General features: G+C 42.7%; 1 long non-coding RNA gene across 4 annotated transcripts; it reads right to left on the minus strand.

Moving 5' to 3' along the window:
- Positions 1–36,811: 36,811 nt before the first annotated feature.
- On the minus strand, positions 36,812–58,107 carry LOC115939763 (uncharacterized). 4 transcript variants are annotated; one of them, XR_014139551.1, is made up of 5 exons: positions 57,374–58,106; positions 56,008–56,182; positions 51,055–53,970; positions 47,083–48,320; positions 36,812–46,539 (listed from the first exon to the last, which is right to left on the minus strand). It is a non-coding gene; the product is annotated as an uncharacterized LOC115939763 (long non-coding RNA). The 4 variants fall into 4 exon arrangements; XR_014139552.1 differs by having other exon boundaries at positions 36,815–48,078; positions 48,226–48,320; positions 57,374–58,107; XR_014139550.1 differs by having other exon boundaries at positions 36,819–48,320; positions 51,055–51,267; positions 53,509–53,970; positions 57,374–58,104.
- Positions 58,108–72,089: the final 13,982 nt, after the last annotated feature.

A 72,089-nucleotide genomic window follows, 5' to 3' on the forward strand; every position in this document is an offset into this window, starting at 1 on the left:
ATATCATTCAAAATTAGAACTGTTTCCCTTAAAATCTCCCCAGCAATATTTAATAGTCTGAGTTAAGCCATATCTTATTTATGTAGCTAAGTTATATGAAGCCTAGCAATAAAACGAATGAAAATTACCAGTTAAACCGAGCACAGATTAAAGCATTAGAGACTATCTTTTTTATACCACCCAACACCTATCAAAGTAGGAACTGGTTACGAACTGTCGTGAATCAGATCTGATAAATTAGTAAGAAATCCTCAGAACACAGCTTACAGCTTTTGGGACATAGGACACCGTCAACAAAAGCCTTCTCGAATGTTTTCCTACCCTGAAAAATTTTAGGTAGGTTCTCAACAGTGTTGGTATGATTTGGGCCGTGGTCCTGGGAGGCTGTCTTCACCCTGCAATGTGATGGAATCCGTATTTACAAGAAATGGATGAGCCACGGCAGATCAAGTCAGTGGCATTTCATGGGTCCAGTTCAGATTGCTCCTTGAACAAAAAACACAAAGGCTGTGCTTTGGCTTCAGGTAGCAGCTATGCTGACTAGCAAAGGGCTTTCCACGCTGCCAAGTTTAACTACGTGGCAGTGGATTTAAAAACATGGTATCTTTAAAACATTTTAACGGGAAGTTGGAGGGCAGAGAATTATGTTCTTGAAAATGTTTTGGAATCCTCAAATTCACAGGGGTAAAACATAAGTTAAAATACCTTTGTAAACAGAGAGGAAAAGAATTTGGGCAGAACCACAGCATTATGATACTATTCGAACAATAATAACCTACTTCAATGTTTAAAAGAATGTCACACATTAGGAATTGGGTTTTTATCCTTAGTTTAAGATTGAGAATTAAACCACATAATGAAACCAAAAACATTCTGAAGGAGAATTTAGGAGGAATGCTGTTTTATACAGGAAATGAATGTTATTATATTACCTTCTCAATTAGTATGATTACATTCATAACCATGTAGACATGGACACACATACATTTTTTCTAGAAATTATGCCACTTACTTTCCTTCTTCACAGTCTTCTTTTAATTTCCAACATATACTTTCGTCTGAAACAGTAGCAGATCACTTGCAAATACACCTGAGTTACACTGTGATACTTCTGGAACATACGAGGTTTTTGAGTGGCCGGTGTGGAGACAATGTCAGTATGCAGTGCCCTCTGCTGGCCACTTTATTAAACACTGCAATAAAATTCTGGAGTGGTATTAATGCTATTTACCATGCAAAGAAAAAAAGATACTAAGATTTTTAGAGGGGAATTAGAGATATAATTCCAGATAGTCACTATTCACCGCGATAATGCCTTTATTAAGCAAATGTTCGTCTTTATCAAACCAAATGGAAAGCCACCTTGCATAAAGAAATATCCATTGCAAAAAAATAGAACATATTTAAAGAATAGACTTCTAGTGCCTGCTTCAAGTCACAGGTCAAAAGTTACTCCATCTGTGACCTCCATCTCACTTTATTTGTGCTTCCTCAATGTTCTCACTGCCTCTCCACTGTTGCACTAGCCATGTTTCTTGCAATCTTTCAGCTTGTATCTTCTCCATTGGAACTGTGTAACTATGTGAGGGATGGACCTTAACTAGGCTGCCGTTGGCCACATTTCCCAATATATACACATATCAAATCATTACACTATACACCTGAAACTAATATAATAGTATATGTCAATGACAGCGCAATAAAAATAAATGATAAGTACAAAAAATTGAACTTGCCAAATTAAAAAAAAATTGTTAGTCAAAAAGGAATAATGCTTGAGAGAGAAAACTTTAAAAATAAATATTATTTAAAAATATAAAAATAAATAAGTCCTTGAGACTCACACCCCGCAAGGTGCTAGAGAAGACAGGAAGGTGAACCAAATCTTGGTTGGTGACAATTTCAACAAATGCCAGGAGGTCTTTCAAGGAAGAAACAAAACTCAGACACTACAAAGATAAAATTGTGCAATTTGACTACATAAAATAGCAAGTTTTCCCTGTGCAAAACAGTATTACCTAAATGTCAAAACACAAGTGACAACCTGGGAATGTTTTTGCAACATATATAGAAAGGCTAAAGTCCTCACTATTTAAAAAGTGTTTATGCAAATCAGTAAGAAAAATACCAGCCACCTAATTAGACACACATGGGCAATTTTCAGACAGAAAGGAAATGCAGATTGTGTTTGAGCTTTTGTAAATATGCTCAACCTCACTAATGATTAATGACATGCAAATAAGATATATTTTTAATCTAACAACTATCAAACTGATAAAAATATTTCGTAACTTTTCTGTATTAAAGCAGGTCTGGGCAAACAAACCCTCTAAATATATTGTTGGCAAGAAAATAAACTACAACTTTTACAGAAGATAGTTTGGCAATATTTATCCTACTCAAACTTACAAATACCCACCCTTATCTAGGCATTTATCCTACACATCTAGCTCATGCTGGTACAAAGATATTTATGGTATCATGAATTGTAGTAACAAAAAAACTGGAAACTAAATGTCCATCAGAGGAGGGTGAATGAATAAATCTTGGTACATCCATACAATAGAATGCCGATATTGGGACTGAGAGTAGAATTACTTATACCAATATGGACAGATTTTTCAGACATGGTTCATTAGGAAAATGTGCAGAATAAAGAATACCATACACTCCCATTTTGCGTTTAAAAAACAGATGCACCTGTGGGTTTATAATAGCATGGCTCTGGAAGAGTAAAGAATGACCTCTGGCCGTGGGGCTGGGGAGCAAGGAGAGGGGGTCTTAGGTTCCACTGTACAGTACAAATACTCTGGGGCACTGCCTGGGTATTTTTTACTGCATTCTTATACTACTCAAAAAGTAAATTTTAGAGGTACCTTGGGTGGTTCAGTCAGTTAAGCATCTGATTCTTGATTTCAGCTCAGGTCATGATCTCAGGGTCATGAAATCGAGCCCCACATGTGGCTCTGTGGGGCTCTGCACTGGGCGGGGAGCCTGCTTAAAATTCTCTCTCTCCCTCTCCCCTCCCCAGTGCTCACTCGCTCTCTGTCTCTCTCTCGTAAAAAAAAAAAAAAAGTAGAAATTTTTAAATAAAAAAATAACATTAAAAAACTCAATTTTAAAAACAATATTTTAAAAACTTTTTAAAAACCATCTCCAGCAATCCCACACCCACAATGTGAATGGCATATGCACGGTAACCCTGAAGTCACTCTGCTGTAACTTCTAGTCTGTGATGGGCAGGCAACGGGGGGCAAGGGCGGTGAGACGGGGAAGACTAGCACACAGCCTCCGGGGAAGGGCCTTGTGCTCCTGGTGAGACTGAGGATGGCAGGTAGGAACCTAGGCAGCCTGCTCAGCCCTTCCCGGCCCCTGTCTGGGAAGACAACCCCGGGAGAAGCGCTGGGCCAGGGAGCAGGGGGCCCAGTTGTGCAGAAGGGTCTTTAAGTGTCCCACAGAGAGCTGCTCCAGGCCTGCATGACGGCACACAACAGATTCCCTGGTCTCCTGGAGGCTGAGAGGGCCCTGCGTGGCCCTGCTCGGCCCCGGCGGGATGGTGAGAAGCAGCCTCAAGTTGATGGATGCCTTTGACCATCAGCGTGTGAGTTTTTTCTCTGAGTGCCTCTAGCTGGGCAAAACACAAACATGATGGGCTTCCAAGTTTAAGCGATTTAGACATGATTTTTAAATGACTTAAAAGAAGCATGGGGCGCCTGGGTGACTCAGTCAGTTAAGCATCTGCCTTCAGCTCGGGTCATGGTCCCACGGTCCTGGGATCGAGCCCTGCATCGGGCTCCCCGCTGCTTCTCCCTCTCCCACTCCCCCTGCTTGTGTTCCCTCTCTCGCTGTGTCTCTGTCAAATAAATAAATAAAAACTTAAAAAAAAGAAGCAAACAGTGCTGACTTTATAGGAATAAATGTACACGATTTCTAAAGAGTTTTTCAACTATCTTCAAACTTTTTGATTGTGGATTCCCTACCCATAAAAATGTTTGAGTATATACCTGCATTCTATGGATATTCACATAAGTATACATACTTATCACTGTACTCAATATTATGCACATTATACAACAGATGCAAAAGAGATTTTTAAAGTTTAAGATGAACTATAAAGATAAATAGCGGTTCTACTATTTTCATGCTCACCATTTGGAAAACATATACAGAAGCTATAAACAATGCTTCCCACACTTCTGGCATCTACACACCATTAATGGGTTTAGGGTGCATACAGGGACCACCAGATTTAGTGAAGTTTTTTAAGAGAAGATAACAATTAAAAAAAAAAACACAATGTTAAATGTGAAATAATTTATTTTGGCTGTCATTAAGAAAGAAGATATCCAGCTCAGTAGATTGCCTGATTCACAGAACAGTTGGTTTGTCTACTTCTAGTAAAAGGAATATTCAAGGTCCTCTGGAAAGACAGCAACTGTTTGGTGACTATCAGCTAGGTCTATACAGTTTAGCTTGATCATGAATTCAGAAATTGTGAAGAAATTCTTACTATGCAACTAATGAATCATTGAACACTACAACAAAAACTAATGATGTACTACAGAGTGGCTAACTGAACATAATAAAAAAAATTTTTTTAATAAATAAAAAAAAAATTCTTACTACAAATTCTTATAGGGCTGGAGAGATGTTAAATTAAAGGCCTCTCAGACTCAAAAACCAGAAATTTGAATTACATAAATTTAGGAAATCACAGAAAATAGATTCCTAATCCTCTCTTTGATTGATTTGGCTCTGGAAAGTATTTCTTCATGGTCTGTGGCAGCATTAGGATGTGGTTTATAAATATTCCCAATAAGACCTCATTGATTTCTTTCTCTGAGTAGTGGGGAAAATCATCAAAGATTGGGAAAGAGTCAAGTTCTCAGTGGCCAAGTTATTTGTGTACAAGAGTTTGGTCTCTGTAATAAATCCTAGTATTATATTCTCAACAGTAAAAACTGTGATCAGTCAGTCAAAGGTGATAGATTCAGGCCAGCCCAGAAATTAATATATCCTTAAACCACCTGATATCACAGAATCATCTTTACTGGCTTCATCAATAACATAGAGGAAAGTTTTTGCCTCAGTGAAAATTTATGTGAATCACTTTCTTGTCAGCAAAGTATTTTGATGTTTAAAAACATCAGTTTCATAGCCTGTTTCTTCACACAAAATATTGTAAAGAAAAACAGTCAATGGCTATGATTTCATCTTATTCACAATTTTCACTATTTCCTTCTGTAGATCAAATTCGAAAGTCGTGTTGTTAACCACTAACTTTTCTCTTTGAATAAAGACTGCCCTGTGGGTATTGTGTCTCTCTCTCTCTTTTTAGATTTTATTTATTTATCTGACAGAGAGACAGCAGAGCAGGAACACAAGCTGGGGGAGTGGGAGAGGGAGAAGCAGGCTTCCGGCCAAGCAGGGAGCCCAATGTGGGGCTGAATCCCAGGACCCTGGGATCATGACCTGAGCCAAAGGCAGACGTTTAACGACTGAGCCACCCAGGTGCCCTCTTTTTTTATATATCAGAACGCTATTCACTGACCACATGTCTTCTGCCTTAAAAATACTACTCCTGCTGATGCTGATCCAGACTCCACCACAGCTCACAAAGTGATTGTGAACTAAACAAGCAAAAGCTCTTGTATTATGTATTTTCAGAAAAAAGAAAAGAAAAAAATATTCAGTACCCTCCCTTCATCTCCATCTATGCAACACATACATCAAGACCTGTCCCAAACAGCTTCACGTCAAGAGTTCTGCCTACAAACACACAAACACAAGGGTCTTCGAGTTTCTACGGTGTTGGCCCCTGGTGTTATGCAACCTCCAACAATGGTTTGAATGCTTGATAATGGAATCTTGCCAACAGCCAGATTTTCTTCTTCCCTGGACAAAGTATGTCAATTTGTACAGTAAGTTTTGTAAGCATCTTGGTGATCAAATGTATAAATTGTATCCATTTTTCTTTAAGGAATTCATCTTTCCATGATCCCTCTGTCATTTTGGTCACTTCTCCACCATTAACAAAACAAAACAAAACAAAAAGTCCAATTCTAAAACTGAAAATCTTTAACTTGTAGTTATTCCAAAAATCTTCAATTAGTTTACAGAAAAGGTGATGGTGCATTATTTTAAAATGACTCAAAGCTTTGATGGGTGATGCCACCATTGTTATTTACATATATGTCTTATCATATTTATTAGATGACATTATCATCTTACTTATCTTTGTAACGCATAAACATGTGTCACATTTACCACCAATAATTGATTGGTTATGATTGCAAATTAATTAGGGATTGCAAATAATTATTCTTGGTATTGGGAGAAGTGAAAGGAAAAAGCTAACAAGAAGTATCCTGGGATGAAAGAAGGCTCTGTGGGCATAATTAGGATGTATTTATTCATTCATCCATACCTGACATAAGACATGTATTGAGTACCCCCACTTCTGACCCACCACTTACTGGTTGTGAGCTTGGGTAGACCATGCCACATTTTGTCTCATACTGTTCTCTCTACCAGGAATGCTCACACTACCCCTACCTCCACTTTTAACACAATCCTCTAATCTGCCTAGAGAAAACCTAAATGAAAACAGCTGAAACTTGAGGGACAGTCAGTGCCAAAAATACAAGACAGAAACAAATTTTCATGAGTATTACGCATGTATAGGACTTTAGGATGTGTTGCAGCATTTCTCAGCAAACAAATTTGACTCGATCCATAACTTATGCCTTGCTATCCTCAGACAATAAAACTCATTTCCTCCTTAGCCCCATATGGTACATCTCTGGGACAGGTTCCTCCTGAATCCTCTGTAAGTTTTAGTCACTGCCAAAAATAGATGATCTCCTACCTGGTGCCTGCTTCATCTGATCCATCATTTTGACCCCCAACAATAGCCAAAACAGTTGCATGCATGCATTTACTGAGAATGTACTATATGCCAGGAGCATTAAAAGTTAATCCTCAGAGTAATCCTATAACCCGGGCCTTTTCATTGTTCCTATTTTATGGAATAGGAAACTGATGTTTAGTGAAGTTGGGTAACTCACCCAAGACTCATAGCCCGCACACTGCAGCATCAGAATTTGAAATGAAATCTATCTGGTTCCAGAGTTTGAAGTTCTACACGTTCATTTATATTGCCTATGGCCCCATATAACTCCACTCAGAAGTGCTTTCTTTGGTTTGTTCCCACATATGCATTCTGTCTCCCTTATTGCCTTCCATTATTACTGACCCTGTATGTCAAGATTCGGGGCCCTGAATATCTATAGTTAGAATCTTCATCAAGAATGGCCCCTAAATTGATAATATCCTCTTTTTCATGCAGAGGCTTACTCCAAAAATAATGGAGTTTATGGACAACAGCATTCTTTCCTCTTTCTCTTTCTCTAGAGATTAACACCTTAAATATCAATGATGATTGCATGCTGAGATGGAGACAAGCATAGACACAAAGTGCCCCAAAACTTTTGCCTGAGGTGAAATGCACAAGCTGAATGATGATTAGTAAATAAGAAAGCCACATTAAAGAAAATAGGCTTAATAAAATGATGAGCTCTCTTTCTCCAAAGGTTAATACCCAGTGTTAATAACACTTCCAAGCTGGTATTTCATTGTACCTCTGAGTTGTAAACATGAAACTTACTTCCCCAACTCTGATTCAGTTCATCAACCAGAATTGAGCACTCCTTAAATTAGTGCTGTCCTGTTGCCATGAACGGTGATAAAAAACCTTTACATGAACCAGGAACATAAGCTGATCAGGGAATGAATTTCTCCTAACTCACCTTGCTCACAAAAGATGATCTCCTTATGAGAATTGTAATTCTATGGAATTAGTCGCTGTATTTTTTTAAGAGAACATCCACTCCTCCTTTAGGACATTTGTGTCTTTGGTATTGAAGAAAGAGCTAGATTAATCCTATATTAATCCTGAGAGTTGTAATCCTGTCTTTACTTTCACATCCATATCAGTGCAGTGTGAGCAGCATTTAAACAATCATCCTCTCCTCTACTTGCCAGTGTTTCACTTGCCAAAGAGATTTTCCAAAGGACTCCTACCATCTTAAGATCATGCTTACCCGGATCCCGGGAGTCTTCTGAATCAGTCCACAAAGAGAGAACATTGGATTTCAGAGAGGCTCCCAGCCCTGATCATCGTCAGTTCCTGCCGGATAACCTCCGGCACTTGGCGATAACTTGGGAGCCCCACTGCCCGTGACGGGTCTCAGCAGAAGCCTCTGCTCCCTCTGGAGCAGGACACTCCTCCTTGGTTTGTCAGCTGTAACTCCAGCAGGCTTTGCTGTAGGTAGAGAGTCTCAAAAGCATCCTCGTAGGACCAGACCGGGCAGAGGCCTCCCCTCCATAATTGAATTGGAGTGTGTGGGAATTCGCTACTTTGACTCCGGACTGCAGGCAAGCATGACCCTCTCGTTCATTCAGGCCTGTAACTGAATCAAGTCTTGTAATTGTACCTGGAGTCACCCAAACCCTATCTGTGTCTTACAACCCGGACGTTAGATTCCTTCTCATCCGCAGGACCTCTCACCTACTGGCCAGCCCTTCACTGCCACCACCTCTCGTGATATTATAAGTATCATCAATAACTATTTCAGAGAACCTTTTGGTCTTTCCAGAAGACCAAAGTTCAGCTAACCTTGTATGAGTCTCAGGGGACTCCTCAGTCAGGAATGCACACACAGGCACCTCCACAGGAACCCTCTGGAGAGAGCAGGGAAGTCATTGTTTCATTCTACATCATTTAGACAACATTTCAATAAATATTCTCAAGGAAAATTGGAGAAAATGTCTCCATCTGTAAAACAGATTTTACAAATAAATTATCCATGCACATAGTATGCACGATCATGTACACAGACATAATCCTAGTTGCTTATCTCCATTGTTTTACTTTAATCTGACTCTTGTAAAGAACAAAGAGACATTCTTTGAACTACCAGGGAACGATTCATGATGAAAGGCTTCTGCCCAGTTTGAGAGCTTTCAGGAAAGCAGGCCGCTGGGCAGCATGTCCAGGAGGAAATGTCAGCTATCAACGGTATTTTGTGCACACTGCACTGGGAAGGAGCACATTCGCCCTCTCCCTGTCTAAATCCCCAACAGACAGCAGTAAATGTATGACTAGGTGCTTGATCATTTACACAAAGCTCTACCTCTTACCCACTGAGGGTACAACTCAGTGTCTTTACAAGTTTGGGCTGAATGTATAATTAGTTGCTTTTGAGCTGCACCTAAGGAAAACTGGACTGAACCACATGAGCCCCTCCGAGGGTTGCCCTACCTGGGGAACCTGGAAGTTCCTCTTTTGTCTACCCACCCCCACTGTTGGAGCGTGAAGGGAGTCATGCCTGAGAGTCCCCATCTGTGGGGGAGCCTGCCTGCCTGGCAATTAGCTCAGGCCTCTCCAGATTTGGGAGAGGAGGTGGTGCGGCTGGACCATAACGTGGCCCAGTAGAGTAGAGATGACCTCAGCAAGACCTTGAATTAGAATCTGGGATTGGCACCATCTGTGACTGCATGCCTGGAGGGACATAACAGCCACCCAGCAACCTCGTCCCATCGCCATCCTAATTCTTCTCCTTATCCACTACCTACACCGGGTGCCATTTGACCTTAACAATAGATAAGCCACTCTGCCTTCCACTTGCTCCTCACAGCCCAGGCTCAGCACCCTCCCTCACCTTCAGTTTATGGCCCTTGGAAAGGGGGCAGGGCCACACACCATCCTGACAAGGCCAGAGAAGCAGAAAAGGCAGAGACTAGTGTCAGAGTTGCAGGTGACTTCCTGCTCGGTCACCAGCTGACGTGATGCCCCCGGAAAGACTGAGCAGTAGGGTGCTTGTTTGTGTTCTAAGAAAACCTCATAGTAATGGAAGTCATGTGAATATCAAGTTTTAATTAAGAATGGGCATTGTTCTCCAAGGGGATGCTCCTAATCATATTTTGCATTTTAACACTGATGATCCTTAATCTTTGTTTAGAACAGAGGTTCTCAATCTTGGCTATGCAACAGAATCAACCTGGGAAGTGTTTAAAACGCCTGATCCCCTGGCCACATGCCAGATCAATTAAGTCAGCATCACTGAAGGTGAGACCCAGGTATGAATAGTTTTCAAAGCTCTCAGGTGATCTCAGTATGCAGCCAAGGTTAAGAACCACTAGTTTAGAAGAACCTTCCTTAACTAGTTTTTAACCCTTCGGATTTTGGCAGTTTTACATATGCTGCAATACCTTTTCTTCACGTAAAAATTATAATAATGATAATAACTTGTACCCTTTATTAAAAGTTTGCTCTGCCAAAAGCATTAGATAAAAGTTCAATAGGACTATTTCAATCAAAATGAAGTAAAATACATGCATTAGAAAAACTGATGGGATGGGGTGCCTGGGTGGCTCAGTCGTTAAGCGTCTGCCTTCGGCTCAGGTCATGATCCCAGGGTCCTGGGATCGAGCCCCACATCGGGCTCCCTGCTCCGCGGGAAGCCTGCTTCTCCCTCCCACTCCCCCTGCTTGTGTTCCCTCTCTTGCTGTGTCTCTCTCTGTCAAATAAATAAAATCTTTAAAAAAAAAAAGAAAAGAAAAACTGATGGGATTTCATGTTTGTAAATATCTATAAACTGACATATTTCTTTTTTCTTTTTTTAATTTTATTTTATTATGTTATGTTAATCACCATACATTACATCATTAGTTTTTGATGTGGTGTTCCATGATTCATTGTTCGCATATAACACCCAGTGTTCCATTCAGTACGTGCCCTCTTTAATACCCATCACCAGGCTAACCCATCCCTCCACCCCGCGCCCCTCTAGAACCCTCAGTTTGTTTCTCAGAGTCCATTAAACTGACATATTTCAATGTGCATAGAAGACGTTTGGAAGGATAAACATCAAACTTCTTAAAAAGGATCCCATCTGGCATGTAGAATGAGATAAAAAAGAATGGTCTTTTATTTATTTTTGAATATTCTTTACCTTTAAAATTATTTCAAGAAAGATGGGATTTGGAATTTAAAAATGCAAAATCAGTAAGGAGAATGTCTTTGCAATTCGGGACTTTGAGCTACAAGTTAGGACTTGGACTTTGCAAACTAAGGCTTACCCAGTAACAAAACATGGACAGCTAGAGTGATAACGGATAACCACCCGATGGTTTGGAAGACCAGATTTCCACAGACTAATGTAGCTCAGTGACAGATAAATCCCTTTTTAAAGGCCGCCAAATCTACCAACTGAGAATAAGCAAGAGTCATTATTTATGGTTATACAGGAGAACTAACTGAAGTCAAGGGTCCGAATATTAAATTCATAAGAGATTTTGATTCTGGCAGAAAGGTGACAGGGGAGGAAAGAAAACAACTAGACCGGACAAGAGACCAGGCAGCACAGAGACCCAAGAATTCAACATCGCTGCACAGCCCCCACAGTCTCTGTCCCAATTTCAGAAATCGTGAGGAAGGGAAGACAGCAAGATTCTCACTCACAGTTAACATTCAACAGACTGGAGATGGGAAAGTGTCAAGAGTCTCCTTAAGGCCAACACTCAGGAGGCAGGGGCTCAGGCAGCCCTCCTCTGGACACGGGACCCCTGTTATGGGACAAGCCTGGATGCTCAGAGAAGAAGCATGAAAGAATAAAGTTCTCCTTCTTTTTAAATCTTATGGCACTTTGTAATAAAAACTGTATTTACTTGAGGTATACAGCAAGTTTCCAGGATAAAATACAGTATTATTAGCTACAGTCACCATGCTGGACATTTGTGACAACAGGGATGAATGTGAAGAACATTATGCTAAGGGAAATGAGCCAGACACAGAAAGACAAATACCTCATGATCTCACTTGTATGGGGACTCTTAAGAAGCTGAATTCATAGATATAGAGAATTGAACCTGTATCTATTTATTCATGAGAGTCAGACATTACAAGTTTGGGCTGAATGTATAATTAGTTGCTTTTGAGCTGCACCTAAGGAAAACTGGTGTCCTTGGAGAGGACAGGGAGGTGAGGGAAATGGGAAAATGTTGGTCGGAGGGTACAAAGTTGCAGGGAAGCAGGATGAGAAAGTACTCACTCTTCATGACTAGGGTTTGGAGGAGGACTTGAAGGACCTGAGATACTCATAGTACAATCTGGCAGGATTTGGGGGAACAGAGAAGCCAGAAGCTCTAACTGTGAAGGCTGAGCTACAAAACAGAAGGACCACAGGACTTATAACCACCCCAAGAGGCCCAGGCCTGATTGCCAGAAAGGAGACTCAAGGACCAAAGCAGGGAAGCAAACCATCATGGTGGCTCTTCAAATCCTGAGTGTGATCTAACATTTCCTAGCTTTCCAAAAGCCAAGGCAGAAGCCACTGATGTATTTCTTGCTTTATGTAGCTCAGGACTATGGAAGTCTAGAAAGGGGTGAAGGGCATTAGTGGACCCAGCCCCCAGAAGCTTGGGGGAGGGAGATGGCTGAAGCCCAAGATTCAGAGCAATATGGCAGAGCACAGGGCAGTGTTTCTCAAAGGGAAGTGCACTGTCTACCTGCCTCGGTAACATCTAGGATACTCATTAAAAACACAATTCCTGGACTTCTTTCCAATCCTACTGAACCAGAATGCCAAGGGATCAGGGCCAGGAATCTGAATGGTTCACAAGCATCTAGGTGACATGATCACCCTTCATGTGTATGGCTGAAATGCAGGTGGCTTGAAAGAGCTGTAGTCAGATAAACCTGAGACATGCCTCCGCCTCTTAGTGCTCCTGTGACTCAGGCAAGTCCCCTAACATTTCCAGGTCTAGTCATACTAGTGTAAAGAACCAACAAAGATTTTCCTAATAAGGGACAAGATGAAAGCAACAGAAAACACCCTATTTTCTGCCTCATCTCAATCAAAGACATAGTTCCTTGTTTCTTTCTAAGCTGAGTAATAATTGAGGACCTTCAATAATACCTGCACCATCTTCTGCATCGTAGTCACAGATTAACAGTGCACTGATAAGAAATCTTAATTTCAGTAATGAACCACTTACTTTTATTGGGGAGAAAAATCTAATTTGTAGTTAAAATATTCTTCTAAATATGTAGATTAAATAACTTCTTTCTACACATTTGAAGAAAATTATATGACATTGCAGAAATTTGTTAGAAATTATTTGAGGGCGCCTGGGTGGCTCAGATGGTTGAGCGTCCTGGGATCAAGTCCCGCATCGGGCTCCCTTCTAGGCAGGGAGCCTGCTTCTCCCTCTGCCTCTGCCTCTCTCTCTCTGACTCTCATGAATAAATAAATAAAAAACATTAAAAAAAAGAAATTATTTGAATATGCATAAACTAGGATGAATTAGATGCATGAGAACTATAATAGTAAAGATGTAGGAGATATAAGTTTTCTACTTGCATTGATCTGAGGGTGTGAGGGTGCAGAGGGCAAGCACGGGAGACTGGAAATTTGGGGGCCAGGTGCTCAAAGCTCTGACCTGGCTCACTTGGGACTGTGCACAAATCACCTCCATGAGTCTGATGATCAATTTTGTGTGTCATCTTACCTGGGCCATGGGGGGTGCCCAGGTATTTGGTTAAACATTATTTCTGCATATGTCTGGAAGGGTGTTTTGAGATGAGATTAGCATTCGAGTCTGTAGACTCAGTAAAGCAGATTGCTCTCCCTCAATGTGGGCAGGCCTGATCCTGTCCATTGAGGGCCTGAACAAAACAACAAGGCTGAGTGAGGGAGAATTCACTCTCTCTGCCTGTTTTTGAGCTGCAGCATTGGTCATTTCCTGCCTTAGGACTCAGACACAGCCTGGAATTATCCCATCCATTCTCCTTGCTCTCCAGCTTAACAATTCCTTATAATAAATTTATATATTATACTATATTATAATAAATAATTCATTATTATAAAATAATAAATATAGGTGTATTATATATAGATATCCTGTTGATTCTGTTTCTCTGGAGACAGCAACTAATAAACTAAAGGTGTGTCCTAATCTATAAATGAGGAAATTGCTTCTGTTGGTCTTCAAGATCTCCTTTATTTGCATATTCAGTGGGATTTGAATACTGCAAACTTCTTTGGAACTAAGAGTTCAATGTCTTAGTGAAAGCAGTTAGCAATGATGAGAAACCATCAGACCTCTCTGATGCTGATTGACAAACATACTTGCATGGTTACAGCATGCCCACAACATCCCCTTTTGGTATGGAGAACTACTCTGCATTTGCCACTTTTGGGGACCTTTCCTTAAATTAGTTAAACCCTACAGATTTTAAATACAGACTTGGCAAACTGCCCTCCATTAGAGCACAGTGGTTTGAAAATAAGGACAAACGCCATGTTTAAAATTAATATTTTGACTGAGTTTTAGCAACTGGCTTAAAAAGGATGGATGGATTACATCTGCTTGGATCCCATGCTTCAGCTCAACAGGGCTGCAAGCTCTTAAAAAAGCAAACACTCGGGGCTGCTCACCAAATGATGGAGTTGCTCAGGGCTTGTTCACAGGCTGTGTTGTTACAGATGAACTAGAAGACTGACAGTTCAGAGACACGCTTCTCTCTGAACCAGTGCAGGAAAGACCCAGGCTGATCAGAGATCTGTGGCCTGCAGGAACACTAGCCTTCGCTGCCACCATCTTGCTTCAGCAATAAGAAGTCATAGCTGTCTCCTTCCCTTTTTGGCTAAGAATCGTTCCTTTTCTTTCCCATTCGGCTTTTATTCAATTATGAATTGAGTGCCATGTACCAGAGATGGCTTCAGACACATCAGCGAATAAAACAAAGCAAGACTTTTGCCCTCTCCGTGCTAGTGGGGGAGAGACAGACAACAAACAAAATAAATCAGTAAATGAAGTAGAATACTAAGAAAGTGAGTGCTACACAGGAAGGAAAAGTAGAACGAGGGGGGGATGGGGAGTGCAGGGAGGGAGCTGGTTGGGTGAGAAAGGGGTGGGGCTTTCATAGGGTGTGACCTACTGCCAGGTCCTCCTGGGGTCCCATCAGGAAGTGACCACTCTGGCCCACCCTCTAACCTTATAACATCAGCAGCGAGAGCCAAAAACCCCACCGTATACCATTTGATCCGGAAGAAGCCAAAGAGCTGATTCCCATGCTGTGTGTTTTTAAACTGTAAAGTGTTATAAAAATAAAAATAGCCATTATAATAACCATCATCACCTAACTTAAACATAGGCACAAAGAATAACTGGAGATCTCTCTCTCTCCCTTCTTGTCTCTCTCTCTCTCTCTCTCTCTCTCACACACACCCCTCTGGTCCACTCCAATTACCAGAATTCTTTACCCCCACTACTATTCGAAGTCACACATCACCTCTGAGGAGGGAATTCTTCTGTGAATGCTCTGTTTCCTATATTCAAGATAGCCTGGAACTCTCACCTTCTCCCCATCACTTTTGAGGTCGACATCTCTACGGTGAGTGGCCCATGATCAAGAATGCAAAATCACTTTCAGATTGTATACCACACCAATATAATGGGGAAGTTTTTAGAGCCCCCAAAGCCAAGTGATGCTCCCTTTTACAACCTGCTCTTCCATATAAGCTTCAGTAGGACTTCTGCTCAGTCTAGATGGGTAATTGGGAACTGGAAATATTTAGGATGGTTTGTATTTTTTTTCATAACACGCAGGGAAAAATGATCATTTTTCCATCCCTAAACTAATGATGATTTTTGCCTTAAGCATTGTGCTTCTCCTGTGCGATTTAGCTGATTTCTTCAATAATGTTTCTTTTACCTGCTAGGTTGGCTGCGCTGTCATTTCCCAGAACACTTGATTGCTTGCCTTACATTTCAGGCATGTCTACCTTGAACTTGCTGATTGCTCAGTTCCCTGATTCTCCCAGCTTCTTTCCTTTTTGGTGCATTTTAAACTTCAGAGACTCTGAACTTTCCTCTCCTTCTGAAGTGGCCATAACCTGTTCTATGTAACAGCATTACTGCTGACATGGATAAAGAATTAGTCCTGGGGCTGGCAAAAGTCCCGTAGTTCCAAAATCCCCACTAATAAGACTGCCCTGCAGTTAAACAGCTATAACAAACAGTAATAGCCTATCCACATCCATTATATAGCAGGATGCCTGTTGCTTTATTGACTGGCCGAAAACAATTCCCATTTCATGAAACAATAAAAATTAAATTGAGTGTAAACTCTCCCAAGGTCACTGCCTCTAACCTTATAACATCAGCAGCGAGAGCCGTAAACCCCACCATGTACCATTTGATTCGGAAGAAGCCAGAGAGTCGATTCCCATGCTGTGTGTGCGGCATCCCATGGGTGCTTGGCTGGGTGCTGCTTCCCACAGACCTGGCTGTCAGGAAGTGGCAGGAATGCTCTTTCTCACCCTGAGTCTGGCAGATGCCTTCCTGACAGCAATTGTTGCCCAGCCAGCCCCCCGAGTAATGTGGCACGTGTGTGTCATCTTGAGAGTTATCTTCGGCAGCCTACACTCTTGCTGGCATACAGACGGATTGCTCCAGTACCAGGACTGCCCCAGCTACTCATCCTCCCCCAGTTACCCGAGGACCTGCCAGGGAGAATTCGGTAAGATACTGACAACCGACCAATCAACAGCCCCTAGTTTCACAATTGTAAAGACCTCCGCAAATATATGTGGTGTGGGGCAAACATTTAGTAAATTCCAAGATGAAAAGAAAATGTAAAGGTAATCTAGCCCAGCTCCCTTCTTTCCACCAGAAATGCCTCCGAAAGGATCCCAGCTAAGAGTATCAGAATTATAAAAGCACGGGGAAATGCTCCGATAAAATAAATAAGTACATTCAGTGAACCCCCCCCCCCATGAAAATCAAAGCATGCTTTTTTGTAGAAATTCACAAGCTGATCCTAAAATGTATGTTTTTATAATGCAAAGGACTTAAACAGCCGAAACAATTCTGAAAAAGAAGAACACAGTTGGAAGACTTCTGCTTCCTAATTCCACAATGATTATCAAGTCATAGTAAACAAGACAAGTGATACCAACATAAGGACAGGCCCACAGATCAGTGCAAGAGAACCGAGAAATCTTTTTATATTAGAGGTCAATTGGTGCTGGGAAAACTGAATGGCCATATGCAAACAAACAAACAAAACAAAACAAAACAAAAACACCCTGAAGCCCTTATCACACACCATACATAAAAATTAATTCAAAATGGATACATCTAACTATGAGAGATAAAACTATAAAACCTCTACAAGAAACGTAAGAAAAAACTGTAGTGATCCTGGGATGAGCAAAAAGTTTTCAAATACAACACCAAAAGCACAATTCATAAAAGAAAAAATTAATAAATTGTGCTTTATCAAAATTAAAAACTCTTGTATTGGAACAGACATTACTAAGAAAATTAAAGGCAAGCCACATATTTGTAAACCATACGCCTGACAAAGGAATTGCATTCCAAACAGGTAAAGAACTCATAATTCAATAGTAAGAAGACAATTCAAGGGGCGCCTGGGTGGGCTCAGTTGGTTAAGCATTTGCCTTCAGCTCAGGTCATGATCCCAGGATCCTGGGATCAAGCCCCATGTTGCGCTCCCTGCTCCATGGGGAGGCTGCTTCTCCCTCTCCCACTGCCTGCCATTCCCCCTGTTCGTGTGTGTGACCTCTCTCTGTGTCAAATAAATAAATAAATAAATAAAATTTTTAAAAACAAAAAGAAGACAATTCATCTTTTTAAATGGGCAAAAGATTTCACAACAAGAAAGGCATAAGATTTACACTGACTAAAAGTGATTTAAGTGTACATTTACAATGGGTGATTATGGTATACAAGTTACGTCTCAATGAAGCTGCTTGATGCAAAACAAAATCTAAAATCTCTATATGTGGCATGTCACAAATATTATATTACATATGAATGGGTGTTTCAAAAACAACAAAAAACAATATTTCCAAAATACTAGCGGTGGTTACCTCTTTTTTGTGGAATTACGGGGGCTTAATGTTTTGTTATACGTATCTGTATTTTTCAAGTACTCAGTAAAAAAGCATATACTCCTTTTATAATCAGAAAAACAGAATGTTCTTTTTACAGAAAATATGACCTCCACTAAAAGGTGGTATCAAGAAATAAGAACGTGGGCGCCTGGGTGGCTCAGATGGTGAAGCGTCTGCCTTCGGCTCAGGTCATGATCCCAGGGTCCTGGGATCGAGTCCCGCATCGGGCTCCCTGCTCCTTGGGAGCCTGCTTCTCCCTCTGCCTCTCTCTCTCTCTCTCTCTGTCTCTCATGAATAAATAAATAAAATCTTTAAAAAAAAAAAAAGAAATAAGAACGTAACAATTTCTCTTAAAATATGTTCTAATATGTCATAACACTGATTTTAGTAATTAATCCTACGTGTTGGTATAATATCAGTTCCTAAAAATATATTAAGAATCCTTTTGCCAGTAGCGCCTCTTACACTCACTACAAAATAAAATAAAATCTATGCATGCAGCACCAGCCATCCACCCAACCAGCCTGCCCTCATGCATCTCAAGACTCTGCTCTTAATCACTGGATCCCTCCCACCTCCCCTGCTCTTGGGAGGTCATCCGGGTCACTTCCACACAGATCCCCCTAGATTTTGTCACAGAGGCAAAGAGGTACTTCAGAGAGAGCGGGGAGCAGCGCACAGACCTCGGCACCTGACAGCCTGTCCTTAACAACAGTGCACTCAGCTATCGAGAGAAGGGAGTTGGGAGGCCGTCCATCCGGCTGCTGGGAGCAGACAGGGGAGAGACAATGAGGCACAGCTGTGCCCACCACCACTGCCCTGGGCCCCCCTCCTCACCCCCCTGCAGTCCCCGCCTCTTCCCCTCCCCCCGCAGGGCCTTGGGCCTGAGCCCCCAAATCCTGAGACAGGAAGCTCCCCCCTGGCATGGAAGGAGGCCAAACTGAGTGCAGAGTGTGCTAATCTCTCATGTGAACGAAGGAGCTTAGGACATGCCTCCTCACCATACCCCACTTTGGGATGGCGATTCTTTGGAGCTCCAGGCCCTTAAGAAAAAGTTAATGCAGAGCGAGACTTTCTTGGAACTCTCCTTCTCTGCCTAAAGACAGATCCCCCAAAGGAACCCAGTTATCAAAAATCCCCTCCCCAGCAGGATGGGCCCATTCACCTTCCCGAAAAATCATTTTCTCTCCCCTAGGTTAACTGCATCCCCTCCCCTTCCCTCATTAGAGGGCATATAAGCTTTTAAATCTCAATGGTTTTTTGGGGTCATCCACTTTTTCCCCTGTGATTTCCCATGCATATTTAACATTAAAAATTAATAAATCTGCATACCCTTTCTCATGCTAATTTGCCTTTCTTAGTTTATTTCACAGACCCAGCCAGCAAACCGAGAAGGGTGGAGGGAAAGTGCTTCCTCCCCCACATGAGCCACAGCAGAAAGCAAGAGACAAGCACAGCCTCCTGCCTATCCTGTGCTTCTCCCCCTTGCACCAGGCAAGCGCACTGTTCTGTCTCTTATGCTGTCACTCTTCACGGTCCCAGTCCTGCCACGGGGCCAAGTCACGCAAGTACATGCATGCTGCCGACACCTCTAACTTCATTAGCTAAACAGATTATCATCAGAGCAGAATGTCAAAGACCCAGACTATATGTCAAGCCAAGTAACAATTTTAATGCCTTGGGAGAACACTGTTCCTTTGGCTGATCTTACTTTAGTTTACAGTGATTGGAAGGTAAATTGCTCTTGCCCGGTGTGAGACACAGCCAGATCCAGAAGAGGCCTCGGCCTCAGGAGCCTGTTTTCCTTCTGTCTTGGCACGCTTCTAGCCAAAGAACTGAACACCAGTCCCCAAATCCAGTGCTCAAACAAACAGACGCAGGCTGTTTTCAAAGGGAAAGACGAAAACTGAATGCACACAAACTATTCATTCCTAGGGGTGCCTGGGTGGCTCAGTCGGTTAAGCGTCTGCCTTCAGCTCAGGTCCTGATCCCAGGATCCTGGGATCGAGTCCCACAGAGGGCTCCCTGCTCAGCAGAGAGTCTGCTTCTCCCTCTCCTTCCACTGCCCCTCTGCCCACTTGTGCATGTGTGCTCGCTCACTCTCTCTCAAATAAATAAAATCTTAAAGAAAAAAGAAAACAAAGTGCAATTTTTGCATTTTTGCAGCAGCCTTGTAGCTGAAATGAAACTTGACCAGCCTGTAACATTGTTTTTACCATTTCGCTTTCTTCACAGACTCACAGTACTATGAAAACATGCTAGGTAAGATCAGCATCACTATTAACCTGCAGTGACTTACTACTGCTGAGCATAGGGAGAGGGACGAGGGAACAATGCATGGGATCTCTTGTTTAGCATTTCACAGGCTCACGGTCCCAACATAAGCAGCAACATATATCCCCAGCAGCGATGGCCATCCCAACACTATGAATATTTTGTAATAAATAAATAAATAGATAGATAAAAAGAGTTTATAATTAAAAGTGGAAAAGCATCACCCTAATGTTATAGAGAGGACACTGAACCAGGGTCTATAAGAACCTTGATGCAAACCTGAATTTTCACCTACTGCACGAGTGCTTAAGCTAGTGAATCCACATTTCCTCATCTGTAAAATGCTACAAACTCTCTTCCTCCAAAACATATGGTGTTGTCATAAGGATTAAGTGAAGTAATACGATACGAATATTGGGTTACTCAAAAGTGCCACACAGATACCTAACATTTCATTTATTTATTTATTTTTATTATTCATTCGAGACACAGAGATACAGATAAAGAGAGAGAGAGAGCATGAGCAGGGGGAGAAGCAGAGGGAGGGGGAGAAGCAGACACCCCGCTGAGCAGGGAGCCTGTTGCGGGGCTCGATCTCAGGACCCTGGGATCATGACCTGAGCCGAAGGCAGACACTTAACCATCTGAGCCACCCAGGCGCCCCGATACGTAACATTTTATGTTGAATATATTTTTCATAAGAGTTTTCCAAAAGGATGAAAATTCTTGGAACTCTTATTTGCTGCATTTCTTCAATACCTTCCCTAGTATGAATATACCTGGTGATTTATTAATGCTGATGAAGATTTAATGTGGAATTTTCATATTAAAACATTAAACTTTTGCAAACGATGCCATTTTCAAAAAAAAAAAAAAACAAACCTGGCAGTGTTTGTATGCTAATAATAGACATTCTGAGCTGTGTCTATTCATTAAAATTTTCCAAGACAACAAGCTGAGAATTCTTTATTCATTTGTAAGTTCTTAGTACCATTTGGCAACTACCTGAAAATTCATTAGGATAAAGTTCAAGTGTTAATATGTTCAGGGTCTCCTAATTTGTTAACCAGGAATAATATACTAAAAACAAGCTGCCCTAATCCTTCAATTTATTAAATGGATATCTCACACTACCATAGCAAGGAGCTGTCATTTTAAATTAAGAGTAGATTGAAAAAGATTGAAATTAATCTTCCTCATTCAGTCACATTTTTAACTTTCCTGAGAACAAAAAAAAATAATAATCATCTCTAGCTTTTTCCTTCATGAGAAATTTTGACACTTTAAACATGACTTGTCACATAAATCAGTAGTGCATGACCTATGTATTGTCAAAACTATCAACTGTAGCATTTAGTTTTTGTAATCTCAATTTTAAAACTGTCCTCCCCCTTTTTCATATCAAGCCACTACCCACGGCTACGGCCGGCATTTTCTGGCCATCTTGGTCTCATCAACTCATTCACACAAACCCCCTGAAAATGCTGCTGGGCATCCCAGTTGCTGTGTTTTAAAAGAAGAGGCAAAGTGAGGGCCCTAATTAGAATGAAGAATGATGACAGGACCATCTCCTGCCATGAGCAGAAGACTAACAGTGTGTTAGTTGGATTCTCTGGAGAAACTGAACCAGTGTGCATGTGTGTGTGTGTGTAAAGGAGAGTTACAGAAATTAGTGAGGGGGTGAAGGAAGCTGTGAAGGAAGCTGAGAAGTCCACAATCCACTGTCTGCAAGCTGGAGACCTAAGAAAACCAGTGGTGCAATTCAGCCTGAGTCCGAAGGCCAGAGAACCAGGGGGGGCTGATGTCCCAGTTTGGGTCAAGAGAGTGAATGTACCCTTCCTCCACCTTTTGTACGGTCACTGAAGGATGCTCACTTGCATCCTTCAGTTACTGATTCAAATGCTAATCTCTTGTGGAGACACTCACAGAAACGCCCGGAAGTAATGTTTTACCAGCTATCTGGGCATCCCTTAGCCCAGTCAGGTGGACACATAAAATAGTCATTCCAGTCAGTTGCAGGGAGAGGTACAGTGTTCTGATGGCAAAGACACCATGGAGCTCACATGCCTGAGTTCCCTCTAAATAGCCACTAGCCCTGTGACAGTATATAAAGCTTTCCAGGTCTTAGTTTATCTGAGCATACTTACCTCTTGGGGGGAGGGGGAGGACTACCGGATGCAGTTAGGACTTACTGTTTCACAAAGAACTAAAAGTACGACCAAAGCAGAATTTCAGCCAATGTCTGTTGAGTTCTTCCATACTGAGCAAACCCACACTTGATCTGTTCAATTTCTGTCAAATACTTCCTCAATTTTTTGTTTGATCTTTAATTCATGTGGTATATTACTCCTATTTTTATTTTATTTCTAATTCAAACCACCCTTGAATTTATGAAAAAACAAATGAATTCAGGAAGAGTAACTAAATTGCTCAGTATTCTTACAGATTTTCTTCTACAAGGAATAGCTCTGTTCTTGACACTTTATCCTGAACTCCTTTATCCAGAACTCCTTGAAACAGGGCCAATGGCATTCATTTCTCAACCATGTCATAAACAGAATGTTATGATGAAAGTTTCGGGAAACAGTGGGCAGAGTAAAGTAACTTTCATCCAAAATGAAACAGCCCAAACCCTTAAAGAAAATGAGCAATCGCAATAGGAAGCTGGCAAAGTTTAAAAAAAAAGGGGGGGGGTTATAAATTTGATCTCATCACAAAAGGCTATATTCTTTCCTTTTTAGCTCTTTTTCATGGCTTAAAATATTCTCCAGAGTAACAGAACAATGCGTCTAACAGAGGGCTGCTTCTCTTTCCCTAAAACAAGTAAACAAGTTCATGGCCTTTAAATTCGTATGCTTACATAGGTAAACAGGAAGAATCAAGAGGTGCGTCCCGTCGATGCCTTACACTCCCGGGAAACTCAAGAAGGCAAAATGCCCCGGCCTTCTCCTTCCCACACACCACCCGCCTTCCAACGCGCGTGCACCCCTGCAGATGCGCACAGCGCGCGCTCCCCTACCTTGGACAAGGACGGGCATTTCCCAAGACGACGGATCAGTACGAGCTCCGCCGGCCACGTCATGGGCTTGGGACGGCCTTCGTTAAGGCAAGCCTCTGCCAAAGAAGTCCCACGAATGTAAAATGTCTCGAATGCTTTTAAAACCAAACGTGGTGTGGACCTGCGCAAGAGGCCCCTTCCCGCTGCCCAGGCCCGGGACCCCGCCACGGTCGCTCAGGGAGGCAACCGTGCCAACGCCGGGACGGTGCTCGGACACGGACGCCGGGGCCTCGTCCCACGAGAACCTCGAGTGCGAGACCGTGGAGCTCAAGTTGGTGGACTCGAGCTCGGCGTGGACTCCGGCCAGCTCCTCCTCGACCCGCGAGCTCCGCCGCGCCCCGCCTGAGGCCTCGCACCCGGCGGGACAGGCGACTTCGCCGTGGCCCTGCAGCACCTGCGGCCCCGCGTGCTCGGCGCCTCGCGCAGCCGCAGGAGAACGGGGGCGGTGGCCCCGGGCGCAGCCCAGCCCGCCCAGGACGGGGGACGGGGGACGGGGGACGGGGCCCCGGGTGCAGCCCAGCCCGCCCAGCGCGCCCGCAACGCTGCAGCGCTGCGCTCCCGGCGCGCCTACCCACAGGCGGAACAGAAGCGCGTGGGGCTGTCCGAGGCGCCTGCCCGTGGCCACCGGGTGCATCGAGCCTCCAGCCCCGAGCCCCTCCCCACACTGCTCCTGGTCACTCCACCACTGCCCTGGCTGCCTGGCCTGCGCCCTCCAGGGCCCGACGGGGTTGCGCCTACAACTGCCAATCGCTGTGCGGCCCGCGCCTCCTCTCTGGCCCGGCTGCGAGGTAACGCGCTAAGACCCCGGCCACAAGGGAATGGGCCTCCAGGACCGTGTGGAGGACCTCACCAGAGCCGGGCAGCCTGTGCCAGGGGCCCAGCACGGCTGCAGGGTTAGGCCTTCCACTGAGCAGACCAGACCACCCCCCACTCCGACCCAGTGAGGCCATGTGGCAGGTGGACCGTTCCGTTACTGCACCCCATGATTGTGGGGTGCAGGGGCTGTTTGTCGTGGTGGACAATTGCCTTCAGGAGACAAAGCATGTGTGGTCGGGGTGGTAACATCAAAGTCCACCATTTGGGGTTGATTTCTGAGACCTACAAGGGTTTGGTTTGGGTTTGGTTTTTGGCTAGGGCCAGCTCCAGTGATCCCAGCAGGTTCTGAAGGCCGGCAGCCCACACAGCGGCTAAACTAGAGTATGTTGGGCGCCTGGGTGGCTCAGTTGGTTAAGCGACTGCCTTCGGCTCAGGTCATGATCCTGGAGTCCCAGGATCGAGTCCCGCATCGGGCTCCCTGCTCGGCAGGGAGTCTGCTTCTCCCTCTGACCCTCCCCTGTCTCATGCTCTCTCTATCTCATTCTCTCTCTCAAATAAATAAATAAAATCTTTAAAAAAAAAATAAATAAACTAGAGTATGTTGTGGGAACTACTCACTTTGGGTCAGGCTGGGTCACTAACAGCACCTGGTGGTCCAGCCTGACTAATCACTGTTAGGAGCTAAAGGAGGTATGAGGTAGATAGCTAGGTTTGGAGAGGTGTAGGTTTAGCCCAGGCCCCAGCCCAGACTGAGATTGCACCTCCTGAGGGTGTTCCAGGTTGAATGTTACTGAGACACCAGAATGCTTGCAGGCCCCTGATACCCCTACCCCGAGCTGTGGAGGTATACAGGTGGGGCAGAAGCCAAAGGCCTGAATACAGGCCCTGCCCCTCCCAGGGTCTTGCTCCCTTCTCTCCTGTTAAGGAGCCCTCCTGCCCCAGGGCTTGTTCTTCAGATGGTGCTGGGCCCAAAATGGCCACAGCCAAGTGTTCTGGCCCGACTGGCCTGGTTGCAGGCCCCTTACGTAGGGTCGGAGGGTCTCCTCTTTCGTACATCTGAATTTGTGAACTATTTTGCACTGCTAATAAAGATTGTACACTGGAGGGAAAATCAAACTTTTGGAATTTTTAAATTGCCATCCTTTGGTACATCCTTAGACTAACAGTAAATCAGAATAATTTCTTGCAATAATATGGCAAAATAAATAACTGATACCATCTCATATCTTTGCACACAGGCCAGGGCAGCCTTTAAACATAGGATCAAACATGAGGGCAAACATGGTTAAAGACCTGAAGACAAATGCTGTCAACAGGACCGAGGGAGAAAGACCTGTGGCCTCTGCATTAGGAGTCTGACTTTTCAACACTACGAAAGGTAATTGGATAACCAGTCTGTCATTTTTGTGTTGATTCAACAAGACAAGCTTTTCCAGAATTGCAGCAGGAAGGATTGAGATTGCACCTCCAGAGGGTGTTCGGGGTGTGAATGTTACCGAGACACCAGAATGCTTGCACAAAGTGTCTTTGGGAGATGGCCCTGCACCGCAGACGTGTATGGACTGATCACAGAATTTGCTGATAGTTTCATTATCATCACCCAGAGAAATAAACAAATGGTTCTTCTTTTGTAATGAAAAGCCAAAATATCAGCCTAGAGAATAAAAATCTGTTTTTTCTCTCCTTATATAGGTTTCACTTACCAAGAGTATTTCTTACAGGACAATTGCAGCTGGTTTAGGAGCCAGCCTACAACTGTTCATGACGTCAAGTCAGCTCATACAAATGAAAATTTAAAAAAAAATTTTTTTCATCAGGTCAAGTCAAAAGTTAGGGATCAGCTGGAAAAGAATGTCATCCTACACTTGAGATTAGGGATTGGGACAGACATGTTTGTCCTTCTGTCTTGTTTTATATTCACAGCGGAAACAGCAGAGAGGCTTCTGTGGGTGACTGATTTGACAGGTAGCTTACGAGTGCAGCCCAAATTCAAAAACCTTCCAGCCTCCACAAAAGCAAGCTCTTCTTTCTCATCTTTTCTTGACATTTTGCTCCTAAAATTAGCTTTTTGATGAGAAAATTGCAGTGAGTCACACCAAAGCTAGTTAAAGGTGAGGCAAGTGCCTGAGATTGAAATTGAGTTGATTCTACTTTGCTTGCTGATGGTGCCTGGTAATTGGACATTGGAATTAGAACTGCCGTGACCTTTCACAATAATAAGAAAAAAAGCTCTATTCAATTTGCTGGAATTTTTTTTTCTATATTTAAAGCATTTTTTTTGAATGAAGTAATTTACCCTTCTTTTTAAATTAGCAATACCAAGCAGCCTGTTTTTCATGTTGCTCTGTGCATTTATTCAATAATTCTAGTTCTCAAATCAATAAAAACCAATCTGTTTCTCACTTTCTTACCACTTCTTGCTCCAATCCCAACTTCCTCCCTGCCCCCGCTGTCTGTGGAAGCTACCAGTGACTTACCTTTCCTTCGTTGCTGTTTCTGCCACCCTGATTTCAGAGGTGCTCCTCTCCAAATGTGCTCCTCATTCTATTCCTCCTCCGCCAAGTGTCATGTCCGCATTGGCCTATTAGCATATATTGTTTAGAGTCACTGTTTGAAAGTGGGGTGACAGACGAGACGTGGAGTGCCTGGTCCCAGTTATGTTCCAAAAGCTGGAACGAGATTGCATTTCTTTCTCCATAGCACTTCCCGAATGTTGTATAGCTCCTTTCAGTTTATTTATTTCCATCACTTAACATTTATTGACTGACGTTCTATGTTCACCCATATTCAAGTACCTTAATAAGATTCAATATTGCTCAAAGCAGGAAAAAAAAAGTGCCCGACCTCATGGAGCTTGTACTCTAGAAGGCAAGCACAGACAATAGCAAAACTAAGGAAAATATAGAAATAAGGGAAAACAAGTTAAATATGTAAAACATGAGAAGGTGCCAAGAGCTGTGAAGAAAAAAAGGAATCTGGACTTGGAATTAACTGTAAGCTTCTAGAAGGAAGATCAAGAGCTCATTTTGAACACGATAAGATTTAGTAATGCTAGACAAGCGGAGGTCACCTACACAGAGACAGAAGTGTGCAGTTGGATAAGCAAGTTTGAGAATCAGGAGACAGAGCTGGACAAAAAATACAAATTTGGGAGTCACCTCCATAAAAATACATAAAGCCATGAGACTGGCTGATAGTAGCAAGAAAGAGGACAGATAAAAAGGGGAAAAGTCCAGGATTGAAACAAAGGCACTTCAACTGTTACAGGCCAAAGAAATGAAAGTAGTAAGAAAGCCAATTTAGGAAATGATCCCAGTGTTTCCCAGCAGAGGGAATGATCAATTGCATCAAATGATACTAAGAAACCAAGCTAAATGAACAATGAGTGTTGGCCAATGCGTTTATCAACACAGAAGTCATTGACGAGGGGCGCCTGGGTGGCTCAGTTGGTTGGGCGACTGCCTTCGGCTCAGGTCATGATCCTGGAGTCCCGGGATCGAGTCCCGCGTCAGGCTCCCTGCTCAGCAGGGGGTCTGCTTCTCTCTCTGACCCTCCTCTCTCTCATGCTCTCTCTCTGTCTCTCTCAATAAAAAAAAAAAAAAAAAAAGAAGTCATTGACGAGCAATAATCAAGGAGGAACACAACACTGAGTACTTGTTACACATCTGGAAATGGAACCACATCAAAGCCTCCATTGTGATCAGGATAAACCAGTAAACAGCCCTGGGTTCATATCCCAGCAGCCCCACCTCTCCTGAGTTGTAGGACTTCTGATAAGTCCCATAAATTCAGTGGATATTGGTTTCCATCTTTACAAATGCGGATGCTGCTAATACCTCATTGGGCCCTAATCACATGCCAGGTACAGTTCTAAGTGTCTTATTAACTTATTTAATCCACACAACAGTCTCCTAAAATAAGAATCATTATTTTAACTATTTGATGCCTGAGAATGCCGATCCCAAAGATGTTAGTGATAGAGACCAAGAGACTACTTGCCTACTGACCCCATGGTAAGAGCATCTAAGACAACCCCTAGTGACCTCAGCCTTTGGCTATTCATGCCTCTTGTTGGCAAGCTGGATCGAATAACTCACTTTTTACAGATGAAATACAGAAAAGTGATAGGATGTCACTTCTAAGATTGGGTTACAAAAAGATTCTGGCTTCCACCCTATTAGCCCTTTCTTTTCTTCCTATCTTTTTCACTCATATGGAGAAAGACAGCTACTGTGTTGTGAGCTGCCCACCGGGAGGCCCCCGCGTGGCCAGGAACTGATGTCTCTAGCCAGTAGCCGTCAAGGACCTGAGGCCTGCTAACTGCAAAAGTAGATTCTCCCCAGCTGAGCCTTCAGATAAGACCACAGCCCACACTGCCTCTTCATTGCAGGCACATAAGATGCCCTGAGCCTGAGCACCCAACAAAACTGTGTCTGGATTCCTGACCCCCAGAAGTTTGAAATAACAAATGAATATTGTTTTTAGCTGCCAAGTCTGAGGGTTATTTGTCACACAGCAAGGTAACTAATACAGGTGGTAAATGGCAGAGATGGAGTTAAAATCCAGACATGTTTTTGCAAAAGCCTATTTAAAAAGGATATGGAGAAAGGGCTCTTAGGATCTGTACAGGGTTACAGAGTGCCATCATCCTCAATTGGTCCCTCTGCAGCCTTCACCAAGTCCCCAAACTAAGATAGAACTCTGGAGGGAAGGGACTGCATATTACACTTGCCATCGAGACTCTGACCTCCAGAGTGATCCTACTAAGGAAGGAGTAGCCTCCTCCCCTTCAGAAATGTCCATGGATAAACAGAGAAACATTCCCTGACACCGTTCTCTTCTATGTAGTTAAAAGTACCTAACTTGATTTCATCAGGCACCAGGATTTCATATATATATATGAAATAAAATATATATATTTTTTAACTCTTCTTAGAAGGCCTTTTAAATACAGGATTTAAGTTTAAAAAAATCAAAGCTGTCTAGCACAAATCACACTGCAGATCCTTCCCCCATATATGAAATTGGATTTTTAAAAATCAACAAAATTGGCCTGGAGGGAAAATAAGGAAAAGGGAATTCATAAAAATAGTTGATATATTAATCAGTGGGATGAGATTAATTTGCTTTGCAGAGAGAATGGTTGGTGCAATAGACTGATTATAATGTAAATTAAATTTTTTTTTTGGCATCACCTGAATCCCTTCCTTCCTCCCAGCAGCTGCCCTACTCCTCCATCCCTGGTCCTCACAGTATCTGAGGTTCATAAAGAACAGGGCCCTGATGGGCAAAGGGAAAAGGAAGGCTGTTCAATGGGCATAGAGTTTCGGTTTTGTAAGACAAAAAAGTCCTTGTCATCTGTTGCACAAAGATGTGAATATAGTTAACACCACTGAACTGTATACTTAAAAAGGGCTTAGGAGGTAAGTTTTATTTTATGTGAATTTTACCACAGTTGAAATAAATAAGTAAATACATAAGCAAAGGAGACCTTTATTAGGAGACCCAAAAGTTCTCATAAAGTCCTAGAAATCTCCTTAAAAGATTTTTCTTCATAAAAGAAGAGAGTCACCACAGACTGCAAATCAGGGAGGCGTAATATTAGCGTTCAAGTCAGCAGCTCACAGATCGTAACTGAATGTTCTGTTGGAGCTACGGGTTGCGGTAGGAGTTGTAGTTACCTGCACCAAAGCAAATCTCATGGGCAAATCCAAAGCATTTCTTGGAGTAACTAGTTAGATAATACAAGGTGAAGTGTCCCTTAGAAAACTAAAGACAGACGTGTAAGTAAAGGAATCTGACACCAACTGCTTGTAGAAGGAATTCTATTTTTCCTAAGAATATTCATGGAAAACACATGTAAACCCAACATGACTTTTTAAAATGCATAAATATGCTTATTAACACACACTCTCTCTCTCTCACACACATACACACAAATGAGTCCTGAATCTCTAAACTAATTGCCCTAGATCTGGTTATTTTTCCAACTAAGCATTTATTTAGTACCCTCAAACATAATATATAATATAGTCTGAGCAAAATTGTGTGTTGCATGATCTCTGAATGACTTCCTAAATTGCTCAAACAAAACAAAACTTGAAGGACTGACTGCGAAGTGGATACAGCAATAGAAAACTATGATGACCAAAGAAAGAAGTTGTCAAGTTGTCAAGCATTTTTAATGTAGGGTAGCTCTTATTTGCCCCGAGTCTATACCTCTAACATGAAAATTTTCATTCAAATGACTTAATTTCCAAATAATTTCACACAAATTTGAGTATGAGCTTAGAAGGTGTTGCACAAGATAGACATTTTAGCAGTTAAGGAAAAAATCTTGAGAATTTATATCCTGAATTCAAATAAAGAAAAAGGGAATACCATGAAATAGCAATAACCAATTAAAAATACTTCAGTCTTGAGAAATATGTATTTTAGAATTAAAATATTCAAGTGTTTAAAAGCAAGTCAATTGCAAGGATTAGGCACACATTTTTGGCACTGATTTAGTTTCATTGCTACTGAAACGTCTTCAAACCTTACATGAACTTTAGGCTTGGTCCATTCCAAGCCACAGGGTTCATCCCTAAATTTAATAATGGTAGACCAGTTCTCCATGCCTTAAGAATGGCTTTTAAGCTGAACTAACAAATGCAGCAAGAGAGACAAGTAATTATATTAACAACTTGTAAAGAAGAAAAAAAAAACTATAAATCAAACGTAGCCTGTCCTTGGCCTTGAAAAATTTTAACTATTGAGAATTATGAAATGCATAGAAGTGCCACAAGGGGGTGCTGTGGATAAACCAACAAGAGCCCTTCCTTGGCCACAGTGAAATAATCTTCCAATTTCCATGAGGTAAAGTCGGACGGTGCACAAAAGGAGAGGAGAGATCTTAAAATAGGAATATATCAAGAACATATACCCAGAAATAGAGCCTCCCACATGAAAATAGGTATCAAAAGACAAACAGAAGAGAATAGCAGGCCTTACTTTCTCTTATTTTCTCATTACAGATCCAGTCATTTTAGACAAGCAGTCTTTGTCTCTTTTCAACAGGACGCTAAACTTGAGATACATTTTCTCATCATTCTCTTTGGAGAGCAATCCACTTTAAAAAAAGAAAAAAGCAGCTCCAAAGCTGAGTTCCTGGAGGGAGCCTGGACCCCCCACCACCCACCAGCCAGCATCCAATTACACCACACGTCATTTCAGCTCAAAGTGCTGTCTTTTACCATTACATTCTCAAGGGCTAAGTAAAAAAACAAAAGCAAACAAAAACCCTTACTCCTGAAGGTTCAGAATGCAAATGAGTTCTGAAATTCTGAGTCAGGCTTTGTTGTGCTCAGAATTAATTCCACTATTTTTAACTTCCCAGAACTAAAGTCACTGAAGAAAGGATCACTGAAACCTGAAGTCTAAAAGTTATGAGTAGTTTTATTATTTAGCTTTAAAAGCTTTCCCATGAGTGACAATACAAAAAGGAAGCTTCTCGCACAGTACTGGGTTGTTGTCTTTCATAAAAGCATTTATTTGATTGATAAGATCTGTGATACCTTGAGGTTCAATTATTTTTCAAGAATTGTTTTCAAAATGCATCACAAAAGTGCTTTTCTTCAACCTTGTTAGCCTAACCCACTATCCCCAAATCAACTGCAATTTAGCTATTTTAGATCCTTTTTTTTTACCCCCTGTTGCTCTGAATTTTAGTGAACAAAGCATGAATAATAAGACAGTAGGATGGGGGACAGGGCCAAGTACACAGTAGAAGCTTTACTATTTATTAGTTCCTTCCCCAGTGCTTCCAATTGGCTTCCTTTCATGTTCGGGGGATACCGTCCCCTTTGCTTACACACAAGGATGGTTTTATCCACAGCTGTCAACCAACTTTCCATGTGCTATGACCTTGAATTCTAAGGCAAGCTCTCCCATCCAAGGAGGTCTCACCCTACTGACACCTGCCATTCCCTCGTGAGCACTTCGTTCTCCGCGGTGCACTTGAGAGCCACGGAGGGGTCGCAGGTAGTGGGTAAAGCATGGTCCGCAAGTTCCAAAGGCTGGAATAAAACTAAACCTTGGGAAACGCTGAGCTACAAGTCTGGAGGGTATGTCCTCAGATACTGAATTGCAAGGGACAGAGTGATTGGCAGGAGGCAGCGAGGCATGAAAAGAAGGTGGATTGTGTAGACAACCCCCATACTGGGTTGAATAGTGTCCTCCAAAAAGATATGTTCCTGTCCCAATCCCGGGTCCCTGTAAATGTAACCTTATTTGGAAATAGTGTCTTTGCAGATATTATTAATTACATATCCTGAGAGGAGGTCATCCTGGATGACCAAGGATGACCAAGGAACGCCAAGCATGGCTGGCAAATACCAGAAGCTGGAAGCGAGAGAAGAAAACAGACTCTCCTTCAGTCTCCAGAAACAGTCACGCCTGCCAACACCTCGATTTCAGACCCATGGCCTTCAACACCGTGAGATACGCCTATCTCCTGTGTTAGGCCAGCCAGGGTCTAATAATTTCTCACAGCAACCCAAGGAAGCTAATAAAACGACATGGGCTCAAATCAGTTCCACACCAGCTCTGTGGCTTAGAACACCAAACATCACTGTCTTCATCTAAACTAGAGTTCATAACGTGTATCTTACAGAGAAACCAAAACCCAATTTAGACTGCCTATTACCCACTCTACAACCTACGCGACCATGGGCATGGGACTTCACACGTTGCGTCTCAGCTTCCTCATCCATAAAATGGGGATGAACATAGAAACTAGCTGGTAAGGCTGGGGTGAGATTGGGGGGGGGCAGTACACAGAAATCGCAGGTGCAGAGAGTCGTGCCCGCATAGACAAAGCCCTCGGCAAGCGGGAGCCGCAGGAACTGAGTAGGAGGAAGACCAGTAATGTTTCAGGATAACCAGAAGATTCTAACTGGAGAGTAAACGTGAAGTAGACCCTGAGGCAATGGTCCCATTTGGAGGGGTCACAGAGAAGGAGAGGGCATCTCAGCCAGACTCCCGGGGAGGGGTGGGTCAGCTCAGGAATATAAGCAAAGAGAGAATGGAGTTGAAGGAATATGCATGCAGAGGTCTTGAGAACCGGCGGAATGGGACAAGGCTGAGGACATTGGACAGCGAGCCTGAAGTTAAAATGCACTAGAAATCCCATGGATAGTTTAGATACGTTACACAGTGACGCAAGAAGACATTGCAGTCCTTGACTAAGGAAATGACATCCCCAAAGAGAATGTTTAGGACAGATGAGTCCAGTGGGAAAGAGCCGAGCAGGGCTCTTCATCCCTGCTGTGGCGCAGGGCCCTGTCCTTCCAGCCCGAGCAGCGAGGCTGTGAAACCCTGCCGCGGACAGCAAAAATAGATTTCCAGAACATGCAGGGAAAAAAAGACAATGACTACCCAAGACGCACTTGTTTTATTATTAGATTCAAACATACACGTAAGTACTCTGTCAAATTGTCGTTAACATTTTTAAACTCTCAGCACCTGCCTGCCTTTGACCCCAGGCCCACAAGGGCGAGCTGGTCCTCAGAGAACCCTGGCGCAGGGCTTCCGAGGACGGGAGGATGCTCTGGGAGGGAGAGCAAAAGAGGTGGACAGAGAACAGCCCAGTGGATAGAGGGCAGGGGGAGGCATGAAGGGGCTCAAGAGCTCCAGATCTGCAGGTACAAAGTAAATAAGTCATGGGAGGTCTTGAGCAGCATGATGACTAGAACTGATAATCTTATACTGTATATTTGAAAATTGCTGAGAGAGTAGATCTTAAAAGTTTTCATCACAAGGAAAAAAAGTTCTGTAACTATGGATGGTGAGGATGTTAATTAGACATTGGTGGTGATCATTTCACAGTATATACAAATATCCAATCATTATGTGGTACACCCAAAACTAATATAATGTTGTATGGCCATCATACCTTAATCTTTTTTTTTTTTTTTTTAAAGGAGCAAAATCAGAGAAGTTGCCCAGAGAGCTGCTGTTATCTTTAGAGAAGCTGAAGACAAAGGTGGTGAACATGGAAATAAGAAAGAGAATCAGACACAGGTACTTTGAAAAGTAAATTGATGGAGTGAGAACAATGAGCTATAAAGAAATAAGGAGCAGCTGACTCCAGGGCCTTCCTGAGATAAATAAAACTGACTCATATATAGAAATGGAAGGAACAGGAGAAAAGTGAAGTAAATGTTGGAGGTAACCACAAGCTCAGAGTGAGCACCTCTTACACTTTGAGGCCCTGACACATTGCAGAGGAGGTTCCCACAGTGACAACGAACAACAGGGTCCTTAAATGTTGCCTCGGTGACAGAGAATTATAGATTGACTGTATCAACACTGTTAAGTTAAAATAAATTGTGTGGACTGAAAAACAAACATTGCCTTGAGAGATAAATTATTAGAAGGAAAACTTAGTAAAAAGAAAAAAAAAACATTTTTTTCTAAGATTCTCCTGGCCACAGGGGGTCAGTGTTGCTTCGAAGCAAAATGACCCTAAGTCCCTTAGGGGGTATAAAGGTCTTAAGAAATTATTACATTTTCTTCAAAAAAAATGTTAGTTTTGATACATCTGATTTTTAGACTTACTGAATGACAGATGGTTACAGCATGTTAAAAAATTTCAACTTGTTAAAAAAATAAACTTGTTAAAAATATATATTTCCTGTAAAAATGAACTTGGATTCTCACCATTCAAAAGCAATAAGAGAGGGGAGAAATATATATGTAAAAAAATAATATATATATGTAAAAAAACACATGCATCCCATTTGATGTATATACATGTTCAATATGAGTGTGCAATTTAACTCAGAGCTCAGTGCCAAGGAAAAATAAAACCATGTCTTTACTCTCTGACTGAAGAGGTCAGACACATGCTCATGTACATATTTAAATTGAGATTTTAAAAATTTAACAATCCTTGTAAATTAGCAAGGTAAGAGATGCGAATAATTAGCCAATTAAGCCAACCTTTATATGGATTTTTTAAAAACAGTAGTATATAGACCATTTCTCTGCTTCTCCTGCCACTCATTACCACATTTACCACTTGGTAAAGATACAAAAAGAAAAAAATAAAAGCTCTATGGACCCTACATATGAGAAAAAAAGAAAAGAATATTTAATATATATGTGCAATGGAATATTACTCAGAAATAAAAAAGAATGAAATCTTGCTCTTTGCAATGACATGGATGGACCTAGAGGATATAATGCTAAGCAAGATAAGTCAGTCACAGAACGACAAATACCATATGATTTCACTCGTATGTGGAATTTAAGAAACAAATGAGCAAAGGTTAAAAAAAAACAGATGCAAACCTAGAAGCAGACTCTCAACTCTAGAGAACAAACAGGAGTACCGGGGGCGGGCGGAAATGGGTGAAACAGGTGATGGGGATGAAGGAGGGCACTTGTGATGAGCACCAGGTGATGTGTGGAAGTGCTGAGTTACTATATTGTACACCTGAAACTAATATTACACTGTTAACTGGATTTCAATAAAAATGCACAAAAAAGAAAAATAAAATAAAAGCTGTATTGTAGACAATGAAAGCAGAGATTAATATTGGCTGAATCTTCATTCAAAGAATAGAATTGAGGGGGCAGAGATGTGGCGGAGAGAAGGAGAGCTAGATCAACTTAAACATAGGGCAAAAATCATAACTATCCTGTTGAGAAAATCCCGTAGAACGATGGGGGCCAGTTTTCGGATGTGTTGTGTCTTTTTGATTCATCCATGTTGCCCCAGTTCCACTCTTACCTGAAACATCTGTATATTCATTCGTGCATTGCTCTGGGCAGAGAAATGGACAGAAACAGAAGGATTGCAACTCTTGCGGAGCAGTGTTCAATGAGTAACCAGATCGGGGAATATACAATCACACATCGCGATAAAGGCTCTGAAAGAGAAGAGCAGAGTGACCAGGCAAGACCTTCCAGAGGAAGTGACATTCAAGCACCGAGGACCATCCAGACCATGAGCTGTGCGTCATCGGTATTTCGGGTCACAGGTGGTGCACGGTGAGTACGAAGGAAAGAAAATCATCCTGGGTCTGAAGGTCAGAGGTTATCCCAGCTGCAGCGGGAAACCAAAAGAATAGAGGGAATCATGAGCCAATCTGCATTTAAAGGGGAAAAAAACATTTTGGCTACTGTGGAAAGGAGTGGGGTGGGGGCTCAGCAAGAATGGAAGTAGGGAGATCCACATGTGATCAGGAAGAGGTACGGGGCTCCAGAAGGTGGCCCTGAGGAGGTGGAGAGGTAAACAGATACAAGACATTTAGTGGTAGAATCAGGAGGATCAGATGGGGAAGCAGGGAGGCAGTGCTTATGTTTACTGTGTGTGTGTGGTGTGCACGTGCGTGTGCGTGTGTGTGTATGTACTTATGCCTCTACTTCTGAAACTTAACTGTATTGTTTCTACACCAAAATACTAACCTTTCCTCTTAAAAGCAGAATTACTGAATTTGTACCGGGTGACACAGAGAAGTACCAAGTAATATAACATCGGTTGTGTTGATTTATGTACATAGAATAACACCAATTGAGTGTCATGACTTTACTGATAATGGAAGCAAAACTGTATTTGGCCAAATGCTTTTAAAATTTAAAAAGAAAAGATTAAATGATGATTATCCCCTTGCAATTCTGATTGTATGTCCATTGTTCAGTCTGTTGATTTTTCCCTTGGGAATATTCACGGGAAATGAACAAGTTGAATCCAAAAATATTCATCTCCAAATCTATAAATTATAGTCTAATTCATTTCCATTCTAGGGGAGCATTTTCAACAACATGCAAAGTCTGTGATAAGAGTATCTGTCTCAGCCAAGCAACTCCCAGGAGGAATAATGGAACTGCGGATACTTCTAAATCTTATTAAAATTACAAGGACTAAAATACTCTAAATGGGCAGAGCTGCTATCCTCAATTAGTTCTGGACTTTCTGATGAACATGGAGGTCACCTGGGCAAGCTGGTTTCCATCTGGCGGAACCGGATTACCAACTTCTGTGGGCAGATTCTTAAGTGAATTGATTTCAAAAGGTGTTAGGTGCAAGGTGGAAATTATAGGAGACTGCAGGTGTAGGGGTTTGGGAAATACTTTTAAATTATAGAACACAATGATAAAAAGGCTATAACTATAATGGCTATAACTTTCCCATAAAAGAGTTTGACACAAGCAGGTAGCTAATCGGGGGCAATCTCTACTAAAAGCCAGAAGAATGCCCAGAACCACACTACCTTTAAGCGCAGCCCACAATCCACATATTTACCTGCATCTGTTCCCATAAGACTGTCCCTGGGCCTGTACCTTGCATAAAGCTTTATCTTATCCCCATGATGTCTCTATTCTAAGGAACAGCCCAAGGATTTTTGACTCCTCTCATCGGTAATTGTTGTCGAAACAAATCAGGGTAATGGTTGTAAACGGCTTGAAAAATTTAAAAGTGCAAAGCAAATACAAGACAATGTTATAATTACTTATGATTTCATCTGTTACATTTTATTATAACTATAGACTTGAAGGAAAGCACAAATATACAATTATAATAATAAATGTCATACTATATAATAGGATTATATTGCTTATTGTTAATCCTCAACAAAGAGATAAATGCTAAGATCTCCTTAAAAGATTTTAACTATAGCTATTTTAATTTAATCCCAAATCCTGAAATCTGGCTTTCAAAGGATGGGATCATGGCATATGTATTTTCACAACTCTCTAGGTGACTTTGATGTACACCCCAGCTTCAGGATCTCTGCATTGATTCCATGAATATAGGTAAAAATACAATTGTAGTGGTCAAATATAATTCATTTTAATGTACATAGTTAAATTGAGATTTTAAAAATACAACCATCCTTATAAATTAGCAAGGTAAAAAACGCAAATAACCTTCCAATTAATCCACACCTTTATGTACACTGTCAAAAAATGCAGTAATACAGAGACCATTTCTCCGCTTCTCCCACCACTCATTACTGCAGTATCTCCGTCCCCTGAAAAGGAAATCTCCCGAAGGCATCTGTCTCACAGATAATCAAGGACATATCCCTGAGCGGTCCTCCTCTCTGGCTCCTCCCCAAAGCTCAGGTGCTGTATAAAGGCTCTTTGCTGCCATGGTGCTCCCTCCAGTGAGGTCAGCTGGGCTCCCGGAGGGCCAGTGCCCAGTGCACTTGTCCTCCGCTGAGCCAGTCCTGCACGGCGGTGACCTCAGAGGGCCCGCCGTCGGTGCACATGCTCTGTGAGACGCTGTGCTATCCGATGCTGTGGGGAGCACGTACGTGCGTGCATACACACCTACGCCCACACACACGCCCCATACGCGCACCCACACTTACATGCATTCCTAACCCACACCCCCCGCACACACACAACACACACACCTACACCCTGACCCACCCCTCTAAGTCACACTTCTGTGATGGTTCCTCAAAATTGCTTCCTTTTGCTTCCAGTGTCACTCCCAGATTTGTAAAATTAGTGGTTTCTGTGTTTAGTCCCCAGACGTGAGGCCCTCACCTGGAAGGTAGATGCGTGGAAAAGGCGAGTGAGCATCTGAGATGTAACAGGATGAGGGCTGAGCTGGAGGCTGAGTGAGAGACAGCGACTCAAGTCCAAATCCGTTCTCTATGAATCTACAATCTAGGACGTTTCTATCACACCAAGTTTGGCTCAGCTCTCTTCTCCCTTATTTTCTGGAGCTACTCATGAGAAAAGGTTTCCCCGAGGGGCCTGGCAGAAATGCTTGACTTTTAGCTTGACTACAGCTTAGGTTCAGGCTGTGAGCTGTTAATGTCATTCCCTGAGTCCTTGGTCTGCTGTGGGAGAAAAATCTGACAGACCAGTAATATCACAAGGATAATCATGGAAAAGCCAGTTTTATTGATGATTGAACACACAATTTAGAACACATTTAGGAAGAGCTGTTCCAATGTTTATCTTCTATTTTCCATGAAAGTGTGATCAATCTGTCACATTATTCCTTACCGTCCTTACCCTCCTTACTCCGTCCAAGAACAGTTTTGTTACAGAGTCAAAAAATCCTGACCACTGCTCTGGAAAATGACCCAGCCCTGCGCTGGTCCATTAAGCAAGCATGTCATTAAAGCCTTCTTTGTCAAAGCTGGTCTTTCCCAAGGTGACTGTGTCTCCTGACTGTGAACCCACCCGTGTCAGACATTGCTGGTCAGGCAAAGCCTTGGTACTTATCCCTGATTGATGAAGAAGAGGGAACTCCGGGACGGCGTCTATTACTGTGGAATCTGGGAGGGTGAGCTCCCAATTCCAGATAAACATCAGAAATGCCTGCTACCTTGCAGATCTGTCTCCGTAGTTCTGAATCAGGCTTCCCGATGACATAATTAGCATCATTTACCAGGCTGTGAAATTCATACAAGCATACATTTTCATTTAGAGGAGAAACAGAACTATATTTTGGTCTGGTAATTCCCTCATCTGGCTCTAAGTCAGGAGGATGCAAACATGTGATCTCAAACAGCTTTTTTTTTTTTTAAGGTTTTATTTATTTATTTGAGAGAGCACAAGAGCACAAGCAGGGGGAGGAACAGAGGGAGAGGGAAAAGCAGGCTCTCCACTGAGCAGGGAGCCTGATGATGAAGGGCTCTATCTCAGGGCCCTGGGATCATGACCTGAGCCAAAGGCAGACACAACCAACTGAGCCTCCCGGCCGCCCCTCAAATAGCTTTAAAAAAAAAACCTTTCTTTTGAAATAATTTCGGACTTACAGAAAAGTTGCAATAATAGTATAAGGAATACCCATATAGCCGTCAAGTGGATTCCCAAATATTGAAATTTTATCACATTTGCCCTATCATTCTGTCTTAATATGTATAGCACATTTTTTTCTGAACGGTTGGAAAGTAAGTTGCAGACATAATGACTCCCTACTCCTAAATACTTTAGTCTTAACTAACCACATTACAATTATCAAAAGCAGGGAAGGAGTATTGATAGAGTACTATCATCTATCCTAGGGAATCTTGTAATAGTTTTGCCAATTGTCACACTAATGTCCTATGTAGCAAAAGAAAAGGAAACAGAACTTTAATGCTTTTGGTATAGGGCCACAATGGTGCTGAGATTCTTTCCAGTAACAGGGTAACATTAGAACTGTTAGGACTCAGTACACCATAGTCCTGGTTGAAAACATCTCTTCTCTTGGTATTTAGGCCTCGACACCTGCTGAATCAAAACTATTTTCTTTTTTAGAGAGAGAGAGAGAGAGAGTGTGTGTGTGTGTGTAATGTTGGGGGAGGGGCAGAGGGAGAGGGAGAGAATCTTTTTTTTTTTAAGATTTTATTTAGTCATTTGACAGAGAGAGACACAGTGAGAGAGGGAACACAAGCAGGGGGAGTGCGAGAGGGAGAAGCAGGCTTCCCGCTGACCAGGGAGCCCAATGTGGGGCTCGATCCCAGGACCCTGGGATCATGACCTGAGCCGAAGGCAGATGCTTAACGACCGAGCCACCCAGGTGCCCCAGAGGGAGAGAGTCTTAAGCAGGCTCCACGCCCAGCGCAGATCCCGATCTCACAACCCTGAGATCATGACCTGAGCTGACATCACGAATCAGACGCTTAACCGACTGAGCCAGCCAGGCGCCCCTGAATCAACGTTCTTAATTGCAGAGTGAGAAATGGACACAGAGACTGTTGATTATGTGCCCTTTATTTCTTGTCTGTTTCTCTTCTGACCAACTCAATCGATCTCAACAACACCTTACTGATGCCTGGTACACCCAAGGTTCAGGGAAATTCAAGGTTAATTTAAAATGCAGTCTCAACAAAATGTTGAATCAAAATGTTATTAAATAAACAGCAGCTAAATTAAAATAGTGGTAAAGAGGAGAGATGTGATAGATTGAGTCCCTATTGTTTGGTAGATGCCATATCAAATGATTTATATACATATCTCATTCAATTTTGACACACATGGTGAGATTGGTATTATATTTCCTGTTTCATAGATGAGGAAATTGAGGCTCCTAAAATAAGGAAATCTGCCCAGCATCTCGACTCAGTGAGACTCAGAGTCATAACCTGAACCTGCCTCCCAAGCCTATGAGCTGCTCCAGGAAAGTAAGAGGTGGGGACAGATTATGTGGAGCAACAGGGAGGGAGAGAAAGAGGGAAGGAGAGAACAAGTTAGTGGAGGGCAGGGAGTCTTCCATGTGAGCACAGACTGAAGAATGGGTAGGATTTTGAGAGCAAAGATGAAAGCACAATCCAGGGGCACCTAGCTGGCTCTGTCAATGCAGTGTGCAACTCTTGATCTTGGGGTTGTGCATTCGAACCCCATGTTAGGTGTGGAGATGACTTAAAAAATAAAATCTTAACAACAACAACAAATGAAAACACAATCCAGACAGAAGGGAAAGCCAGTGGCTGTGGGGTCCTACACTTTGACTCCACAAAATAGCCAATTTTGGTTCCCATGACAGAACAGAGGAGACAGCTTCTCAAAAGTCTGAGTCTGCCCAAGGGCCGCTGCAGTGACATTGGGGAGCTCGAATAGGTAATTGAAACCATTAGGCAGGAAACAGCTTCTCCCTGGACACAGCGGTTGGTAAGCTCTCTTTTCTCCACAAAGTGCTTTCTGATTTCTTGCTTTTTTATAAGGAAGACCTACCTATTTAAGAGAAAGAGTATAAGATAGAACTGGGAGGACTTTTTAAACTTCAGTATTTCTTCAGGGTGCCAGTCTGTTAAGTGTAGACAGAAGCAAAGGGTCAGGACTCACCGGCCTCCTGCGCATTGGTCAAGTGACAGACGGTACAGTTCCCAGGGAGGCCATCTGGTTGGGTTGACATCTACATTTCACTTCCCTCCCTCCAAGTTCATGAGCTCTGTCTACCATTTTTTCTGGGTAGAGTGCTCACTTACTAAGTTGATAAAATTATGAATGAGTGACTAGTGAGTATTTATAAGTCATGTGCTATCTTTTTTTAAAAAAGATTTTATTTATTCATTTGAGACACAGAAATACAGAGAAAGAGAGAGAGAGAGCATGAGCACTGGGAGAAGCAGAGGGAGAGGAAGAAGCAGACTCCCCGCTGAGTCAGGAGCCCGATGTGGGGCTCGATCCCAGGACCCTGGGATCATGACCTAAGCTGAAGGCAGACGCTTAAGCATCTGAGCCACCAGGTGCCCCAAGTCATGTGCTATCTTATAGAGGTAGCACAAGAACCCCAGTTTGGTAGTGCCCAAAACCATTTTGCTATAAGCATTCCTTGCAGAGAGTTGTAGGGTTACTTATCTGGTTCAGTTACAAAAATAACATAATCGTTAAAAAATAATAATGAGAATAATCATGATTAACAGTATAGGGTTTAGAATCAGAAGACTTGAATTTGGTTTAATTGGCTTCTCCAGTGATCAACTGTGTGACATTGAACAAGTTACTTCGATACGGCTCAGTTGAAAATGTTGGAATAATAATAGCACCTGCCATGAATATAGCCCTTCAAAGTAATCATCATTCAATATATCCTAGCTGATATTAATATTAGACCCTCAACATCAACCACTAGTATTGTTCTTATGCATTTTTATTGCTTTTATTGGCCTTCCAGAGAAAACCATGGTCACTATGCCCTGGCCTGCAGTGCCTGGAAATTTTACTGACAGGTGTAACCAAAATCAAGAGAATCTTGCAGTGTTTCTTTTTATAAATGTGTAATTAGAGGTACATGGACTTTTTTGTTCTGCTTTTTCATGGAACAGAGGATAATCATTGTTTTCAGTTCTCCTACAAAGTATAATCATCACTGTCATGTGGCTATGCAATATTTTAACAAGCAGACTCTGTGCTCAGTACACAAGAAGAATTCAATAAACATTTAAAGATTGGGGGCACCTGGGTGGCTCAGTTGGTTAAGCGACTGCCTTCGGCTCAGGTCATGATCCTGGAGTCCCTGGATCGAGTCCCGCATCGGGCTCCCTGCTCGGCGGGGAGCCTGCTTCTCCCTCTGACCCTCCCCCCTCTCATGTGCTCTCTCATTCTCTCTCTGTCAAACAAATAAATAAAATCTTAAAAAAAAAGAAACATTTAAAGATTGAATTGGAACGTTATCAAAATATGGCACTACACTTGGAATAGTAAAAAGTATTTCCGTGCAATGTACTGAAAAATCTGGTGATTACCCTTTAGTGAAAGAGATTTATTTGGGCTTCTACATGACCATCAGTGACCAGTTGTCTATAATTTGGGAAAAATATTATCCTACAAGAAAAAAGATCCCCAAAGCACCACCTCCATCTTAAAATGAATGACAAACAAAAGCTTCTCTGTAAAGGATTCATACCTCAAATTTACAATAGAGCTTGCAGCAACATGAATTGAATGATCTCTACAACATCTTTAAATAACATTTTTTCTTGTTACAAAGTATTACATTTACACTGCAGAAAATACCGATAATAAAATATACAAAAATAATATATCAATTGTAACATTACCACATCCTGGATAGAACCACAGTTAATTTAGCTATTTTGTATAACATTTCAGTCTCTTCTGCCCTGTGTGTGTGTGTAAGATTTTATTTATTTGACAGAGAGAGAGAGAGAGCACAAGCAGGGGGAGCGGCAGAGGGAGAGGGAGGGAGAAGCATGCTCCTCGCTGAGCGGGAGCCCAATGCGGGACTCCATCCCAGGACCCGAAGATCATGACCTGAGCCAAAGGCAGATACTTAACTGACTGAGCCACCCAGGTGTCCCTGTGTGTGTGTTTTTAACTCATCCTTCAGTGCACATGTTACAAAACTAGACATTTTTCACTTAACAATGTTGTATTAATGTCCTATTGTTGCCATAACAAATTACCATCCACTTGATGACACGACACAAATTTATTCTGTTAACAGTTCTAGAGGCCAAAAGTCAGAAATGGGTCTCACTGGCCTGAAACCAAGGTGTCAGCTGAGCCGTATTCCTTTCTCGAGGCTCTAGGACAGAATCCATTTTCTCGCCTTTTCCAGCTTCTGTAAGCAGCTGCAGTCCTCAGCTTGTGGCCCCTTCCGTCTTCGCAGCCTGCACTGGTCAACGGAGCTGCTCTCACCCTGAATCACCCCGACTTGGACTCTCCTGCCTCCCTCTTTCACTTATAAAGACCCTTGTGATTACATGGGGCCCAGGATAATCTTCCCAACTCCTGTTCAACTAATTAGCCACCATAGTTCCATCTGAAACCTTAATTCCCCTTTACCATGTAACAGAACAGATGCCCAGGTTCCAGACACAGACACGGACGCCTTCTGGGGGAACATTATTCTGCCCACCACAAATACATTCTGAGTATCCTTATAGGCCTTGACTGTTCTTCTATCTGTACTCTCATTTGTAATCTCTACAGTGCATTTTATTGTAGGGATATACCATAAACCATTATACCATCTTCCTACTATGAGGATATATAAGTTCCTATCATTTGTAGTTCCTGGGTAATAAAAAGAAGAAGTTATAGCCTTAATTAATACTGCTATATATATTTATATATTAATATTTCTGAGAAGGCAGTAGATGAGTTTCTTATCAGTTCATACTTGCACCATGCAGGTGTGAGCTGATATTTCCTGATGCCCTCACAAACACTAACCATTATCGTCCCTTTTCAATCTCTGCCAGATGGAAAATTACCTCTCATTTTTATTTGCGCTTTTTTTTTTTTGGATTCTATTGAGATTGACTATTGTTTCAGACTTATGTTGGCCACCCAAGGTTCTTCATTTGCACAGTGCATGTCAGTCATTAGTGAACTCTTGTTAAGCACGTAATCATGTCAGCAACCTTGACAAGGAGACTTTGTGGGAGGTATTTTCACCCTTAGTGAAACCCCTCCACTCATGATATTATTAAATGCCCACATTGCTCCTGCATTTCTGCATCCTAAGAAAGCTCCACTTGTACTCTCTGGGTATGACACAATTTCCATGCCCTCTGTCACTGATGGAGTGAATCATTTAATACCAAGTGGCAAGATGGCTGTCGCTTGCCTGAGCTCCACGCCAATCAGCGTTGAAAGTAAACCCTCTCAAGATGACTCTTCCTGGGGCGCCTGGGTGGCTCAGTTGGTTAAGCGACTGCCTTCGGCTCAGGTCATGATCCTGGAGTCCCGGGATTGAGTCCCACATTGGGCTCCCTGCTCAGCGGGGAGTCTGCTTCTCCCTCTGACCCTCCCCCCTCTCATGCTCTCTCTATCTCATTCTCTCTCTCAAATAAATAAATAAAATCTTTAAAAAAAAAAAAGAAAAAAAAAAGATGACTCTTCCTCCTTCTTCAAGTGAACTTTGCCTCCGTGTGTTACTGGGTAACCCCCCTGGACATGATGAACCGTTAGGACTGTATTTCTATACTGATAGAAAATTCCTGCTGCCAGCTATTTAGATTTGCTGGAACTCTTACCCAGGATATGATAACCAACCCGGATTTTAGAAACTGTTCTTATGTTTATATTAATCATTATTATTTAGTACTCTTTGTTTTTGGTTCCTACATGCATTCCAGAAAAATAAACAATTCCTATGCAGCAAGCTGCACTGCACGAATATGACCTAGCCCAGTGGAACTGACACTTCAAGATCCATGTCATTTTTCTATATTTTATATCCTCATATCTTTCTTTTCATATTTATTCATCCAAACTTGGAGGGTGGGGGAAGATACAGAAACTTAAAAATAAAACAAAAAAAACACAGTGAGTCTTCTCATATGAAACACATCCCAGTGTTAAAATAAATGAAAGAATATTGTGCAATTTCCAGGAAGATGTCAATAATGCCTGGCTGAATTGGAACAAATACCAAAAGGCTCAGAAATGCTTTCATCCCAATTAGAGGCAAATACTCCACTGTAAGTCAGGGAGTATTTGTAAGTGGAGGGAGAAAATCAGGCTACAGCCAGGGATTGGGGGTAGTCTGGGTCCCCCAACCCTCCACATCACCAAGGTTTGTTTGTCCTGATTTTGTGATGAATCCTGTTTCTCTGGGTTTCGGGGTTTTTTTCAGAAATCACCCTGCATTTTAACCATTCCTATGTGCAGATTTCAAACAATGAAGTAAGCACAGCATGCCCCAATTTTGTGTTTGTGGATGATATGCTATCAACATGTGACTGGCATCTAACACTGATTTTCAGAATTTCCCTGAAAGAACATATCTTGATAGGCCAGATGTGAACTCCAACCAGGGACCCGAGTGCACCACAGGCTGCTGAGCTCAAGGGTTGGGGCCAGCTGGCTGCCACGTGGTTGCAATGTGATCATGCCCCTGCACTTCCACTTCTCTCTCTTAAAATCAGAGAATGGTGCTGACTTCCTCACAGTGTTTCCGGAATTAAATAAGTGAATACATGTTGAGTATTTCATCTGTCAGTTAAAAAAAAAAAACAGCAGTGAAAATCAGCAGCTTCCCTTACAATTCAGGAATTAATTGGCTGCCGGCAAGAGAGTTCCACTTTGGCTTTCAGACATCACCCACCCACAAGATAAAGACTCTAAAGGTGGTAAAATATTTCCTCCATTTACTGACCTTGGGCCATAATCATGTATGTAAAACTCTGAATTAGAATTCAGGAAATTGTCTAAGTCTGTGAATTCAGCCCTATTTGTATGAGTGTTGAAAACTTATTGAGATTATTTGACACATCGATTGTTCTGATTAGAATTAAAACCGTGGCTTTATCACGATTCAATCTCACGATTATTCCCTGTGGTACCTACCATCAGACTCTTCTTAACGACATTGACTCAAAACCGAATCCACAGCCTTAGTCCTAGCTCCTAGATGGAGGTTATCATTAACCTAAGTAACAGCCTTTAGATGAAAAGTGGGATTATATATTTTCATTATCTCAATACGTAAATCATTCCATTGTAATGGTACCCCAAATCCATAAAATAGGTACTCACCACAGGAGAAGTGGCTTTATCTTAGAAAATGAGTCTCATTGCTCGGTACTTGGTCCACATCCGAATCCTCTTCTCATATAAATCAGAAACACTCTTCCATTATTGGGCCCTACACCTGGGACAACCATTTCTGATCCTTGTTTCTAGTAGCTTTAAGTACCAAGAAGTTAACTTCTCCAACCATTCCATCCAAACCTACTGCAGTAGATCCACGAACTGACTGATTCGGCCAGCATTGGCTGAGCACCTGCCATGTCAGATCAGGCCATGATCTTGAACCTTCCTCTAGGAAGGGCAGAGATCCCAAGGGAGCAGATGTAAGTGGTCACACCTGAGGGCTTCACGGTCTCTCAGGTGATGCTGAAATGTGAGTCGGGAAGGGCACCTGTAGCAGAAGGGGACCCACCATGTAGGCTCCATGTAAACAGTGAGCAGCTCTGAGGTGGGAGATCTTCTTCAAGACTTCGTAACGTAAGACAAACTCTTCCTCTGTGTGGGACAACAGCGTATACCAGATGGCCATGGACAGTTTCTGGAGGTGATCCTCCTTATCACTCACCACACCACACCCCTCCCCTCTGGTGCCTCCAGCCAGCTCAGAGCACTTCTGCAAAGAGATTCCTCTGGTAATGCAGCAAGCCCTTGCCTTCTGTTTACAGGCAGCGACTTCCACTTTGTTCCACAGAAGAAAAGTTGCTGCACTCCTCTAAAAGCAAATGAGGAAAATGTCACTGCTGACAAATGAATCTTATTTTCCTGCCATTGCCAAGAGCGCCAGGGGAAAAGAATTTGGGAAGAAAATCAGCATTTTTCCTGACCAACCCACCTGGGATTGGGTCTTGGTGCCTACCGAGAAAGGAGAGCAAGTTTAGTGTTCAGTAAGAGCCAGTTTTATCCACAGCCAGGCAGGTGAGGGCCTAGACATCTGGAGCATCATTGCATCATTAATTCTGGAGCCAAAGCTGGAGAAGGCACCCTTTCTCTGCCTCTTAGTATCTTCCTCCATAACAAGATGATAATAAAACACATATTTACGTCAAAAGGAAGCTACTTACAAAAACTGGCTTCATGCCTAGACAGGTCTTTGAACAGACTCAGTGCTCATACTCAGTTAAAGGCTCCTCCCTCGGACAGGCCACCCACCTGGCCCGGCAGCAAAGTTACAGGAAATTTTCAAAATCCAGCGCAGCGGACCACCCGCCAGGGCCGTGAGTCTCTAGAGCCTCGGAACGATAATGCTGGAAAACAAGACTTGGAAAATGGTACGGCTTGCATTTGACAGGAATCGATAAATGTGCCAATTTTTTTAATTTTTCTGAATGTAACATCAGAGCCTCTGGATGTCTCCTGCAGAAAACCTCTGTCACTCAAGGGCAGAAGACGTCAACCAGAGGGAAACGAGGACAATACCAGCATTACAGGAGGCTCTCCGTGTGCTGCTCGATCACACCCGCTCGGTGACCCCTCTGACTCGCTCAGTCCTCCAATCAGCCCGAGGAGGCCGGACCTGTAAGGATTCCCTTTTCCCTATAAGGTCACTGAGGCTCAGGGGTAATAGAAATTAGCGATACTTATGCCAGGACCATGAAGAGAGAGAGGCCTGAGCAGAAGTGGATCAGAAGATGACAGAAAAGCAGTCATATGCCTCAGGCCAACTGATGGGAAGCTCATCTAAATGATTAAAACCTCTTATGTATTCTATAGGATATTTCTAAAGAAACTACTTTTTCTTTTCAAATACAAATAGGAACATAAAAGAGACAACATGGTGCTTACTAAAGGTTCTCTTGGGATGGACAGTCCTTTGATGTATGAACCTGGTAAGGCTATGGTTGTTCTAGTTATCTGATCAAACACCAGTCTAGGGGTGACGGGGTGGCTCAGTCGGTTAAGCAGCTGACTGTTGATTTCAGCTCAGGTCATGATCTCAGGATTGTGAGATCGAGCCCGGTGTTGGGTTCCAGGCTCAGCATGGAGTCTGCTTGGGATTCTCTCCCACTGCCCTTCTGTACTGCTCTCTCTCTCTCTCATACGATAAATAAATTTTAAAAATCTTATATAAACACCTGTTCAGAGGTTGCTGTGAAGGTGTTTTGTAGATGCAAATCAAATCCATATCAGTTGACCTTATTCAGGGTGGTTCTCCTAGGTAATCTGGATGAGCCTGATTCACTTGGTTGAAAGACCTTAAGAATAGGACTGAGGCTTCCTTGAAGAAGACATTCTGGCTGGGGACAATGCCTTCAGAATGTTCCAGAATTCCCAGCTTGCCCTGTGGATTTCAGATGTGACCAGCCGGCCCCACGATCACATAACCTGATTCCTTGCAATAAATCTCTTAGTATCTATCTCCTATTGGTCCTGCTTTCCTGGTTGAACCCTTATTCTGAGACAGTTCTGAAAATGTTCACCGTAATTAGTATGTAAGACTGAGTTAGTAGGATGGTATTGTGCATTCAAAAAACTAGTATTACAAAGTGCGTTTTTAAGTGGTTTTAAAATTTTCCCTGCATTCCTATTTACTGATGCACTTATACTCTCTCAGAGGAAGGACTCGGAAATCACCTTGCTAAGCCAAAGTAAACTGTAAATTAAAATTCCTTTTAAATGATTCTGAACAAATTCTGAATGAACAGTCTAAATAAAGTTCCAGAATGTTAAAAGAGAGAGACTCCTTCCCTCTGATTTAAAGTACACATTAATGTACACACGTCTATCAGAGGGTATCCACCTAATCCCCACAGAAATTTCAAACAGCATTAATCAATTAATAGCACAGAATATTCAAATAGCATTAAGGCAATGCCAACGACATCCTGAATAGCTTTAGTTTTGTGACCCTGGACAAGTCTCTCAACATCTCTGCATCTCCAGTTCTTCATCCATAAAATAGGGATACAAATAGTGCCTGCCTTCTAGGACTATCATGATGACTAAGTGAGTTAATGTGTTGAAGTGCTTAGAAGAGTACCCAGCACATGGTTCGCAGCATTTATTTGTGGGTTTGGGAAGCTTGGCAAGGACTTCACAGAGAAGCTGATGCTCGAAAGCCTTGCATTAGGGGCAGAGCACGAGGTACACTCCTGAGCAAGGGGGAAACCGGTTTGTGCAGAGCTTAGAGGCAGGAAAGAGGAAAGCTCGTTATGTTGACTCTAATTAAACCAGCCTGGATGGTTCTTACTAGAAACCCCATGAGCGAAGATGAGTGCCAGACTGTGGCCAAAGCAAAGTCCAGATTCTAAGTCTATGAGACCATATTCGCGATACCTTTAAAACTATATGTTATGTTTTTCAAAAGAATGTTATGGCTAAACAAGCTTACAAGACTGTTAAATGAAGACTAACAGGTTTCTTTAAAGCAGGATTCCCCTCATTTAGTAGATTAAGGCTCAATCTACTAATGTGCTGCCCTCCGAGGGCCAAACGCAGCAGCTCCCGAAATGCGCACCAGCGCGCTCTTGCTCCAGAGCACCTGCCCCTTCCTGCAAACCAGCTGTATCAACTCTTGTTTTCGGAATTCCTGATGCTCCGGCACCTAGGTCCTGCTGACTGACACAGCTCACCTTTCCCACACAAACCAACCAAGCCGAGCGCCCCCACCCACCACCTCCTCTCTGTGGCTCCTACAGCCCAGGCTATACGACTCCGCCCTCATCACCCGAAGGGCAGGTACCAACGACGGACATAACCTCTGCACCCCAGAGCCCACTGAAATTATTGAAACAAGCCAATTCTTAGCCTGCTTACCCTGCCTGGCTTGGGCTTTCCTGAGGAAACCACCATAAATGCTGCTGCCCACCCTCCACCATGGCTCCCACCGGCTCCAGACCCACCCTGCTCTTCCCGGTGTGGCCCTGCGTGGCCCTGCATGGCCCTGCGTGGCGAGGCAGGCCCCTCCTCTTGAGAACTGTGAGTTCAGTAGCAATTGCTGATCTGTTGGCCTCACCATACCCAAATAATCATAAGACCTACATTTTAGAACACTGGTGTTGGGGCGCCTGGGTGGCTCAGTTGGTTGAGCGTCTGACTCTCGGTTTCGGCTCAGGTCATGATCTCGCGGTTGTAGGATCGAGCCCCGGGTCGGGCTCTGCGCTCAGCGGGGAATCTGCTTCAGGTTCTTTCTCCCTCTCGCTCTGCCCCTTTCCCATTCCTGCTTGCATGTGCACACGCTCTCTCTCTCTCTCCCTAAAATGAATAAATAAAATCTTTTTAAAAATAATAAAACATCAGTGTTGGCAAGGAAGAGCTTTCAAAGACTTTTAAGCAGAAGAGTCACATTATTATGTTTTACAAGTATTTGTCTTAAGAATTACCTCCATACCTCTGCACCACATTCCAAATCTCCAGAGCATCTCTGGAACCCTGGGAAGCTCAAAACCAACCTGAACGTTTGAGAGATGCAGAAGGGTCTGGAGAGCCCAAACTCCCACCTATCTAGAAGTCCTGATAACCTTGATGCTTCTTTGGGAGCACAAAGGGCCATGAGGAGAGCTGTCCTTTAACCCAGCCCAGATCCCCGGAGTGTGGGCAAACCCCAGCAGTCTTAGGAAAGGTGCAGCTTCTTCTCTATTTGTAGATCATTCTAGAGGCTATGGCAATCAAGATTTGTGATTCACCCAAACTTTTCAATCACAGATACACAAAAGGAACTGAGAAACTTATCCTGTCTCAACACTTTGACCTCATTTTTTTTTTTTTTTGGCATCTACAATGGGGGGGGTGTTTGTTATTTTGTAAATTATCTTCTAGCTCTGAAATTCTGTGATTCAAAATTACTCTACTAAGCTACTAATTCCAGCAAATTTTATAATCCTATAAAATTGCTCTAAGTCATAAAAAAGATTGATGCAAAATTTTTCCATCTCTATGCACTTTTTTTCCCCTTTGCTCTACTATGCCTGTTCTCCAAAGTGCACTTCTCTTTTGTTAGTTACAATCACCCTACTATTTATTGTGAGCCAATTAAAATAAATATTTTACTTTGGAAAAGGAAATGTACTTCTTTCCCCTAGACTGGTGCCAACCTTCATTCCACACCTTGTCCCATCACTTAACCAACTGTAAGCTTTATCTGCACTTGGAAAAGGCATTAGGGGATTAATGACTCATTGCCCCACCAAAGCTCTTTTAGGTTGAGAGGACACAGGCTGCATCCCCTCCCCCCAGGGGCAGCACTTGGCAGACCTCTGAATGGGTACTGCAATGACCTTGCTTGAAAGTAAGGAAATGAATCATAGGGCTTGACCAAAACTTACTAGTTCTGTCTCCAAATGAAGGAACAATGATAAAACCGATGGTTGCCTGATAAGCAAATTGGAGTAAAGAGTGGAAGATGGAAGTACATTAGCTTGGTATCTTCTGAAGGGAGAACTCTGCAACTCTATAGAAGCTGCTTTGCTGGCCTTCCTGTCGTTTCTCCTCAGGTGGGATCTCAGATTCCTTATATGTAAAATGTCAGGTTTGAAACAGGTGATATTTCAAATTAGGATCCTTAGTCATTGAATATGGAGTCAGTGCTGAATCCATTGGCCATGCTGTTTTTCCAATAAGGAAAATAGATACCTGGGTGTTACTGGATTGTAATAAAGCTACCAAAGAAGTATGATCCTTGCTTAAAAAGGTATTTGTGCAAAGGAGAAAAAAAGACCCTACAGTTGGGAGCATGAATCTTGATAGGCAGGCCAAAATCGGAGTGCGTGAAGGCACAATTGGAAGAAGAAAGCAAACAGGAAATGAAAAGACAATGGACATTTAGCTTGGCCGATGGATTATTGGTCATGAGGAAGAAAGGTAAAAGCGGTAATGAAGTAGAAAAGATTTGCTTCCATGACTCAGCAGTGTGGAGAAGCAGGTATAAATGAAAGCAGGGACACGAAGAGATGTGGACCGTGGATTTCCTATTTTCTGGACACTAGTGCCAGAAAAATTGTCTCTGTGGATGCATCCAACTATTGCAGTCAATGTAATTATTTTTTTTTAAATCAACGTAATTATTCTTATTCTCTTGTGGAAACTGCTAGATGTATTCATTCAATAGGTATTTACTGAACTTCTTCTTATCCATAACTGAACTAATAACCATGTAATATCTATAGAGATAAATAATTTTTGCTTTTAAGAAGTTTGCTCTTGGGCGCCTGGGTGGCTCAGTTGGTTAAGCGACTGCCTTCAGCTCAGGTCATGATCCTGGAGTCCCTGGATCGAGTCCCGCATCGGGCTCCCTGCTCGGCAGGGAGTCTGCTTCGTCCTCTGACCCTATCTCCTCTCATGTGTTCTCTCTCTCTCAAATAAAATTAAAAAAAAAAAAAAATCTTTAAAAAAAAAAGTTTGCTCTTAAGGGTGGAAATGGGTAAATTAACAATTCACTGTAATCTCAGTGCTGCTGCAAGTGTATAAACAAAAAGACCAAGGAAAAAATATTATTACCAACGACTCCATGCTGAAGACAAGACCGAAGCTCAGCTTTAAAGAATGGATAAGATTTTGACGGGCAAACCGAGGAAAAGCATTCTAGAAAGATGGAACGGAGGGAATAAAGGCATTCCTTAAGATGGTTTACAAAACTATTCCAAATATGACCTCTGCTTAAATGTCCTGCTCGTCATTATTTAGGTGGTATCCTCAGCGGGGGAAGTCCCGAACCCACTCGGCACATCTGTACATCCTTCTCAGCCGGCTCTGTGGATAAGGGAACCTCTTGCCCCTTCAGATCAATGTGTTGCCACTTAGAGTCCAGCGCTGCTAGCGTCTCTCAGACTTCAGGAAACTAGATGCCATCACGTCCAGTGTTTGCTTTATTGGTCAAGGGAAATCAGCTCTCCGATTTCAAGCTTGAGGGTGCTGTGCAGGCTTGTGTTTTAGAAGGTCTGTTGCAGCGGGTGGCATGACCTGAGTGAGCAATCACAGAGCAGAATGATTCAGACATAGCCTCACGGACTCAGCTCGGAGAGCACACTCCATCCCAGCAGGACTGCAGGTAACGTACCTGACCTCTCAAGAGCTGCTCTTGATACACATCTCACATATCAGCTAACCAATAATCATTTCTAGTGAAATATTAAAATAAAATCTGGGGAGGTTTTTAAGATTATTTTCTTTAACTGGAATGACAATGCTTTCATGTCCTCTGAATGTTTAACATTTTCTGTTTTCAGAAAGCTCCCAAATTGTTGTTCCAAAGTATATTAGTTTTTTTTTTTTTTAAATATTTTGTTGATTTATTTGTCAGAGAGAGAGAGCACAAGTAGGCGGAGTGACAGGCAGGGGCAGAGGGAGAAGCAGGCTCCCTGCCGAGCAACCTGATCCCAGGATCCTGGGATCATGACCTGAGCCAAAAGCAGACGCTTAACCAACTGAGCCACCCAGGTGCCCCCAAAATAGGTTTTAAAGATATACTCTGTAAACTGTGGCTGGAGGGAGGCATTATGGGGTAGTTCCCTTTTTTATTCTCCACATTTTGAGTTGTTTGAATTTCTCACAGAGTGAATACATTTTTCATACTATACATATATACTTTCCGCATTCAGAATTTTCACAGGTTGAGAAATTCCTGATTTGTTGTTCTATGTAAAGCAACCTCTTTTAACGTCTCTCGGCGCAGGTGAACTACATGTATCTTTTGCCTACGTCGTGATGCCATGCACTAATACATGCTCATAAAAGTTTCATGAAATAAAATAATCAAGACGTAAGCAAGCAATATTCGTCTTTCAGCACCAGGAACACGGAGAGAGGCCTGGCCCTCAGTGTCTTGACATTGCTACACAGCTGAATTCTGGGGTAAAAGAGGGACGGAGAAACAACGGAATGGGAGTCTCCGAGGTGGCCCTCGCCGACCTCGGGGTCCTCTGGAAGGCGGGCCTCTAATTGCCTAGTGGGTACTGTTGGGTTTCAGACGAGCCGCAGGTGACTTCCTGCCTGCCTCAGCTGCAGTCCTCGGGCTGCCTTGTCCCTATCACCCCCAGGGCGGTGTGTGGGGCCCAGCGACCCTGATGCTCAACCAGGATCACAGCCCTGCTTGCTGCCGTGCCTAGGGCAGGGCGGCCACATCTGGAGGGCCACGAAGCACAATCAAATGTCACACTGCCACCGCACCGTGCTGGCTGCCGCTCAGCAGCCTGCTCTGCCTCGTGGGGGGCTAGTTTCCTAGACACGGGCTCTGCCGGCCGAGGCTCCTCAGCCTGATGGCTTTTTTACTCACAACTTGGGCTCAAACCTAAGCGAAAGCTGATTCGGAAATGATGTCAAGAGAAAAAGCAATGCTGAGTTTGCTTCCTGGTGAGTCTGAGATCAAGAGCTGTCACCTCCCTTCCCTGGGAATGGGAGGGCCACACCGGGTGGCTCCCTCAGTAGAGCCCAGGTAGTACCCCTGTGGGAAAATCAGCCTGGAATGGCTCTGGAAAGTTCCTTGGCTCCCACATCACTAAGTCAATCTGCTGCCTCATCCAGGACAAGCCCACGATGAGTAACTCGAGTCCCCGGTGGGGTTTGGGTATAAAAAACCAGAAACCACCCTAAGAGCCTAGGGGTCTTGAGAAAGAGGTATAATTAATTCTTTACCAGTGGACTTGTACAGTATCCGCAGGTCCTCCTTATCCAGCCTTCCATGGCAAGGCCCCACCGCCTTGCCTTTACCTTCAACCGTGTCTTCAGGACCCAGCCCGTGTCTGCATCTGTCCAGGTGGTAGTTTAAGGCTTTTAAATCTGAGCTCACAGACCAGCCTAATGTTGAGTTTGGATACAGGGGACTGAGGGTGGTGGTGAGGACACTCTGAAATGCTGAATCGGGGTGCAGGTCTGGGGATGCCACTGACCAAGTCAGGGAGACTGTGCAGGATGAATGAAATTTTTTCTCTCCCACCTCATTACTACAGTCCTTGCTAAGGTTCATATGTGACCAAGAAGGATAGAAAATACTTATTATACCATTTTTATTTGTTTGCATTCCCATGAACTTCAGAGTACAGGATGCGACATGTCGAAGCAGGGAGGGTCTGCATCCTGACACTCCCCTCCACCAGCCTTCACTTTTTGTTCCTATTTCCAGTTTACTCTATCAACTCCATCTTCACCAGAGACTTCCTGTCTTCTCAGTCCTTCCCTGGGTAAAAACAGATAAATTTTATATTCTTTTTTTTTATTAAGATTTTATTTATTGATTGAGAGAGAGAGAGTACAAGCAGGGAGAGTGGAAGAGGGAGAAGCAGGCTCCCCGCGGAGCAGGGAGCCCAGTGTGGGGCTCGATCCCAGAACCCTGGGAGCATGACCTGAGCCGAAGGCAGACGCTTAACTGACTGAGCCACCCAGGTGCCCCTAGATTTTATATTCTTGAATGAAACTTATTTGTATGAAAACTTTCCCTTTGCCTCTAAGGTGTAAAATTATAAGCAAATACTATAAAGGAAAGGTTATCCCTGATATTATCTTCGGCTTAAGACTGGTTCAAAAGGTAAATCCATGTATGTCTTAATCCGAAGAAATATCTAGAGAGAAAATTGATGCTTTACTCGTGAGACCTCTCCCAACCACGGGATGCTGGAGCCCCCAGTCTGGGGAAACCTACATCAGAGCACCATGTCTGTGGATGGGGACTCTGTGCCCATCCAGTGTCCAGACTAAGCAACTGTTTTCTTTCTTCTTCCCCATTCCTCCATTAATTTACATTCGTTCCCTCCTCAATCTTGGAAATCCCAAGACTTCCAGGCACTAGAAACACAAGCATCACTGTTGTCTCTTGCTGGCTTCCTTCACCCGTGATTAAGATCAGGCTCCAGGTAAAACACAGCCCTGACCCGGGTTCAGAAGTAGGAGGAGAAAGGGGGAAGTGCTGGGTTCCTGATCCTCCCAGCATAGCGAGTGTCTTGGTCTGCTTAGGCTGTCCTCGTATTACAGACTGGGGTTGCTTAAACAACTAACATCTATTTTTTCACCATTCTGGGGGCAAGAAGTCCCAGATCAAGGTGCAGGTTGGTTTCTGGGGAGGGCTCTCTTCCTTGCTTGGGGATGGCTCCTTCTCCCTGTGTCCTCACATGGCCTTTCCTCTCCAGAAGAGAGTAAGCTCTGTGTCTCTGCCTCTTCTTATAAGGACACAGGTCCTACCAGATTAGGGCCCCACCCTTATGACCTTGTTTAACCTTCCTTACCTCCTTAAAGGCCCTCTCCAAATATAGTCACACTGGGGGTTAGGGCTGCAACATACGAATTTGGGAGGAGGTGGGACACAATTCAGTCCATAGCAGTGAGTGAACTGGTAAGGTTGCAAGGATTCGAGAGTCAAACACTAAACCTTTACCTTTAATACATGACGGCTGCCAGATGAGGATGATGTGGAGAGCAGTGGGCATGACGGGTGTGGTTAAACTTTACAGCCATTAGATGAGCAAGAAAACTAAGAGAGAAAAAAATATGGCTTTGATCTAAGTATATGAGATTAACACCAGTATTAATTATAATCATTTACTTACAAATTGCAAGCAATTTGAAACTGAAGGGTATAAAGTGTCCTTACCCCATCGAACCATGCCACGAACCCTACTCTTCATTTTACCCTTACATCCACAACATCACTTGATGGACTGAATGAACTATTGAAAAAATTAATTGCTTGGAAGAAGGAAGTGTTAGCAAAAGAAGCTGGAAAAAATGAGATGGAGAGTCTAATGGGGTAGGGTTCATCTAAGCACTACGTAATGGAGAAGAGACTATGGCCAATGAAGTCTTATAGCTAATGCATTCATCCATTCATCCCATAATTATTGAATGGTTGTCTGTTGGTGCTTGATGAATCAGACAGATGAAATCAAGTTGGCATTTTAGCACGATGATGGGCTGCCCCATGGACGAAGGATGGGAAGGGGTAAGATTGGAAGCAGAGGCCACTGCAATGATCCTGGTCAAAAATAACAGAAGCCTGAGCAACCTGATGACTTAGAAGGTAATAGGCAAATTCAAGGGACAGGTATTTGGGAGGAAGAATTTCAAGAAACACTTCTTAAGATCAAGGCTATAATAATGGCAGTTAAAACTAATGAGTATTTACTATATGTCTTTACACTCTTCATCTAAGGGGAGTTAGAACTAATGCAGTTAGAAGTGTGCATTCAGACCTTAGCTCCCCCTCACTAGCTCTGTGACCTTGAAAAGTTCTTAACCTCTCTGCACCTCAGTTTCCTTGAGAGTTTAATAAGGATTAAATGAATTCATATATGACCCTGTCCTCATGCACTTTGGTGTCTAGTCATCTAGTACATCCTTTCTCTGACCTTAGGATCAACTAACGCACCTTCTCAGGAAGCAGATATGTTAGACCATCAATACTTCATTACACTGTAACTGGCCACTTTTAATCTATGTTTCCCCCAGGGCATAGGCCAGGTCCTGGCACATCCTAAGAAATTAATTGTGACACGGCGCCAGATCCTTTAAATGACTTCTCTAACCACACCTAGACCCCTTTCATCACTTAGGGGAGCACTTCTCATGTATTCCTTTTTTTTTTTTTTTAAAGATTTTATTTATTTATTTGACAGAGAGATAGACAGAAGAGCACAAGCAGAGGGAGTGGCAGAAGGAGAGGGAGAAGCAGGCTCTGCACTGAGCAGGGAACCCGATGCGGGACTCGATCCCAGGACCCTGAGATCATGACCTGAGCCGAAGGCAGTCGCCTAACCAACTGAGCCACCCAGGCGCCCCTTCTCATGTATTCCTAACAACCTCTTGGGATGAGGGAATTTAGAATATTACTACATAGACATTAGTTTAACTTTTTAAAGATTATTTAATTACGTTGGTAGTATTTGCTTAGTATTTATACTTTGTATAGTATTTTAGCAGCAGGATTCACCTCTCAATAATTTTCCAGTGTTAGTAAGAAAATTGCTCCCAGGCTCAGCCCCACTGTCGGTATTCCATTTCTAAACAGGTCAGGAGACACGGAAAATTCTGAAAGTCTGGGATGCCCTTTGCCCTGCAAAAGTCCCATCGGAGCCTTGCTACTCCACTGATACTCGCAAGCATCCTCTTGCACAGTTAATAAATGGGGATGTTTCAGGTATTTCCCCTGGAGATTAATGATATAAAGCATAATTAATAACATTTTAAATTTGATTTTTAGTATATTTTGAATGATCACAAAACTAAATTTGTCCTATTAATTTTTACTAAATTTAATGACATTGAGTAAGTTGCTTTGGGTTATTTCCTCACTGGAACTTTCCACATTTTCCTAATAAATGGGCGCCTTTCTGAGCCTGGGCTGGGACCCCTGTCTCACACGGACTTAGCAGTGAAATCTACCAGTGGTTTTTCACTAATAGCTTTTGTTACTTTTAGAGAAAACTGGTTTTCTTCACAATTTGTTAACTGCAATTTTCTCCAGTGACTAAAAGTCCAGAAAAAAGTAAAGAATATGAAAATGATTACATAACAAAGACCAAAGGCTAAATTAAAGAATTAATATAGGTTTAAGTTAGGTAAGCATTAACTAAGTAGGATAGGCATCTGCAGTAGAGATAAATATTTAAGGAATGAAGTCATCCAGGATAAAGGAATTATAAATGTAGATCACCAGAAACAAAGTAAAATTAAGATTCAAATACAGATCAGTATTGTAATAATGAAGCTTACAGCATTATCAGACAGAATCTAGCAACACATTGAAAGAATAATACAATCTTAATCAAGTAAATTTCATAGCTAAAAAAAAGAATCTGATAAATTGGGACTTCATCAAAATTAAAAACTTGCTCTGTGAAAATACTGTCAAGAGAATGAAAAGACAAGGCACAAAACTTGAAGAAAATGTTTGCAAATCACATATGCAAAGACATAGATAATGAACCCTCAAAACGCAACAGCAAGAATATAACTCAGAAATGAGCAGAAACCGAGACAGTTCACCAGAGAGGTTATGCGGGTAGTAATAAGTACATTTAAAAATGCACGCGTCACCAGCCACTAGGGAAATGCTAGTTAAAAGCACAATGAGGCGCCTCCACCCGTCTGTTGGAATGGAGGGGGGAGGGGAACGCTGGCGAGGATGCAGAGCAACTGGAATGCTCCCACATCACCAGGGACAACGCCAAATGATGCAGCTACTCTGGAAAACCATTTGATACTTCTTAGAAAGTTAATCATACTCTTAAGATATGACCCAGCAATTCCACGTTTGGGTACTTGCCCAAGAGAAAAGAGAGCAGATGCCCATCCAACAACATGCACACACATGTTCATAGCAGCTCTATCTGCAATAGCCAAACCTGAGGAATCGTTTACACAAGAATCTTCACCTCGGGCTCTGTTCTAAGGCACCTGGTTTTCCAGGTGATGAGGATGAATACACAAACAACTGAGAGAATGAAAGCTAAAAACTATAAATAGAGGAATAAAAAATAAAGAGGGGCACCTGGGTGGCTCAGTCGGTTGAGCGTCTGCCTTCAGCTCAGGTCGTGATTCCGGGGTCCTGGGATCGAGCTCAGCGGGGAGCCTGCTTCTCCCTCTGCCCTTCCCTATGCTCTCTCTCTCCCTCTCAAATAAACAAATAAAATCTCTTAAAAATCTTTTAAAAAAATGAAGATAGAACTGCAAAGAAGTTACAAATAACAGGATATTGTCAAAGTCGTTTTTATGCTGCCTCTTAGACATAAATTATTTTTTAAGCCGGGAACAAGTAAAGATGTTTTAAAGGGATGAAAACATAAGCACAGGATTATTTTAAATAAGTGGCTTTTCTGGAATCCCCTCTGGAGAATAGCTTGGCAGTTCTTTTCAAAAATAAACATGTTCGGACCATGCAACCCCAACTGGAGGTCTTATCCCCAAGAAACGAAGACATTGTCACATGGGGACTTGCATATGAGTGTGCATAGCTGCTTTATTCATCAAAGGCCAAACTGGAGACAACCCGAATGTCGTGCAATCGGGGGCATGATCACACACACATTGGCACACCCACACCACAGAAAACCACTGAGGCGGGCACCTGGGTGGCTCAGTTGGTTAAGCGACTGCCTTCGGCTCAGGTCATGATCCCGGAGTCCCGGGATCGAGTCCCACATAGGGCTCCCGGCTTGGCGGAGAGCCTGCTTCTCCCTCTGACCCTCTCCCCTCTCATGCTGTTTCTCTCTCTCTCAAATAAATAAAAAAAAAAAAAAAGAAAAGAAAAAAAGAAAACCACTGAGGCATAAAAAAGGAATGAGCATTCCCTGGATGAATCTCCAGGGAGTAATACTGGGTGAACAAGCCAATTCGAAAAGGTTACTTACTCCATGATTCCATGTGTGTAACGTTCTAGAAATTACAGAATTCCGGAAATAGAGAGCAGATTAGCTGTTGTCAGGGGCTAGGGACGGGAGAGAGGACGGTGTGGCGATCAAGGGGTAACAGGACGGAGCCCGTGGTGACCACACCGTGCAGTATCACGGCTGTGATAATGCTTATGCGAGGCCACACTGCGGGGTGTGGTAAGACTGCATGGAGACACACACAACAGGTAAGTGCGTATCTGGTGGTGAACTCGGGATGAGTCTATGGGTTGTACCAACAGCAGTGTCTTGGGGTAGATACTGCACTATTGTTCCATAAAGTGTGAGCGTCGGGGACAGGTGCACAGGACCTCCCCGGACATTTCTTTGCAACTTCCAGTGAAGCTTTATTTCAAATTAAGTTATAAAAATTTTTCCAATTAAGTAAAAGGCCTTTCTGAACATTATCATTAATCATTTTAAGCACACCTTTAAGTGTTCTACAGACACGATTCCCTTAGGTCTTTCTTTTTCTATTAATTCAAATTTTGTGCATACAGAATTCCAGAAGGTGACACTGCTACAGGAAAAAGGACATCCACATGCATTTTAATGAAGTTTACAAAACTGACAAATATCTTACATATTTTAATGCCACATATTTTTTCAGACAACGAATGATATTTACAGCTGCAGTGGTAATGAGATGACTCTTCACTCAAATTATTTTGTTCGTAGAAGAGACATTGGCAGTGGGCAAGCAATCCACAGCCAGTAAACGAATGGCTTCCAGACAGTAGGTGATAAAAGCAGCATTTCATATGGTTTGTGGCCTTACTTAGTAAAATGATGTTGGGGCAAGTTTACCATTAAGAAAGGAAAAGAAAACAATTCTACAGCTGAGAAAGGTAGCTCTCCCGAACCCGTGCACGGTCCTGCTGGTGCCAAGAAAGCAAGTAGGAGGTCCAGCCAAGACCACACCAACGTGAGGGCTCAGAATTCAGCTGCTTTTTAAGGGAAGCCTGCCTTTTTATATGAAATGTCCCAATTTTTAGTTTAGCAACCATTTCAAACATTTTTTTAAAGACTTTATTTATTTGACAGAGAGACAGTGAGAGAGGGAACACAAGCAGGAGGAGTGGGAGAGGGAGAAGCAGGCTCCCCGCGGAGCAGGGAGCTCGATGCTGGGCTTGATCCCAGGATCACACCAAGCTGAAGGCAGACGCTTAACGACTGAGCCCCCCAGGCACCCCATTTCAAACATTTTGAAAACCGTGAGCTGCCTTAACAAATTACCACAAGCTGGGTAGCTAGAACAACAGAAACTTTTCCGCTCACACCTCTGGAGGCAAGGAGTCCAAAATCAAGGTGTCAGCAGGGCTGGTTCCTTCTGGAGGCTCTGAGGGAGAATCTGTTGTTAGCTGCCTTTCTCCTGGCCTCTGGGGTTCTTGGTATTCCTTGGGTTATAGACTCATCATTCCAATCTCTGCTTCTCTATCACATCTCATTTCCAAATTTCCCTCTTATTTCTATAAGGACATGAGTCATTGGATTAGGGCTCACCTTAATCCAGGAGGACCTCATTTAACTTGATTGCATCTGCAAAGACCCTACTTCTAAATCAGGTCACATTCACAGGTATAGGGAGTAAAGACTGGAGCATATTCTTTCGGGAAACACAATAAACCCACGACACAAGCAGAACAATCTGCAAGTCCAATACAACACAGGCCACCGGTTTGTCTCATCTGTTTGCTGGTAAAATAAATTCTAGATGGTTTAAAATATTTGTAAAATAAAAAAGCATCAAGAAAATATTGGAGTGTTTGCACACTCAAGGCATAGAGAAAGACTTTATAAGCATAACTCCAAGTGCAACATTGATGTAGAAAAAAAGACTGAAACAGTTGACAGATTTAACCACAAGAATAGAAATATCTCTCTACATAAAAAAAAAAAAAAAACCTAACATAGTGGGGTGCCTGGGTGGCTCAGTCAGTTAAGTGTCTGACTCTTGATTTCGGCTCAGGTCATGGTCTCAGGGTCTTGAGATAGAGCCCCACATTGGGCTCTGTGCTCAGCTGAGTCTGCTTAAGCTCTCTCTCTCTCCCTCTCTCTCTGCCCCCACCTCCCTCTCTCTCTTTCAGTAAATAAATAAAATCTTTAAAAAATTAACATAGTAAAAATACAGATCAGGAATAACAATGTTATAGAAGACTGAAAACAGCCCATATAAACATGATTAGGATTTCATTTTATTGATTTATAACCCTCAAAAGAAAAAAAAAATTTAAGATTTTATTTATTTATTTATTTATTTGACAGAGAGCGAGAGAGAGAGACAGTGAGAGAGGGAACACAAGCAGGGGGAGTGGCAGAGGGAGAAGCAGCTTCCTGCCGAGCAGGGAGCCCGAAGTGGGGCTCGATCCCAGGACCCTGGGATCATGACCTGAGCCGAAGGCAGACGCTTAATGACTGAGCCACCCAGGTGCCCCCTTCAAAAGAAAAATTTGCATAGGACCATAATCGAAAATTAACAAAAGGGGAAACACAAATGTTCCATAGATATATGAAAACCTTACTAGTGATCAACACACTGTAAATACAAAGCAATGACAAAGCTTTTTCTCCCCATTAAATAAATCAAAATTAAAACCCAACCAACAAACCAATGAATCCCCTGTGGTGACAAGAGGGGGTGGGGGTATGGGCACCATCTCACACCGCCAGGAAAACTGTAAATTCTCCAACCCTTCTGGAGTCAGTTTGCCATCTGGTAGTGAAAGCCTTAAAAATGTTCACCCTTTCTAATCAACAAAATTTTTCTTCTGGTAAATATACCCTCAGTCAGTAAGTGAGGAAGACAAATGTTTGAACAAGGCTATTCATCACAGCAATCTTTAGAGCTGCAGAAATGTGGAAGCAGCCTAAATGTCGAATAGGTGGGTTTTCCTGGGAAATAGGGTCTGAGACAGAGCTTTCGGGTGGTTACTGGGGGCTGCTCACAGGAGCAAGTGGGGAAGGAAGGCTGGGAGCAGGACGAGTGGAAAGGGAGGGTGCATTGTGTTGCAATGGCCAGGAAGCCTCAGCCAGGATCCCAGGAGGTGCTCTCAGCGAGGATGGGCCTTCAGAAGTGAACTGAATTGAGACAAGGGTGGGGCTGAGACCTGTGTCCCCTTACTTATCAGTCACTGAGTGTGGCTGCCCCAGAAGGAGGTGTCATGTGGGCGAGGTGCTCTCTGGCTGAGGAAGGGCAATCCCAGGAGCTCTCAGCAGGCAAAATCTCCCATCTGCCATGCTTTATCAGCACCTCCTGTGGTTGCCCCAAAGGTACATCTATTGCCAATTCATAGGGTAAATCATACGTCTCTTTCTTCCCCAGCATTACTGGGATACAACTGACAGATAAATTTGCATATATTTAAGATGGTGCCACATGATGGTTTAATATGCCTACTGAGTATGAAATGATTACCACAACCAAGTGTGTGTGATAAGAACACTTAATATCTACTCTCTCAGCAAATTTCAAGTATCCAATACAGTGGTATGAACTAAAGTCACTATGCTGTACATTAGGTCCCCAAAACTTATTCATCTTATAACTGAAAGTGGTGTCACATTTTTCGACATTCCTCAGTAAGATTAGGCTAAATTCATTTTCCCACAATCTGTATTAATTACTGTGGGAAAGGCTTACAGCAAAGTGTGCAGTGATAAAAAAGCAGTTAATCAACAACTGTTTACTTATTGAGAACCTACTGTAAGCCAGATGCTATTCTAAGAATTAGAGCAGATAATAAGATAAGGAAGACAGTCACCTGAAGATGACTTCACTCTGGTGAGGGGGACAGGTTGTGCACATGATGACATTTTTGTTATTTTAAAATAAAAGGACATACACAAGGAGAAGCTTATATATAATAAACACACAGTCATGTCATATTTATAATTTATATAAATATTGGAAAGAATAACCACTAAAATGCTGTCACCCCAGCTGGGGTGAGATTATAGATAATTTTTTTTTGAAATCTGTATTTTCATGGATTACTTTTGAAACAAATGAAGGAGAATGAAATAATGCTTTTAAAAAGGAGAAATCTTTATATTTTAACCGCCTTTTTTACACTGGAGGAAACCACAGTCCTAGTACTTATTCCAACATATCTCAAAAGTGCAGTGCCACTAGAAATGTTGGAATTATTGGCCCATGAAGCTTTAGGCTCTGATCCTATTGCTCAGCTTTAATTCCTACACAGTCACTGCACGTGGACAGGCATCACTAGAAGCGCATCCCAGGGAACAGGTAAATCTTTCTTCCAAAGAACAGAAGTCAATTTGCTGAAATGACTGTGTATTTTCACTGGGTCCACAAAATGCCATGAGGTTACCTTCAGTGCTCGAGGCCTTTGATTTAGAGGCTGGTCTATGCCTACTTTCCTAAAGAGACAGGGAATGTTACTTCGGCAAGGATTATAGGAGTAAAGAATGTTGAGTGTTAGGAGTACAAAAACCAATGAAAAAAAATAATACAAGAGAGGTAAGAGTACACGGTAAAGAAAACGCTATTAACAAAAAGTATCAAGACTAAAAGTATATGGTAAGTGGACCATCTTTGTTGGCCAATCGATTTTAATGGATGATCTGACAGTGAGTCAAAGGTTGATTTTATTTCACTCTTTTGTCCCCAGAAGAGCAAATTAAACAGAAAATAGTGACAAAGGAAGAAGAGCAACGAAAGTAGCAGGTATTTCCCCGAGAACATTGTTTGCATATTCTGTTAAATTCACAGAATAATGCAGTAAATATGTTTGACTTCAACCAAAACTCAGACGGATTACTTGTATGGATGCAGACATTGGTGAAATACAGTGGAAAGTCACATAACTAAGGATAACTGGTTCACCTTCATGATCATGCAGAATCCCAAGGCTTCATTGTTTCTAGAACCAAAGTTTGTCCAGGAAAATAATGTCCAATTTCCTTTCGCATTTGAAGTAAAATCCTAGTTATGTATATTAAGAAACTTCACAGACCTTCATTTCCCTTTTAAAACACCTGGAAATAATTTTTATTACTATTTTCATGTTTCTGCATGTCTTCTGTGAATTTCTGCTTAATGGAATGAAACAAATCATTTATTTCTCAAAGCCTGTGAGATGACAAATTGTTATATAGAAGGAAAGACAAATACAAGTTTTGAAACCAAAGACAATTGGGTTTTGGAAGGCATTTGTATGAATTAAAAAAAAAAAGACAATACAGGAAATTGTGACAAAATAAATAAGATCCCTCCAGTTCCATCCCATAATCATTTATCAAGAATCTATTTCACACTGGTCACTGTCCTGCATTCAGGGAATTCAGAGATGAATAAGATATATTCCTAAGAAGCATATGTGTCAGTGTGGTAGACAGATACATAAATAAATAGATCATTTTGATAAAATGCTCAAGTGCCATGTTCGAGGTATCCATTGCCTTATAAGTATTCAAACAAGATAATTTTTTAAATCCACATGCAACATCTTTCTAATCCAGTAAGAAACAGGAAGATAGATATTATATAGTATGTGTGGAGGCAGAATCATGGCCCCCAAAGACGGCCAGGTCCTAATCCCCAGAGCCTGTGGATCTGTTAGGTTGTACGGTGAAGGGGAATTAAGGTTGCAGATGGAAATCAGAAATGTCCAGTGGCTGACCTTAAAACAGGGAGGCTACCCCAGATTATCCTGCCAGGCCCGAGATAATCATCCTAAAATCTTTACAAATGGAATTGGGAGTTGGAAGCAGGGGTCAGAGAGTCAGCCAGAAGGGGGGGCGTGTACCCCAAATAAAGGCACAAAGAGATGGATCCAATGCAGCAGCGGGCTTGGCAGCTGGGGGAAGGGGCCAGGAGCCAAGGAGGGCAGGCAGGAGACAGACCCCATTGGAGCCCCCAGATTAAAGCATGCCCACGCCGGGACTTTAGCCCGGAGACACCTGCGTCAGACTTCTGTCCCCCAGAACTGTCAGAGAAGAAATCTGCACTGGAGCAAGATACACCTTTTGTGGTGACTTCCTGCACCGAATAAAATATGCAAGAGTACTGAGCCCTAAAGCATTCTATTTGGGATCTAAAGACGTAAGTTTTCAACATGTAAATTGTCTGAGGTCATGATTTAGTCTAAGTTATTTTCTACTTCTCCATTGTGAGCTTCCCGGGAGAGGCGAGGGGGAGGAGTACAGGAAAGGGAAGAAGAAACTCCCAGGGGCCAGGCTCTGAGCAGGGCGCGTCCCTGAGGTCACTGGGCCCTCACAAAAGCCCTATATTGTTACTCCACATTTACAGAGAAGGAATCCGGGACTCTGAGGACCGAAGGTAGAATGCTGCCACGAGTCTGTCAGATTGCACAACCTGTGCTCAGGGCCACATCACACCCTTCGGAATAAATCCCAGGCTCCAGCATCGCGGGCTTGGGGCTGGGGAAGGCGGGCATCCCGCCCAAAGGCCGGCTCGCTCTTTCCTTGGCACAGACAAAAAAGAGACGGTGTTCTGTTTCAATACTGTATCTCATCAATTCTAAGATCCACCTTTTTTTCTTTCACTTCTTTTTTTTTAAAGATTTTATTTATTTATTCATGAGAGACAGGGAGAGAGAGAGAGGCAGAGGGAGAAGCAGGCTCCCAAGGAGCAGGGAGCCCGATGCAGGCCTCGATCCCAGGACCCTGGGATCATGACCTGAGCCGAAGGCAGATGCTTAACCATCTGAGCCACCCAGGCGCCCTTTTTCTTTCACTTTTAACATCTGCAATTACGATGCATCTTATATCCATAAAGCCTTACCATGACATTTGGCAGGCATGTGTCTTTCTCCATGACACATAAAGGAATGGGGTGTCTTAGAACGGAGGTTTCTCTGGTTTGGTGAGTTAGGACAGCACACTTCCCTGAACTCCACACTGGACTGCACCTCCCAGGGACAGCAATCCCCACCCTTCCTCAGGAATACATGCCAATGTTCATTATTTTCAATATCAGGAAACATGTTGCGTTTCGCCGAAATCCCTCATGCTGCAGCTGAAGTTTTCATGCTGCTGGAAGAGAGAATGGTCATCATTTGCTCTTCCTTAGTGCCTACTCCGTGAGCTGGGAACCTCGGAAGGACACAAACGAGGTGGAAGATGGGGCCTCTACCCTCAAAAACAATATTAGAGGTAAAACTAAATGGGAAGCCGTATAAGATAGTATATAATTAAGAACCTAATTGCACTAGCAACCACATATGGAGATCTGATCACCAAAAACCAAATGCTTTTTCATTTTGTTTTGTTTCTTAGTTTCTGTTTTTGTTTTTTTAATATGGTCACATCATCAAGTTTGACTCATTAAGCTCATTAGAAGTTTATATAAACACATTTTTTCCTGAAGGTTTCACCTGGGGCACCAAGTAACCTAATGTGGTGGGTTCAGCTGTGCACCTTCAAAAGTTGTGCTCAAATCCTAACCCCAACACCCACAAAAGTGTCCTAATTTGGGAACAGAGTCTTTGCAGATGTGATCAAGTTAAAATGTGGTCAGACTTGATGAGGGTGAGCATTATAGCCAATGGCTGTTGTCTTGACAAGAAAAAGGAAAGGGAGATTTGGATACGGAGACTCAGAGGAGGCACAGAGAAGAGGCTTCTTGGCAGAGATCCCAGGACACCCCCTCCCGGCAAAAGGACTTCCAAAGGACCACTCAGGGAGTTGACAGCCCCCCTGCATTTGGAGGGGTTCACTACACAGTGTCTGACTCCAATCTGCTAGGTAGGGAATACCCAAAAGGCTAGCTAGGTGCTTTGGGGATTGTAACAGACTACATGTTGCTATTTCCCCCAAATTCTTCTGTTGAAATCTAACCCCAAGGTGATGGTATTAGGAGGTGGGACCTGTGGGAGGCGATTAAGTCATGGTGGCAGAGTCCTCACGAATGGGATTCATGCCCTTATACAAGACACCCCAGAGAGCTCTTTTGTCTTTTCTGCCATGTGAGGTTACAGAAGGAGTCAGCCTTCTAGGTGGAAGCAGAGCCCCAGCAGACACCAAATCTGTTGGTGCCTTGATCTTGGACTTCCCAGCCTCCAGAACTGTGAGAAGTGTGTTTTATAAGCCACCTAGTTTATGATATTTTTGTTATAACAGCCCAGACAAAGACAGAAATTGGTACTGAAAAGTGGGGGTGCGGTTGTAACAAATACTTAACACTGTGGAGCAGTGGGAGGCTTGGCAGTTGGGTAGGGCTGGGGGCGTTCGGAGGTGCATGCCAGGAGAAGCCCAAATTGCCATAAACAGACCGTAAAGGGTGATTCTGGTGAGAGCTCAGAAAGAAAAGGGGAAGGCTGTAAAGAAAGTCTCAGTCTTCTCAGAGAAAACCAAGACGTTCTGGAAATCCTCAGGGCTTCCTCTCCTATCACAGGCCTAGAGGGAAAGGGCCTGGGGATGCAGAATGATTTCAAAGGAGGGGCACCAGCCCAAATGGACTAAGGCAGTCATCAGAGTGGTCTACCTCACAGAGATGATCAAGCATGGGATGCATGAGCATCTGGTATGGACTGGATGTGGGCCACATGGGAGGAAGGGCCCATTGAGTCTTCTGATCCTTCCAGGAGGACCATCTCCTGGAGCAAGAGAACTGCAATGGGAGAGAGTCCATACGGAACAGACCATGCAAAAGAAGGAGGGAACAGAGGGGGAGCGGACAGCTCGATGATCCAGGCCAGATGTGCAAGGGAAATGCAAGCGAGAGGTGCCCAGAAGTACCTATCATGTAAGACCGCTCTGATTGGCAGCATATATACCTTTACAACAAAGTAAAGAAAAAATTTAGAAATAACATCGTGTGTTAAGAAAGTCCATAAAGAACAAGATTCTAATGTGAGGATGCAAAAATGATGGGGCATATTGGACTGGAGCCAAAGAGAGAAAGGAGTGGTATTGGGGGAGCAATGTGGGACAGACCATCTCATTGTCATGAACATGTGACAAGGTTTTTCCTGTGAATAAGAAAACTGGCTCAGGTGCCAAGATACAATCCATGGAAACAAAAGGATTTAACCTAAGTCTAAACCCATTTTTCTCAAAGCAAAGCTCTGATAAATTCTTGACTTGCCTTAAATAACTCCTTGAGGATAATTCATCAATTAAATGTTTGAAAACACAGTAAAGCCATTATCAATGTGGAATTAGTTAGGACTGACTCAGACTTGGTTAGGACTATGAACATGATGGAATACTAAGCTGAAGGTGACAAAGTCATCTCGGAGTATTTATCATTATTAAACTAGAGTTATTGAAGTCTTACTTATGTCTCCTTAGGCCATATCAGCCTGGGCATTCATGGAGTCACAGGAATAATAAAATTCCCACTGGCCCCTCATTTTATCCCAACACCCTTGACGTTATGGGTCCTTTACTTCTTCAAGATGTTCAGTGGAGAGCTCCATTTATACCCCCAAATATCTATGATTGCAGTTTCACATTTGTTGGCCAATTTTGTTGCTAAGTATTTGTTGATAATTTCAAGTCATCCAGACTCTGGAATTAGACAGGCAATGATTGGCTCTGGCTTGATGCATAGAATCTAATCACCCTGGCTTCCAGGTACAGAACAATTCGATCCCAGGACCCGAAAGATGCAACTTTAAACCACGCTTAGGAAACAATGAGAAATTTGGAACATGGAAGGAAATGGGTCTAAAAGATAGAGATGACAACTCTTGGTCTTATTTGGATTAAATGGTAAACATGGCTCTCAGGAACTACAGGACTAGGTTTGAAATGAACTCCTAGCAAGATATTAAAACAGGTTGTAAAACAGATGCTTTGTGACAAAAGGGAGAGCAGAGGTCATGAGGAGCCTATCCAAATGCACTAAAAACAAATCCTTCAGTGCTCATATTATTGCTCCTGGAGACTGAAAAGATAAACAGGCAGGATCCAGAGGATGCTGAGTCTAGGAAGTGTTAATTTCAGAAAGGCATTTCACAGAGTAATGCAGTAAGGTGCATGGACACAGTCACCCAGACTTAGGGCTAATCAACCAGAGCAGTGACCCAGGGTTCTCTACTCAAGCCCATCCTGTTCACCGTTCCAGTTAATGATTTAGGTGAAGGTTCAGAAGATGGTTACACCAAATTTGCAAAGGAAATGAAAATGCCAGTTATAGATGAAAGCACCAGAACCAACAATATCTGGAGAAACTAAAGTCAGAGACAAAAACTAGTAAGTGAAATGCATTATTATCAGTGGTTAGCAGCAGTAGTAGTAATAACAACAGCAATATTAATAATAAAATATTAGAATAAAAGTGAAGAGCAAATTTAAGGGTAAAAATGCACAAGGATAGGACTGGAAGAAAACTGGAAGTTTATATTTTCTTAAATTTGGATTTAAAATTAACTATATATTTAATTTTTACCATCTCTACATCGTACCTGATTTTTTTATTTATTTATTTATTTATTTATTTTTAAAGATTTTATTTATTTATTTGACAGAGAGAGAGCGAGAGCAGGAACACAAGCAGGGGGAGTGGGAGAGGGAGAAGCAGGCTTCCTGCGGAGAAGGGAGCCCGATATGGGACTCGATCCCAGGACCCTGGGATCATGACCTGAGCCAAAGGCAGATGCTTAACAACTGAGCCACCCAGGCGCCCCTGATTTTTTTTTTAAAAAAGAGCTTTAGTAGTCTCATTGTATTCTATATTGCTCAGAACACATTTTTTGTTGTAATCCCCTGTTGAAG

The sequence above is a fragment of the Leptonychotes weddellii genome, chromosome 13 (genome assembly GCF_054177405.1).
Source record: "Leptonychotes weddellii isolate Sample4059 chromosome 13, ASM5417740v2, whole genome shotgun sequence".
Taxonomy (NCBI): domain Eukaryota; kingdom Metazoa; phylum Chordata; class Mammalia; order Carnivora; family Phocidae; genus Leptonychotes; species Leptonychotes weddellii.